General features: G+C 41.3%; 3 protein-coding genes across 3 annotated transcripts in view; all 3 read left to right on the forward strand.

Moving 5' to 3' along the window:
- Positions 1-8,983: 8,983 nt before the first annotated feature.
- Positions 8,984-25,079, forward strand: Ms4a14 (membrane spanning 4-domains A14). The gene is made up of 6 exons (XM_040747297.1): positions 8,984-9,222; positions 12,007-12,135; positions 13,995-14,048; positions 17,185-17,334; positions 19,604-19,702; positions 21,808-25,079. Exons 1-6 carry the CDS (start codon positions 9,085-9,087, stop codon positions 24,835-24,837), a joined length of 3,600 nt encoding a protein of 1,199 aa, XP_040603231.1. The 5' UTR covers positions 8,984-9,084; the 3' UTR covers positions 24,838-25,079.
- A 6,504-nt stretch (positions 25,080-31,583) lies between these two features.
- On the forward strand, positions 31,584-41,846 carry Ms4a5 (membrane spanning 4-domains A5). Its single transcript, XM_005063820.4, has 5 exons — positions 31,584-31,856; positions 34,644-34,772; positions 36,227-36,283; positions 37,775-37,927; positions 41,702-41,846. The coding sequence occupies exons 1-5, from the start codon at positions 31,704-31,706 to the stop codon at positions 41,807-41,809; spliced, it is 600 nt and encodes a 199-aa protein (XP_005063877.1). The 5' UTR covers positions 31,584-31,703; the 3' UTR covers positions 41,810-41,846.
- A 23,859-nt stretch (positions 41,847-65,705) lies between these two features.
- Positions 65,706-72,089, forward strand: part of Ms4a1 (membrane spanning 4-domains A1) — an 8,018-nt gene continuing 1,634 nt past the window's right edge. Inside the window, 6 exon segments of the mRNA XM_005063821.4 lie at positions 65,706-65,804; positions 65,806-65,877; positions 66,287-66,406; positions 67,770-67,829; positions 70,155-70,391; positions 71,652-71,753. Coding sequence (XP_005063878.2) covers positions 65,718-65,804; positions 65,806-65,877; positions 66,287-66,406; positions 67,770-67,829; positions 70,155-70,391; positions 71,652-71,753 — 678 coding nt within the window. The 5' untranslated portion in view covers positions 65,706-65,717.

Raw genomic sequence — 72,089 nt, forward strand, 5'->3', positions numbered from 1 at the left:
AAGCAGAAGTATTGCCCTGAGTTCAAGGTCAGCTTGGGTGCAGAGTGAGACTCTGTTGCAAGAAAATGATTTATTTCTGTCTCACTTAATGATTTCACATATATTAGGAATGGGGTATTGCATTTAGGACCTTGCACTTTCTAAGAAAACACTCTACCACTGAGTTAGATCCCCAACCCATTGACTTTAATTTTTATTTGAATTCAAAGACTATAATTAATCATGATATACTCTCTCATGTAAGTACTATACTGAATAAGCCATCAGACATAGAAAGCAACAGCAACTTCAATCCTAGATTGGAAAAATCAACATTGCTCACCCAAGAAAGAGAGCTTCCAATATTGCTTCCCAGAGAGAACTGCGCAATTGAAATAAATATGTAGGATTTCCAAACATACAGACATACTATGGAAATGCAACAGTACATAGACCAGTCCCCTACATGCCTGAGGACAGTAAAAAAGACAACAAAAATCTATAGAGAACTCAGAAAGCAGAATGTAAAGAGAATTAATCTCTTTTTCTTGGACTCACTATTTTAGTGTGTGTGTGTGTGTGTGTTGTTCACTTGCATATACACACTTGCACCCATATGTGTGTGTACATATATGCATGTGCCTCAGAGGTGTCAGCTGCCCTATACAGGTAGCTATGAGGCACCAGATATCAGTGCTAGAAACTGAACTCCAGCCCTCTGAAAGAGCAGCACACACTCTTTTGTTTTCTTTTCATCATCATCATCATCACCATTTTATACATTTTAATTAAAATATAATGTCATGGCATAATGAGGGCATGCTGGTGGGCTGACCAATGCAGCTACCACCTAGATCCAGGGCCATGAGTTAGCCCATCCCAACATCCACCTCATCTGTGTACTGCTAGAGTATGTTAAGGGGCCAGACCTGCAAATCCAAAGTTGCAGGATCTCCATGACCCAGGACAACAAAAGGATATCCAAGAGAAGTTCCAGTGAGGGTCCAGTGTCAACAGTGTGGCAGAATCCAGAGGCCTTGAAACAGACCAATGACTTGTTGTAATGAACACTTGTAAGCAATGACATGTGGACTAAAGGGTACACTCTGTGACTCATTGTGACACACTACAGCTTCCATAATAAGATTTTGTTTTAGTTTTCCCTTTTCATTTTAAAATTGTATTTCGTGTAGGAGTGAGATGGTAAGGGAAGGGCAGAGGAAGATGAGTGGGGTCAGGATGCATAATGTTAAATCCACAAAAAATCGATAAAAAGTTTTTAAAAATATACAATAGCATCACTTCTCTCCTCCCTTTCCTCCCTCTAGCCCCTCCCAAGTCCCCTTCCTTGAACTCCTTCCATGTCGCCTCACACCAAAATTGATAGCCTTTTCCTTCCTGATTGCCATTGGTATATAGATGCACACATATGCACAAAATATTAATCATTATAATAAGTATTTATTATTATTGTATAGCCATAATAAAATGGCTGATCCTTTATATTGGACAACCAGTTAAGGAACTCATCCCTAGGAAAGATTAACTCTTCCTATCTTAGAAGTCATTAGTTGCGGTAGTTCTCTGTCGAGGGTTAGAACCCCATGAGATTTTGCCCCCTTCCACATTAGCATGTCTATTGATGCTGACATTGTTCAGATCTTGTTCAAGAAGACATCCTGGTAGTCTGCCTCTTACAATCTTTCTTCTTCTTCTTCTTCTTCTTCTTCTTCTTCTTCTTCTTCTTCTTCTTCTTCTTCTTCTTCTTCTTCTTCTTCTTCTTCTTCTTCTTCTTCTTCTTTTGCTTTGTTTCTTTTTTGTTGTTGTTGTTCATTTGTTTTTTGTTCAATCCTTTTTTTCTTTAGGTTAGAAACAATCTTGTTTCACATGTCAATCCCAGCTCTTTCTCCCTCCTCCCTCCTTCTCCCCACCAGATGCCCCAGGCACCCACCCAATCTCCAGTCCGATTCCCAAGGACGGTAAGGCACTCCATGGTAGTTATAAAATAACTGTCATGGTGGTTATAAAATAACTGTCATTTTATCCATGGCAGGGCCTAGGACATCCCCCAAGAGTCCCAGCTGAGAGAGCCTCCCATATTGTGGCACGGGCACTCAAAGACCCCCATAGATTACCTAGGTCTCCTCATTGGCACCCACACTCAGGGGGTCTGGGTCAGTCCCATGCTTTCCACACAGCCATCAATCTGGAGTCCAAGAGTTCCCCCTTGTTCAGGTCAACTGTTTCTGTGGGTTAAACCAGCCCACTCTTAACTCCTTTGCCCATCAGCTCTTTCTGACACTGGATTCCAGGAGTTCAGGTCAGTGTTTGTCTGTGGGTATCTGCCTCTGCTTTTATCAGTTGCTGCATGAAGGTTCTGTTTCTCAGATTCTCTGGCAGTGGGATTGTATGCTGGCACTCCCCTGATTCATGTCTAAAATCCGTAAATGAGTGAGTATATACCGTGTTTCTCTTTTTGTGACTGGGTTACCTCACTCAGTATGGTTTATTCTAGTGCCTTCCATTTGCCTGCAAATTTCAAGATTCCATTGTTTTTTTCCTCTAAATAGTACTCCATTGTGTAAGTATACCACATTTTCTCTATCCACTCTTCAGTTGAGGGGCATCTAGGTTGCTTCCAGGTTCTGGCTATTACAAGTAATGCTGGTATGAATGTAGTGGAACAGACATCCTTATTATATGAATGTGCATCTTTTGGGTATATGCCTAAGAGTGGAATTGCTGGGTCTTGTGGTAAACTGATGCCCATTTTCCTGAGGAATCTCCATACTGATTTCCAAAATGGCTGTACAAGTCAGCACTCCCACCAGCAGTGTAGGAGTGTTCCCCTTTCTCCACATCCTCTCCAGCATAAACTGTCTTTGAAGTTTTTGATGTTAATCATTCTGACAGGTATAAGATGGTATCTCAGAGTTGTTTTGATTTGCATTTCCCTAATGGCTAAGGATGTTGAGCACTTTCTCAAGTGCCTCTCAGCATTTTAGTCTCCTCTATTGAGAATTTCTATTTAGTTCTGTACCCCAATTTTTATTTTATTATTTTAATTTTAAATAGCTTGTTTTACATGTCCATACCAGTTCCCTCTTCCTCCCCTCCTCCCGCACTCCCCCACCATCCCCCCCAGCCTCCCACCCTATCCCCATTTCCTTCCACATAGGGGATATCTAGAGTCTGTCATTTCACTCAGGGCAGGGTCCAGGCACTCCCCTAAGAGTCCAGGCTGAGAGAGCATCCCTCTTTGTGTTATGGACACACAAAGTCTGCTTGTATGCCAGGGATAAACACTGATCCACTTGCCCAGGGCCCCATAGGTTTCACAGGCCTCCTCACTGACTCTGTACCCCATTTTTTGATTGGATCCTTTGGTGTTTTGGAGACTTGCTTCTTGAGTTCTTCGTAAATTTTGGAGATCAGGCCTCTGTCAGATGTGGGGTTAGGGAATATCTTTTCCCAATCTGTGGGTTGCCCTTTTGTCTTCTGACTGTGTCCTTTGCCTTACAGAAGCTTCTCAGTTTCAGGAGGTCCCATTTATTAACTGTTGATCTTAGTGTTTGTGCTACTGGTGTTATGTTCAGGAAGCCGTCTCCTGTACCAATTCATTCAAGGGTACCACCCATTTTCTCTTCTAATAGGTTCAGTGTGGCTGAATTTATGTTGAGGTCTTTGATCCATTTGGACTTAAGTTTTGTGCATGGCAATAGACATGGATCTATCCGCATTTTTCTACATGCTAGCATCCAGTTATGCCAGCACCATTTGTTAAAGATGCATTCTTTTTTCCATTGTATATTTTTAGCTTCTTTGTCAAAAATCAGATGTTTATACATGTATGAGTTAATATCAGGGTGTTCAATTTGATTCCGTTGGTCTACCTTTCTATTTTTGTGACAATATCAAGCTGTTTTCAGGACTATAGCTCTATAATAGAGCTTGAAGTCAGGGATGGCGATGCCTTCAGATGTTGCTTTGTTGAATAAGGTTGTTTTGGGCTATCCTGGGTCTTTTGTTTTTCCATACAAAGTTGATTATTGTTCTTTCAAGGTCAGTGAAGAATTGTTCTGGGATTTTCTACCCACTCTTCTGAGATGTTCCTTGAGACAGAGATGCAGGAGCCATGATAGAGATGTGTTCACTGGAGCTGGGTTTCCATCATCAGTTGATCTCTGCATTGTGTCCAGGTGTGGTTTTCTGCGATAGTCTCCAAGAGAAGATTCTTTGATTAACATTGGTAGCTTATCTGTGGCAAGATTTATATTGTGGTTAGGAATTATGCTGATCCAGCAAAGTGGAGGTAGTAGTTTTATTCTAAGATCCTGACCTCACTAGCCCTGATGGGAGAGAACATAACTTATTAGCCTTTCTGGGTCTAAGTTCCTTCACTTGTTGTAATCTTTTCTAGGTCCATCCATTTGTCTGCGAGTTTCATGCTTTCATTTCTCTTTAAAGCCAAATAGCATTCCACTTTGTATATGTACCATATATCGTTACTTTTTTCCTTTTTTATTTAAATTAGAAACAAGCTTGTTTTACAAGTCAATCCTAGCTCCGTCTCTGTCCCCTCCTCCCCTGTACCCCACCAGCCCCCTATCCCCATCCCCTTTCTGCTCCCCAGGGAGGGTGAGGCCTTCGATGGGGGGGATCTCCAAAGTCTGTCATCCAGTACAGGGCCCAGGCCCTCCCCCATGTGTCCAGGCTGAGAGAGCATCCCTCCATGTGAAATGGGCTCCCCAAGTACATTTGTAAGACAGGAATAAATACATATTTACTACCCCAGGCCCCATAGATTGCTGAGTTCTCCTCAATGACACCCAAATTTAGGGGGTCTGGATCAGTCCCATGCTCCCCAAGTTCATTCCTGTACTGATCCACTACCAGAGGCCCCATAGATTAACCAGACCTCCAAACTGACATCCATGTTCAGGAGGTCTGGAATAGTCCTATGCTGGTTTCTCAGCTATCAGTCTGGGGTCCATGAGCTCCCCCTTGGTCAGGTCAGCTGTTTCTGTGGGTTTCTCTAGCCTGGTCTTGACCCCTTTGCTCATCACTCCTCCCTCTCTACAACTGGATTCCAGAGTTCAGCTCAGTGTTTAGCTGTGGGTGTCTGCTTCTGCTTCCATCAGCTACTGGATGAAGGCTCTAGGATAGCATACAAGGCAGTCATCAATTTCATTATCAGAGAAGGGCATTTAAGGTAGCCTCTCCACTATTGTTTAGATTGTTAGTTGGGGTCATCCTTGTAGATCTCTGGATATTTCCCTAGTGCCAGATTTGTCTTCACACCTATAATGGCTCCCTCTACTATGGTATCTCTTTTCTTTGCTCCTGCATTCTTCCTCTGACTCTGTCTTCTCACTCCCTCATATCCTCCTCTCCCCTCCTCTTCTACCCTTCGCTTTCTCCTAACTCCCTCTCCCCTCCCCCCATGCTCCCAATTTTCTCAGGAGACCTTGTTCCTTTCCCCTCCTCTGGGGGACCATGTATGTCTCTCTTAAGGTCCTCTTTGTTTCCTAGCCTCTGGGGGTGTGGGTTGTAGGCTGATAATCCTTTGCTCTATGTCTAAAATCCATATATGAATGAGTACATGCCATGTTTGTCTTTTTGCGATTGGGTTACCTGACTCAGGATGGTTTCTTCTAGTTCCATCTATTTGCCTACGAATTTCAAGATTCTATTTTTTTCCCCGCTGAGTAGTACTCCATTGTGTAAATGTACATTTTCTCCATACATTCTTCAGTTGAGGGGCATCTAGGTTGCCTCTAGGTTATGGCTATTACAAAAAAATGCTGCTATGAACATAGTGGAACAGATGTTCTTGCTGCACGAATGTGCATCTTTTGGGTATATGCCTAAGAGTGAAATTGCTGGATCTTGTGATAGACTGATTCCCATTTTCCTGAGGAACCGCGATACTAATTTCCAAAGTGACTATGAATTTGCACTTCCACCAGCAGTGGAGGAATGTTCCCTTCTCCACATCTTCTCCAGCATAGACTGTCATTGGTGTTTTTGATTTTAGCTATTCTCACAGGTATAAGATGGTATCTCAGAGTTGTTTTGATTTGCATTTCCCTAATGGCTAAGGATGTTGAGCTCTTTCTTAAGTGTCTTTCAGCCATTTTGGATTCCTCTATTGAGAATTCTCTGTTTAGTTCTGTACCCCACTTTTTAATTGGATTATTTGGTGTTTTGTGACTAGCTTCTTGAGTTCTTTGTATATTTTGGAAATCAATCCTTTGTCAGATGTGGTATTGGTGAATGTTTTCCCATTCTTTGGGCTGCCATTTTGTCTTGTTGACTGTGTCTTTTGCCTTACAGAAGCTTCTCAGTTTCAGGAGGTCCCATTTATTAATTGTTGATCTCAGTGTCTGTGTTACTGGTGCTATGTTCAGGAAGCGGTCTCCTGTACCAATTCGTTTGAGGGTACCTCCTACTTTCTCTTCAAAGACATTTAGGTGGCTTCCATTTCTTGGTTGCTGTGAATAGAACAGCAATGCACACTGCTGAGAAGTGTCTGTGGAGTAGCATGTCAGCTCATTTGAACATGTCAAAGGACATATGGTTTAGCTGGATCATAGGGTAGATTTATTTTTAGTTTATTGAGGACTGTTCATACTGATTTCCAGAATGACTGCACCAATCTACATTTCCAACAGTGTTGAAGACACCCCTTTCTCCATGACCTCACCAGCATTTGTCATTAGTTCTTTTGCTGAACTTTGCTATTCTGGTTGGAAGAAGAGGAAATCTCAAGTTTGCACAATTTTTAATTTCTTGGCCATTTTTATTTCTCTCTGTTTAGATCCTTTGCCCATTTTTCAAATGGATCATTTGTTTCCATGACTTAGGGTTCTGGATATTAATCCTCTGTCAGATGTGTAGCTGGCCAAGATTGTAGCAAAACCCTACTGGCCTTGTGCCAGAGTGCAATCAACTAGCCCTAACCCCAGCTGGGCAGAAAACCTGATGAATCAATGAATTGAGACTCTGATGTGGCATTGTCTTTTTGGAGACCTCATTCAAGGTGTTCTGAGCATATGGTAATCAACTGGCTAAAGTGTAAATATTGAGAAAAATAAAAATGCCCTGGGTGTAGGGAAAGAGCTCAGTCCATTGAGGCTAAAGATCTCTGCAGTCGTGAAAGGCTAAGTTCATTCTTTTTTATTATTATTGCTTTAATTTTAAATAGCTTGATTCACATGTCAATCCCAGTTCCATCTCCCTCCCCTCCTCCCGCACTCCACCCACTGTCCCCCCCACCAGCCTCCCACCCTATCCCCACTACCTTTCACATAGGGGATATCCAGATTCTGTCATTTCGCTCAGGACAGAGTCCAGGCACGCCCCTAAGAGTCCAGGCTGAGAGAACATCCCTCTTTGTGTTATGGACACACGAAGTCCATTTGTAGGCCAGGGATAAATACTGATCTACTGCCCAGGGCCCCACAAGTTGCCCAGGTCTCTTCACTGACTCTCACACTCAGGGGATCTGCATCAGTCCCATGCTGGCCTCCAAGCTGTTGGTCTAGGGTCCAAGAGCTCCCCCTTGTCCAGATCAGCTGTCTCTAGTGGTTTTGCCAGCCCATTCTTTGCCCATTTGCTCATTGCTCCTCTCTCTCTGTCACTGCGTTCCATGGGTTCAGTTCAGTGTTTAACTGTGGGTGTTTGCCTCTGCTTCCATCAGTCACTGGATGAAGGTTCTAGGATGGCATATAAGGTAGTTGTCAAGTTCATTATCAGGAATGGGCATTTAATGTAGTCTCTCCATTATTGCTTAGCTTGCCAGTTGGTGTCATCCTTTTAGATTGCTAGAGGTCTCACTGGTGCCAGATCTGTCTTCTAACCTATGACTCTCTTAAAAGTGTGTCTGAGTCTGAGTCTTCTTTTCATGGACCCTCGTGAATGCACACCCACGTGGCTACATTCACAACACAGGATTCCCACCAATTCTGAATTTCTTCATTCAACGATTGTTTACTTAGCTTCTGTACAAACTCTTAATCACTCTCAGCCCCGAGGGTGGATCTAAAAGTTTCTCACCACAAGAAGAAAAAAGGAAAAACAGTACCAATGAAAGGTGATGGATACATTAACCGCCTTCATCAGAGTAATCATTATACAGTGTATTAAAATATTACTTTGAACACTCTATGTTTTTAATATACTTTAAAAATCTGGAAAACTTAGTCACAATTCACTATGTTTATACTATTAAAAGATACTGTTAGACAATAATATTTTTCCTAAAAGAAGGAAACTCCATTTGCAAAAGGATGGAAGTATGGTTGACAGTAAAAGCACAGGCTTTGGAGATAGAAGGACAGCATCCTTCACCTATTCCTTGGCAGTTTGACCTTTCTGCTTCTCAGTTTGATCACTGTTCATTGCCAAATGTGCCACTGCAATGCACATTGAAATGAAGCACCTAACACAGTGCCTGAGACACAGCAGACGCCCCAAAGGCTCCTTTAAACTTCATAAGCAAGTTCATGTAAAATTCCAGAGAATTAGTGTGTTCAAACAACAGCATGCAAAGGTATTTGTGATTGCTGCAATCTAGGAACTACCTGAGATGATTCTTGGATGTATGATGTTTGGCCTTCTTAATCTGCTTACCTTGGTGATTTAGCAGTTGAAATCATGAAAAATACACGAATATAAGAGATTAGCCTGAAAAGCAAAATTTCAAACTATGTATAAGTGTAATTAGTATTTGGTAGAGTAACAGAGCATAATTGTGAAATACATTCGCATGTGTGTATATATGCATATATATGTGTGTGTATGTATATGTGTACTTGTTTTATGTGTACCATCTATCTAATTTTGTGTTTACTATATGCTTTTTAAGAAAGCTGATAATAGATCAAGTTCTCCAGGTTTCATCTGCAAGAATCTAGAAGGCTGGTACACTCTAGAATTCTCAGATTCTATGACTCAATGACTGGGATTCTGTGGTTCTAGTACTATGCAATTGCTACGGGCTCATTGTGGTGGACTCCATGTGGCCCTAGGGGAGAAATACATCATTATTATGGCTGCAATATCCTTCTACTTCTTCTCCTAACAGAGCTTTGCCACTGAATCATGGAGTCAGCAACTGAGAAGAAAAGAAGGGCCCATGTCATCACTATAGATCCAGATGAAACTGTCATGACTGCCTTTCCCTACAGACCTCATAACTCTTTACTGGATTTCCTGAAGGGCGAGCCAAAAGTTTTGGGGGTGAGTTATGCCTTATCATGGATCACCCGAGAATGGGGAAAGGGGGTGTCATCTCCATTTTTGTCTACAGAAGTGGCTTTGTACAACAATAACAATAACATTGGTCTCCCTTCCTCCCTGGCATTTATTTCATCTGCAATGTATCCTACAGTCAAGGAAGCTCACTATCTCCACCCTCCACAGAGGAACTGTTGACAACTAATGGTTGTTGGGGGGCATCAAGGAGATGGATAATTTTCTCTAAAATTGTAGCTACTGACAAGTTTTTCCCATGCTCCAATAAATAACCCCACATCCCTGCTTTGATAAGCAACTATAATTAAAGTCAGCAAGTCACCAAAAAGACATGAAAATTAAGGACTAGTAGGAAAGAAGAAAAGGTCACCATGGATGGGAGGATGATAAAAGAATGTAACCTGTTAAGGTGATAAATACCATTGTTTACATTCATGAAATATTCAAAAAAATAAAAGGCAGCACATCTAAGTCAATTGCTTAAGAGAATAGTTATTATGTGCCAATTCCCTAGATTTTACTTAAAATATAGAAACAAAAGCTGTCTTTAGAAGTGCAATACACAGTTTGCTTTGGCTCTGTCTGAGAGCCATTGATGCAGAAATATTTCTGAGGCGATGGACTAAGTAACTTTCAGGAGTGAATAGTCCAGTAACTCACCTAAATCCAGGGAGGTCCTATGGCTGTTTCATGGGGAGCTAGTTCTGATATTTGATTTCCAACATGGGGGAAGCAGAAAATTATGTAAGTTTTCTAAATATATTCTTGAGGAAGTAGCTCCAGGGTATGGCAGTGCCTCTCACAGAACTCAGAAGCCAGTGAAGGTGAGTTCAAAGTCCATCAGTGGAATATAGGTCTAAAGGAAGCATAACCATGGGTTCAAACAACACAGGATGAAAATGCTTTTTAATTATGCCTATACTGAACATGTATAGCTTGTTTTCTTATAGACATTCTGCAAAGAGTACAACAGCTACTTCCTGCTTACAATCTGTTAAGTATTTTGTTCACTCCTAGGCAGGTGATGCTTAGATGTTTCCGGTGCTTGGGTGTATGATACATTGCATACTACCATTCTAGGAGACAATTTAAAGTTCACAGGAGGAGAGGCGCGTGGTGACACAAGCCTGCCATCCCAGCTTTGGGAGGTGGGAGCAGGAGAGTCTGATGATTTCTGTCATCCTTTGCTCCATAGTGACACTAGGGACAGTTCATCCAGTGCTCCATAGTGAGGTTGATCGTGCTCCATAGTGAGGTTGGAATCAGTTCATCCTGTGCTCCATAGTGACACTGAGGAGTGTTTAGAATTCAGGAGATCCTGTCTGGAAAAAATGTACAAAGAGGACTTGTGTACATTTTGTACAAATATTATGACATTTTAAAATTTAAATTAGAAACAATCTTATTTTACATATCAATCCCAATTCCCTCTCTCTCCAATCCTCCCATGACTCCCCCCGACCTCCCTCCACTCCCTATACACTGCCTAGGGAGAGTGAGGCCTTCCATGGGGGATCATCAAAGTCTATCACATCATTTGGGGCAGGGTCTAGTCCCTCCCCTGTATATCTAGGCTGAGAGAGTATCCCTCTATGGGGGAATGTGCTCCTAAATTCCATTTGTGCACTGGGAATAAATACTGGTTTCACCACAAGAGGCTCCATAGACTGCCCACACCTCCTAACTGTCACCCATGTTCAGGGGCCCTAGTTAAAGTGGGAGATACCCTTGAATAAATTGGTACAGGAGACTACTTCCTGAACTGAACATAATACCAGTAGCACAGACACTGAGATTGACAATTAATAAACTGGACCTCCTGAAAATGAGAAGCTTCTGTAAGGCAAAGGACACAGTCAACAAAACAAAACGGCAGCCTACAGAATGGGAAAACATATTCACCAACCCCACATTTGACAGAGGGCTGATTTCCAAAATATACAAAGAACTCAAGAAGCTAGTCACAAAAACACAAAACAATCCAACTAAAAAGTGGGGTACAGAACTAAATAGAAAATTCTCAATAGAGAAATCTAAAATGGCTGAAAGACACTTAAGAAAGAGCTCAACATCCTTAGTCATCAGGGAAATGCAAATTAAAACAACTCTGAGATACCATCTTACACCTGATGCAATGGCTAAAACATCAAAGACAGTTTATGCTGGAAAGGGTGTGGAGAAAGGGGAACACTCCTGGCAGGAGTGCAAACTCGTACAGCCACTTTGGAAATCAGTATGGCAGTTCCTCAGGAAAACGGCAATTAGTCTCCCTCAACATTCAGCAATTTCACTCTTAGGCATATACCCAAAGGATGCACATTCTTACAAGGACATATTATGACATTTTTAACATAAGAGACTTAAGCATCCTCAGATTTTGGTCCTGGAACCAAGCCTCCCACTCACTTTCCCATGAAAACCAAGGAATGACTTCACTTAGCACTTACAATGTGGAGGCCAATTTTGAAGATAATCAAGATGTCAGTGTGAGAGAGGAGGAAAGGTGTATGGGACTAGTTTGTGGGGCCTGTCCGTAAGAAGTTTGCAGTCTAGGTTTAGTCACACATGAATTCAAATATGTCTTTGACAAGATATACTGGTGATTCTGGGAAACAGAAAAGGACAAGAATGAAGAGTTTAAATTGGGAGGGACTCATCATGATGGAGACATGGAAAATATTTATATTGGTGTAGTTGCAGCAAGAGGTGTGTCTGGGGCAGCCCACAGACCTGGGCTCTTGTTACCTCATGTCCATTTTCTCCTTCCAGGCTATCCAGATTCTTCTTTCTCTGATCATTGTGGGCCTTGGGATTATATTAGCATTTAATTTCATCTTTTTCTCCAAAAAATTTCCTCTCGTGATGGTCACAGGATATCCATTCTGGGGAGCATTTATTGTAAGTACAATCTGCTAAGAACTTGTCAGAAATTGCTATGAAGACTAATGTGAATTGGATTCAGCTCTATGACAATACATTTCATAAGTGTGCCCCCCTCTGGGACACCAAACAGGCAGAACACTCCTTGGCAAAAGAAATGACTCCATATTATTCCACTGGCCATTGTCTACCACCCTCATAGTGATGAGTGTTCCTAGGTACATGGCGCTTTTCCAAAGCCCATGGGCATAGTACATCCTGCAGTACCAACCTGGGTAATGAAAAAGGTAGATAGCCTACTTTACCATGTGCAGACACAGTGAGTGTGAAAAGAGGAACACACACAGCTATCACTCACAGAATAGGACTCAGTGAAGAAGAAAACTTGAGGGTCACCATAGCTCAGCACCCTTCTTACCTCAGAGAACTCATGACTGCCACTCACAGGGAACCATAGAGCCATTAATAATTGTTCTTACTACAATGTTGGTTCCACTGAACCTTTCACCCCTTGGTTCTGAATCCTATGCTACACACTTAAGGGTAAACTTACTAGACTATCTCACATCAAAACATATAAGAGGGGAAGAATGGGGTCTGTTTTACTTGCTTTTATATCCTCAGAAATTAAAATCATGCTTGAGATATGAGATACATGAATGAATGCATGGATCAATCAATAAATCCAAAACTGAAATAAAGAATTAATGAAACCACATCTCTATTAAAAACCAGTAATGTGCCATTTCTATATTTGTATTTCAAAAACAAATGACATTTCATTTTCCTAGTGAAATAACATGATGTTGATTTCTAAACTACACTCACTCGACTATAAAGAACCAAATGGAAGTCGTCTTTACCTCCTCATTCTCCAATCAGTTTCTCCAAGTATGATTTGTGAGATTCACAGGTGTGAATTTTAGTAAGGTTTTGTTTATTGTTTTTGAAAAATCCACTCTGCATGGTAAAGACATTTATTGGGCACACAACTACATCTTCTTGGTAATGTCCTAGGTCTGTAAGTACTGTTGAACAAAGCCCTTTCTGAGAAATGTGAAAGATGTTTTTACACTTACCATAAATGCTCCAAAGAACTGTCTGACGGTTATTGGAGGACCCACCTAGCCCTAGGGGCAGGGAAGTGCTTCATACATGGATTCTCACTAGCTTGGGGAAAAGGAATGTATGCATCCCCTGGCTATGACAAAAGATACTAGCTAAGGGTGTATCGTAGGAAAAAAAAAACAGCTGAGAAGAGTGCATGATTGTGGCATAAAATGGAACCACCTAGTCACTGTCCGCTTGTTATCTAAAGGGCATCTGAGCTAATTCCATTTCTAGCTACTGTGAAGAGGGTAGCAATGAGCATGACATGTGTAACTTCAATATATGAACAAATGGTGTCTGTTGATTTTTTTTCTTCTTGTTGGAAGGCGTGTTTTCATTAGAGTACGCTGTAGGTTTTTGCGTGGGAAACGAATTCAAGTATGACAGACATTCTGGGAAAATAATTGGAGAGGGGTTGCAATTGCCCAAAGAAGAAAGGTGATACTATGAGGCACTGACAAAAGGACTTTGAGGAGGACCTGGAGGAGGATGGGCCAGGTGGAGCAGAAGACGGCACCAACAGTAACTTCCCAATGTCTATACTGCAGCATAAGGATTTTAGATTCTAAGACCCAAGTGTCCTCAGGTGCCAAAGCCAACCCCTATAGATTGAAATAAAACAAGAACCTTCCTCCCTAACACTCAGGTTAGAAAGACTAGATGCTGGAGGAGAGGGAGTACCAATAGTTAGTTTGAAAACCCAAAGGAGACTGTTGTAGACAGATTAAATATCACCTGTTAACCATTGCCTCTTGTCTTCTGGACAGTTTTTTCTGACAGGATTCGTCACAGTGTTCAATGATAAATCCAGAAAAATTCTAGTAAGTAGTTTTTATTACTTCTACCTGATTTAAAATGCTTTCTAGGAGCTTTGGCCTTAAGCTTCAGGGTTTCTTGGGAAGATCTTTCTGCAACAAGTTTGTGGTTCAAACACAATCTGTGGGTGGTTTAGCCCTGTATTCTTTCCTTTTCTCCTATTTCTCTGAGCAAGCAAACTGAAAGTTACTCATTGGGAACCATCCTACATTGCTGTAGTTAAATGATTTTTAACTGGGAGTAGAGTTTTGTTCCTTCTCTTTCCATGGGGGAATAGTTGACAATGTCCAAAGATATTTTTTGATTGTCATAACTAGGTAGGGTATACTATTGGCAGCTATACAATAAGAACCAGGGTTGTCTCTAAGCATCCTTTTTCTTTTTAGGTTTATTTGTTTTTATTTTATGTGTACGAGTGTTTTACCTGGTACCCAATAGAGGTACCAACAGAGGCTAGATCCCCTGAAACTAGAGTCACAGATATTTGTAAGCCACTATGTGAAACTGGACCTGGACCCTCTAAAAGAGCAGCCAGTGCTCCTAACTACTTAGTCATCTCTTCATCCCCCTTTAAATACCCTTTAAAACAATGGAAGCATGGGAAGGTCTCCTGCAATAGAAAAATCATCTGACCAAAATGTCTAGTCTCAAAGTTGAGAAGCCCTACCTCAACCAAAACCCATCGCAGACCCTGTCACCCTCACTTTCTATCCCCAGCCCCACCTCCAATGCCAAGAGAGGCTTTCCTCAGAGGCCTTCCCAAAGACCAGACATACAGAGTGACACTGATGCCAAATGGTTGTAGGATTGAGTCAGAGCTGTGACTCTTATTGATCTGTCAACTTGATGGGAGATTACCTAAGAGCTACTCTGCAGATTAAGATATTACTTATAAAATGCATGATGATGTTAAAATGTTCCTACCCTCATCTAATCACTGCAGAAAACCCTAGATCTATGGGTTTCCACTTAGTCACTGGATCCGTTTTCATGGCCTTCAGCCAGGGACAGTTACAAACCCTAGTGAGATCCTAAGGAAAGGGATGAATGCCTCCATCTGCTCCTCTGGAGATAAGTACTGACAGTCCCTATGGTGTCTTCTTCCAGAGTTGAGACATAGTCAAAGGTTATCTGTGCCTCGTGGAGAGCCTTATAGATGGAATAAGGCATAGCATGACACATGAGTGTGGGATTGCAGATCTGGTTTCCATAACAGCCTTTCCACCAAGCATGGAATGATTCACAGTCACTTAGTTCCTAATCCCATGCATCTCTAAAACACAGGGAGCAAGTGTCTACCTGACATCATAATCCCTTAATAAGGATCAGACTAGAGCTGTGCTCTTTGTAAGGCATGATCTGCATGAGGGATCACATATCTAGACACCTTAGTCTGTTAATGGTCCCTGTAGAGGCCAAAACAAACACTGGAAAGACCAAAGGACTTAATATGAAGAGAGCTTGACAGATTTGCATGCTCCTTGTTTTTTGTTTTGTTTTGCTTTGCTTTGTTGTTTGCCAAAACCACTTGTTTTCAATAAAGATCTCAGTTTAGGATAAACAGTTGTAAGGGCACTTTCCAGTCTTGCCAAGCTAGACTACACACAGCTCTGGGAATGCGTAAATGCATAGCTTCATTTCCAACCTTAGCAGACATAATGCAGCCAACAGAGGTACTGTAGACACACTATAAAATGACACTTTCTTTTTAAAAAGCAAGAATGAATATAAATAAAATAATATGACAACACATTTTTCTTGTAAGAATCTCTCTCACGCACGCACACACGCATACACACACGCACACACGCATACACACACACACACACACACACACACACACACACACCTCCCATCAAATATACTGGGAATGAATAAAAGGAATTAAGCAGAGGGTGCCCGACACTAACTGATATATCTACAGTAAAACCACTACATTGAAGGCTCATTGAAAATCATGGAAGAAGGGAGAGAAAGACTGTAAGAATAAGAGGAGCAGGGCATCTATTACAAGATTGCATATTCAATATACGACAGGGAATCTGCACCCATGACTTCAACAACAAGGTTGCCTAAATATGATCTGAAAAATGACACCAACTGACATGCCAGCATGAAAGAGAAATATCAAGGCCCAACCCCTAGAACTATAATCTAGTAGCTGAAGAACTACAATTAATGACTGATGAGATAGGGACAATTGATTTGCTCCAGAGATAAGCCCCCAGTAGATGATCCAATCCCAAGAGATCAATCCTAAACAAACATACAAATGATCAACACTAAATTAACTCTTTAAGCTGTATTATAAATTTATATATACATATATGTGAAAAATAATCCCTAAATATTAAGAGGCCATGAATTTGAGGAGTGAAGGGATAGAACTAGAACATGGGAGAAGTTGGAGTTGGGTGTGGGGAGGTGATGTAAACACAATACTCACATAGGAAAATCTCAAAAAATAAAATAATTAAAAAAAAGAAATTACAGGATCAATCAGCTTTTTATGCCTCCCATGTGGTTTTGTTAGTCATCATTTGAATCTTCCTGGGGAATATAAGTGAGTCAGATGGTGAATTGTCAGTTCCCATGTGAGTCTTTGTAGATCTGGGGCCTAATGTGGTAATGATACACATTTAGCATACACTACTAAATTTTTAGAAAATAAATGAATACTAAAGTCATTCTCATCCTTTTTTATTTTTCCTTTTTATTTAAATTAGAAGCAATCTTATTTTACATATCAATCCCAGTTCCTTCTCCCTCTGATCCTCCCATCCCCATTCTCATTCTTAAAAGTAGAAATTGAGACCCAGACAGATTAAATAGTTGGTACAAGTTCTAATGAAGGCAGGACTCAAAACAAAGTCTAATTTCCAAGTTGAGATGCTTTCCAAGGCGCCGCGTCCTTCCAGGGTGTGAAAGATGGTTTATGCTAAGATGAGAAGGACATTTTCACGCGGTATTGCTGGCCCATTCTACAGCATGCTTTGCCTTCTGGCTTTGACCAGTCAGAACTGAACTTTGTCAAGCCTTCCAATCACAGGGACCTGATGAGGCCTCTAGAACTAGAAAAGTCCCGAGAGGTATCTTTATCTTTCGTTTTTGTTTACTTTATGTTTTAAATCTGTTTTCCAGAGACAAGGAGTCACAAGCATGAACATCATCAGCTCGATGGTTGCAGCAGCTGGGACTGTCCTGATCCTCATCAGTTTTACACAGCAGCACAAATTCTGCCAGGCACCCTCCCTCGAAGGAACCTGTGTTGTAGGCACAACACTTCTCCTCGTGAGTGACCTGATTTTGGATGAGGAGTCTAAGCAGCCTTAGGCGGGCTGTGTCCATGACACAATGATCAGTTGATTTTTAGCCCTGACCTCACCATAGTTTCTTGATTTTTATTCCTACTTTTAGTGCCTGGGAGCTTGTGACCTTGACCTAACATTGTAGGGTCTCCACATCTTGGTTTTCCCTCTTGTAAAAATTTAAGATATTAATATTAATAGCTGCCTCCCTGAGCTGTGGTGAGGATTACTTCAAATAACACCTGGCAAAGTATAAATGCTCAATGACTTGTTTATTATTACTTCAATTCTATTCAAATTTACTTTTTTGTTAATCAAAAATTGTTCAATTGGTATGAAACAAAATACAGTAGGAGAAAGTACTTAAGTGAAATATTTTAATCTTTTTAATACACAAGACACTTTATATAATTGTATCATTTTTACTCAGTATGGTAAATGTTATATTCATTTACCAGGAAATATAATTATACATAAGGCTTTTATTTTATGTATTTATCTGTGTAGGTGTTTTGCCTGAATGTGGGATTGTGCACCATATGCATGCCTATTGTTCTCTGAAGCCAAAAGATAGCAATGGATGTTCTGGGACTAGAATTACAGATATTTTTTTAAATTTTTTATTTAAATTAGAAACATGAATGCTTCACATAGAATTACAGATATTTATGAGCCACGATGTAGGTTCTGGGACTTGAAACCTGGCCCTCCAGGAAAGAACCAGTACTCAAAATTTTGGGGGTGTTTGCTTTTTTTTTTTTTTTTTTTTTTTTGGCTTTTAGAGACAAGGTTTCTCTATGGCTTTGGAGGCTGTCCTGTAACTAGCTCCTAGCTCTTGTAGACCAGGCTAGTCTCGAACTCACAGAGATCCACCTGCCTCTGCCTCCTGAGTGCTGGGATTAAAGGTGTGTATCACCACCACCTAGCTACAGTTAAGGTTTTAAGAGTCTGTTTAGTGAGTAATACGTGACATTATAATTATTTTAATTTTTTACACTTATTTATTTGAGGTGTGTGTGGTATTCAGTGCCACAGCTTATGTGTAGACATCAGAGAACAACTTGCAGGAGTTCGTTCTCTCCTTCCAGCATGTGGGTCCTGAGGCCTAACCTCAGCTTGTCGGGGTTGACAGCAAGTGCTTTTACCTGCTGTGTCACCTGTGCTTTACCTGGCATCATTTTCAATCATGTCAAAGATTCTAATGAGCCTTTCCTTCTGTTCCCAAAGCAAACTCTGAGCTTTAGTTTATTTCTGATAGCAACATCTAGAAGACTTGGGTCCTAGAATTTGAAAATTTGAACCAGTAAGGACAAAAGTGAAGAAGAATCATGGGAAATTATCTCCCATGATTTAATCCCTGAAACCACCTGGTGAAGTGAACCAAAAGACCTTCTTGTGTGTACTGAGAAAAACTCCAGAACTAGACCTGGGTTCCTAAGGACAGTCGGAAAACAACTATAAGGGATAAAATTCTGCTCTATTTGGTCCAAGTGCATATGATAGAAGTTTTACAAGGACTGGAGCCAATTCTCTCCTGCTGGAAGGCAGACTGAAGGGGAACTTAACATAGCAGGGTGTGCACACACTTCAGCTTTAGCAACAAGGCAATTATCTAAGCTTCTGCATGTGCTTAAAAGAAAGCAAGATGCGGAGAGCTTTAGTCACTTTCCCGGTACAAGTGTGACCCTGGGCCCAGTTGTACCCAACATCTGCTTCCTCTAGAACTTAAGTTCTTTTTTTTTTTGAGAACTACACTGTACCTTCCTGCTTCTCAATGAAAATATTACCTAAAGCAGTGCCTGCAATATGCCAGTCTATGTCTTAGATCCATCTTGCAGGTTTGTTTTATTTGACACATAGGGGAATACATAAATGAAACTTTCAGTTCAAAAAAATGTGCATAACCAGTTTCCTTGGAGAAGAAAAAAAACAGGTGTTGGAGTAGTATATTCCCACACTGAAATAAGTCATTGCAACGAAATGGAAGATGCTTATAGCAACGCTATTGTTCTCCACTGTCCCCCACCCCTTGTTTCACTCTAGAGACTGTCTTGGACCTACTGACATGGGAGTTTGTTATCCACTCCTTGCCAGAAAGACCTGAAAATGATGTACTGTTTAATAGCTACAGAACAGCATGAATATGAGTTTTCCCAAACTCAGTCATGGGGTGTAAAGTGTTCTTGGCTTCTGTTTTTAAGATGCTGCTGCTTTTGACCTAAAAATGGTTTCTTTCTCCTCCTTCTTTGCAGGGAATTTTGTCAGTCTTATTAATCATCACCATAGCAGAGTTTAGCATCTCTGTGACTATTGCATCCTTAAGAAGAAGGTGCTGGACCAATTCAAGAGAGGTACACCCAAGGTTGTCATGGGAACTGAGTGTGTGTGTGTGTGTGTGTGTGTGTGTGTGTGTGTGTGTGTTCGTGTTCCTGTGTGTGAGGGAGAAGGTATACTCATGCCACAGTGTAAGTGTGGAGATCAGAGAACAATCTCAGTTATTGGCCCTCACCTTCTAAGTTGCCTTGAGAAAATGTCTCTCCTGATGTTCCCTCCAGGCCAGCTTGCCTACAAGCTTCCAGCAATCCTGATTTTCTTGTCTCTTCCCATCCCCTTCCTCTAAGGCTACAAATAACACAGAGGTTGGTACTACTGCATCCACACTGAGAACATCACTCCACATTGACCTCTGTTATTGTGCTGTGCAGAAGCAATACACTCAAATGCCACACTGAAATTCCTAAATTAGGAAAGTCAGAGGATCCTGAGCTAAAGACTGATGCTCTCTTGACTCTTTAAGATAACTTGCTTCCCTTTCTTGTCCTATCTACTGTCCTCAGTTATCTCTGTTCATACATAATTCTTCATCTTCCTGAAAAAAAAAAAAGGGAAATCTGGGACTTTGTGGGAAACCCATAGTATTGTGGCATTGGGAGCTTATGCCCTTACTGATGGTTTATAATCTCAAACATTATTATACTCGCTCGGTGCCAACTTAATAATGATGTTAATACTATATCAACACCCTTTTTCTACTTCAAAATGAACTAAAAGAGGCTTGAAAGAGGTTAATTAACATATTCAGTGTGACAGAGCACAGGATTCTGACTTTGTGGTGCAGTTCCTGGCCTTGCTTTCTGAATTACAACAGTAGTCTGGGCTCTGCTCGGCAGAGTGTTTGCTTGCTTCCTTGCTTGCTTTTAACTTTAAACAATCAGATGCACCAATTCAAAGTATGCTATGCAATAAGTTTTGATAAATTTTACACATCCATTTAAGTGGGGTCACAATCAGGATATAGTTCAATCCAACCATCCCAAAGGCTAATTTGAATTTTCTGATGGTTAGTGATGCACATATTAGCAGGGATAAATCTTCCTTGAATAAGAGCTTTTTATAGGCCCCTGACAATTTCTTAGTTAGGTTTTTCCTTTGTTATTGTTACTGTATTGTAGTGTCTACAAATATTTTGTCCCACCCTGTCCCCTCAGATTACTTTTTTTTACATTCTGGATAGTATCATCAATGCACAAAAGCCATATTTTTATCAAATCTAATTTATGTATTTTTCTTTTGTTTATTTACATGTTTGAATATATTGTGATGTTGAATCTGTATATCTTTTACATAGCATTGATTTTTAACAAGTTTAAGCCTTGTTATAAACAAACATGGAGATTGATCTCCATTTGTCTAGTTCTTCTTACAAATACTTTCAGCAATATTTTGAGATTTCAGCATAGAAATTTTTCGTCTCCTTGAACAGACATTTTTCTTTTCTTTTCTTTTCTTTTTTTTTTTTTTTTTTTTTGGTTTTTATGAGACAGGGTTTCTCTGTATTGTTTTGAAGGCTATCAGTCCAGCCTGGCCTCGAACTCAGAAAGATCCGCCTGCCTCTGCCTTCCAAGTGCTGGGATTAAAGGCGTGCACCACCACGCCCGGCCGACATTTTTCTTGAATATATCATTCTTTTAAATGATATTGTAAATTAACTCCTTCCTCAGAACCTAGTACCTATTTAAATAATAAGCATTGTGCTGGGTGATTTTTATCATTATCTACCCATATGTTACTCTGATCTTAATTGTCAGCACTTTCAGAGTAAATTCTGATTGTTTTTGAACACCAACATTGAGTTCACCTAAATAATTAACAAATCAAATAGTAATATTCACACTTTTGTGTGTGAATGTTAACTGGATACTTTAAATGTCTTAGAAAATTTAATATTAGAAAAAATCCTGAAGCAATTTTGATCAAATCCCTTTGTTTAGCATCTAGGATATAAAGATAGTGACTAAACCAAATCAATGCTAATGAGCAGACAGGAAAGGCTGGAGAGCTTCATCTCCCTGGTTGGTGTACATGAGAGAGGAAGGATAATATGAGAATACAGTAAGAAAATGACATAAAGACAATTCTAGCCTATTAACACTCTATTTTCTCCTTGGTATTACAGGCTGTATTCTTCTTTCCTTCAGAAGTTCCTCAAAATACTGAACAGTCTGTGTCAGAAGAAAATAATCAATTGCAATTTGAGTTTCAAAAAACATCTCCCAGTGATAATTCAGCTTCAAGCATAAAAGCCATTTTCTTGGGGGGTTATGCTTTCTTCAAGCTAAGAGTCTCAAAAAATCCTTCAGCTCCCAAAAATATCCCACAGAAAAGTGATAAGGGTACATCTTCTATGCATGTTCCAGTTGAACAGGAGACTACTCCACCCTCCCTAGAGGAAGAAATTAAACTGAATGATTTACCTCCCCCATTAACATCACAGTCTTCAGAAAATATTCCTTCTCAGAAAAAGTCTAGAAGCAATAACCTGAATGATGAGGACTTAGAATCTTTTACACGTCAAACCTCTGATCTGCAACCCAAATTGCCTGATGTCCAAAACACGTCCCTCAAAATTCTTAAAACTCCATCTTCACATAATTTCCTCCCTTTGTTACATGATAGTTCATCATCCCAAACATTAATGGCAGGTCTGTCAACACAAGTCTTACAATCTAAACCCCCATCATCCGGCATGTTACAGTCTTATGATCTGACATCTGAAGACTTGCCTCCTGAAGACATACCATCCCAAGGCACCCCATCCCAAGCCATGCAATTCCAAGATACACTAACTCAAGACATACCATTCCAAGAGGCTCCATACCAAGATACACTAACTCAGGACATACCATCCCTACAGACTCCACACCAAGATACAGTAACTCAAGACATAACATCCCAAGAGACTCCATCCCTAGGGACTCCATACCAAGAAGTGTCATTCCAAGATATACTAATTAAAGACAGATCATCCCAAGATACTCCCTCCCCAAAGACTTCATCCCAAGAAACTCCATACCAAGATACACTAACTCTAGATATACCATCTCAAGAAACCCCATACCAAGATACTCCACCCCAAGAAACCCCATCCCAAGAAACTCCATCCCAAAAAACTCCATCCCAAGAAACTCCATACCAAGATACTTCATCCCAAAAGACTCCATCCCAAGAAACTCCATACCAAGATACTTCATCCCAAAAGACTCCATCCCAAGAAACTCCATACCAAGATACTCCATCCCAAAAGACTCCATCCCAAGAAACTCCATACCAAGATACTCCATCCCAAAAGACTCCATCCCAAGAAACTCCATACCAAGATACTCCATCCCAAAAGACTCCATCCCAAGAAACTCCATACCAAGATACTCCATCCCAAAAGACTCCATCCCAAGAAACTCCATACCAAGATACTCCATCCCAAAAGACTCCATCCCAAGAAACTCCATACCAAGATACTCCATCCCAAAAGACTCCATCCCAAGAAACTCCATACCAAGATACTCCATCCCAAAAGACTCCATCCCAAGAAACTCCATACCAAGATACTCCATCCCAAAAGACTCCATCCCAAGAAACTCCATACCAAGATACTCCATCCCAAAAGACTCCATCCCAAGAAACTCCATACCAAGATACTCCATCCCAAAAGACTCCATCCCAAGAAACTCCATACCAAGATACACTAACCCTAGATATACCATCCCAAGAGACTCAATCTGCAGAGATTCCACCACAAGAGATTCCCTTCCAAAATACTCCATCCCAAGAAATGCAATACCAAGATGTACTATCTCAAGACAAAATATCCCGAAGCACACAGACGCAAGATACAGCACCCAATGATATGTCGTCCTCAGATCTTCAAGCACTAAACAGTCAAGTTCAAATCCAGCATCGTCCAGAGATATTTTATACAGACATTCGAACAGAAGTCATGGAGCTAACTCAAGAGTGGGAATCTAATATGAGCAAGAAAACCCCAAGAAGATTTTCCTTATCCTTGCCAGACAAACAAGGAAAACTCCGTGCCAAGAGACATTCCCTGGATCTGCAAATCAAAGGTAACAAAACCTCAAAGAGACATTCTGTAGAATTACAAAGGAAAACATCAAGACGGAAATCTATAGATCAGCAAATCAAAGCCTGGCTATCTCCAAAGAAGCACACCACAGAGATACAAGATGCATACACTCAAACCTCAGAGCACTTCCTGTACCAGGGAGCTGATCAGCAGCAGGCCAAAGAGGAGGAGGTCCCAGCACAACAATCCCAAGAGGAGCAAACCAAAGACCAAACATCTGTAGAGGAGCTACACCCTGAAGAACCTGAAGAACAGGTTAATGGAAAAGAGGAAGGAGATCAGGAATCTGATAAGGAGCAACCTCCAGAAGAACAAGCTCAAATTCAACCAGCTGAAGACCAGCAGCCCCAAGAGCAGAAAGTCCCAATGAGCCAGTTCCCAAATTGGCAAGAAAGACAACAAATGGTAGTAAAGAAAGCCCCAGCACAGTTGTGTGAGGAATGGGACTCTGAAAGTTTTCAGTCCACAGAAAGGTCATGTTCATACTGGTCAGCTCCATCCTGGCAGCCTATTAGCCTGGGATCCCAAGACTGGAGAAGTCAAGGCTGGAGAAACAAAGACTGGAAAGCACAGGAATGGCAGTTTCAAATACAGCCTTCCCTAGACTGGGAATCCCAAGAGTTATTAGAGAGAGAATCCTTAAGACAAAGGGCACTGTACCAAGACATCCAACCACGAAGCACCATAGTCCAACATACCCAACATCACCAATTGCACAACTTTGTATTTCAAGTAGGCCCGTGTCAAGGCAATGACCAACAAGACTCTGAATCTGGTGTTTTAAGAAGAAATACGTATGCAGACGATGTACAAACAAGAAACAGAGACACAGAAGACACATGCCAGAAACTAAAAGACCAGCAGGAAGAAGATGCAAGGCCAGATAATTATCCTGCTTCTTGTCAGAGCTTGGTTCCATACACATATGTAACCTGTTTATCCAATATAGCTTCAGAGCAAGAGGTGCAGAACAATATACCCTGCTCAAATTCATCCAAAGATCTGAATGCCACTTCTTCCTCATGGTTTCAGAGAGATCAACAGCAATCTGAAGATTCAGACTAACATGCACGTCTGCCCAAAGCCACAGACCCCAGATAGTGGAGCCAGGTGAGGATTAAGCACTTGATTCTTCCCTCCTGTGTTCTCACCTGTGCTTGCTGGATAATTCACTCACCAGAGATAAAGGGAATACAGAATCTTCAAAGAAGGCATTCCTCTTTAAAACAAAATGACAACAAGCCAAATGTTAAGACTATATCAAAACCTTCTGGGAGTGAAGAAATAAATCTTATCTAAACTGTAAAGTTTTTGTCATCAATTTTAGTATTTCAAAGTATGGTCATCAATTCATTTCACAGCTTAGTACTTAATGGATCTATTTTCCTGCAATGCTAATATTTTCCCCACATTTGAGTTGAAGCTGTGTGCACTAGGTCTGTCCAATCCTTGGTGAAACAGGAAGCATAGCTAGAGACAGAAGAGTAGAAGTCAGGGAAGGGAGGCCATGTGCATATTATAATAGAAAATATGGCAAACTGGACTGTATTGAAAGAAACCCCAGCTCTCTCTTCTGTGCCTGCACTTACAGCCTTGTCAGTATTAGGAGCCAATTTCACTTTCTGTGGCCAAATGAGTTGTGTTAAAAACTGTCAGTTACCCTCTGTCTTCAAAGACAACCATGGTTCTCTAAACCTCTTCTTTTTGATGTCTTTGGTAAAATCTTGCTTTTTCTGTCAGCCCTGAAGCTTTGCATTTTACTCAGCTGCACAGTCTTGTGTGTGTGTGTGTGTGTGTGTGTGTGTGTATCTGAACTTCCAAATCTATAAATACAGAAACCTCAAGAATATTCATAAAAATAGATATTAAAGGTAAGGAATAATTTTGAAGCACATAATGTTGGATATCAGTTACTTTTCATGTAGTCTAACAAGTTTCCTGAGCCACATTTTCTACCTAAAAGTTGGGGCCTGTGGCCATTTAAGTCCAGTCATAGTACAGAAACAATGAGGGTGGATGGAAGTGTGCTCTGACAATGAGCAGGATTGCCTGACATAGTAGCTCCTCCAGGAGAGGCCATCATAGTCTTTTCAGATAAGGGTATATTCTCATAAATAGCCAGGCCCCACTTGGGACTGAGGGACCTCCTCCCCTGAAAATAGTGGTGGACTCATCAGAATTCCAGGTTCAATGTTTTCAGATTTGCAAAGTCTTACTATAGTTAGCCATTTAAACTTTAGAATCGCATTTGTTCTTACCAATGTCCCTACTTTAATATCAGTGTCCCCGAAGGGCAGAAACTTCACCTTGCATTGTAATCCAGCCAGTTGCTAAATGAGATTCTGCACTTAGTTTTCAGCAATGTAAACTCTGTAGCTAGGGATGAGAAGAGGATCCTGCAGAACACACAGCAGTGGGTCATGTCTATGGTGCTTGATCTAGGAACTCAAATCCTGAGCTCCTCACTCTCTTTCCCTACTTTCCCCAGAAAAAAAGTGGCAGCAATCATCTTCATTATATTTATGTACTCTGAAAAGCATTTTCAAGTATCATGAGCAGTGTCACCCAAATTCTTGTATATAAATGCTTAATTAGAAGCAAAAGATGGGGAAATTTTGTAAAACTCTGAAGCCAGGTCATGCCATAGACTAACATGACTGAAAAAAGACTCCTTAGCATCTTTATACATGATGAAACTGGAGAGCTTATTTTGAAACTCCAGAAAAATATCTGTAAGAGTCATGCTTTTTTAAAATAGTGAACACCATGAAAGGGAGGTTATTCTGTTCCACAGAAACTTGTCTTAGACTAAAAATTGTATGCCATAGATGTATGCCTGGACAAATCATTATTGCATAGATGAATGGATAGATAGATGATAGATGGATGACAGACAAATAGATGATAGATGTTGTTTTATAGTATTAATCAAATTATCTTTTTGCTTTGGACTGAAATAGGCTGCCTCTAAATTCTGATGCAAAACTCCTAACTCCTAATATGATATTGGAAATAGAGCTTTTGAAGATACTAGGTTCCAATGAAAATAGAAGAGTGTGACCTTCATGGTGGAAGCAGTACCCAGTACCCTCCTACAGTGGCACATGCATATATTTCTAGCACTCAAGAATATGAAGAAGAATTGGGACTTTAAAGCCAGCCTGGGCTAGTGAGCTTGAAGCCAACTTGGAACACACTGTGAAACTCTTTAGACACACACACACACAGAGGGAGAGAGAGAGAGACAGAGAGACAGAGACAGACATAGAGACAGAGAGACAGAGAGACAGAGAGAGAATGGTTTAAGGAGATGGAAAAAAAGAAATACAGAGATAGAGATAGAGGTAGAGATGGGGAGGGACAAGGGAAGGGTAAGGAAGAGAGAGGCTTACATAAAGACACCAGGGAGCTGAGGAAATGTCATATGAAGGCATCAGAAGAAATCAGCCACCTGAAAGCCAAGAAGAGAACCATCATAAAAACCTAAGTTTTTAGGTATAAGAACAATTGTTTATAGATTCTTGTTAGGGATATGCTGGTTTAATAAATTATGGGTTCTAGATTATCCTTCAATAACCATGATTTCACCAGCCTGAAAACTAGGTTTCCAATACCAGGCATGGTTTCTCTCCTGCTGAATGGGTCTTTAGTATAATTAGAGAACTTTTGTTTTCCACCAAGATTTGTGTGGCACTATTTCTACACCCTTGGCTTATTGTGCCATGTTGGTTGATGTAGTTAATTGGCATCATAACTTGGTAGGACTGTTGGTTACCACCCTCTTTTGGAAGCTTGTATGGTGCCTTCTGACCATGAAAGCTGGCCCTCAGGGAGGGGACATTCCAGTCAGTTCCATTTTACAAACAAGTGTAGACTTCACCCTAGGTCAAGGAAACTTCTCTTTACAACAGACATAGCCCACTACAGTAAAACACAATGACTCAAAGTGTAGACTTGTGGAACACAGTATTAGTGGAAACATATACAAACCAAAATCACACTTAAGGCTCAGGGAACACTGTGGAAGGAGGGGTCAGAGTTTGTAAGAGTGACATAATCACAGAGCTTGCTGTGAGAGTGTGTCTTGTAGTAACATGCCAACATTATTTCCCAAACATGAACTGAATGAGGATGACACTAAGTGATATTCCAGACTGATGAGGAAAAGTCCATGATCCCTCATCCTACACAAAGAACTACAGGTAACTGAGAAAACATGGGAGCAGGAGAAGATCTTTCTCAGAAAAGGGCACACCGAATGATTTTCCAATGACAAGTAGTTATTCATGGGAACATACATACAAATAACATTCTAAAGACTGAACAGGTTATATATAGAAACGCATATATTCACAATTAGTGAAAAAAGAGGCCATGAATTTGAAGGAGAGCAAGTAGGGGTTTATAGGAGAGACTGGATGGAGCAAAAGGAAGTGAGATATGTTGCAATTATATTAGTCTTAAAAAATTAAAATCTAAGTTTACTGGCATCAAGATTTAATATTTTCCATTTTCTAGAATCATAAAATTGTTTAAATTCCTCCAATCTCAGGAACTTGGTCATGACAGCCCAAACATATTAACACAAACCTTTTATATTTTTTCTTAGATAGCAGAAAGAGCAAGAGCATTAAAAAAATCATCTGACCTCATGAATCAAATACTACTTTATTTTTGACAGAAAAATCCCTGGTAGTCAAAAAGGAACACTATATAGAGAGAGGTAATATGGACATGCTAATAGATGAATGAATAGAAATTACAAAGTGCATTTCAGAAGACACATCCAGTGGGAACTCCCTAATGCCTATCCTTTTGGGTTCTATAGAAATGTTTGCAATTTTTATTTTAAAATAATCTATACATTTTTAAATGCTCTGTTATACTTGAGGTTAATAAGGATTCAATACAATGACAACACAATGAGGAAGAGTCATCATCCATAAAAGCCAAGACAACAGCTCAGGACAACTCAGCAAATCAGAAATCCCAGTTGTTTCTTCGTCTCTTGTCTCCTTATTACTCTCCAAAATAACTGAACTTTTCACAGTCCTTCATGAGATAAGGTCTAGAGTCAGTGTTTATAATTTAAAGAGCAAAAAACACCCAGAGGACTTGGAGACCCCCAGGCAGAAGATACCTGTCACTGTCCTGCTCTCTACAGTTGGATATGTGTCTTTGGAAGGAGGGCATTTTTCAATAGTAAGACAACACATTTCAAAACAAAGAAAAATAAGTTTTATCTACAATATGATATAAATAAAAGGACCTGGGAGCCTTTCTTACAACCCCCCAGCAAGGGAATCAGAGAAGCCTTGAACTTGGTCTGACCACTTACATCATCATAACTTCCCAAGAATAGTTAGCATCAAGATAAGATTATGGTAGTTTGAATGTAATTGTCCCTCATAAGCTCATAGAGAGTAGTATTATTAGTATAATCAAGAAACACACACAGGAAATCAGTATGAAGATTCCTCAGGAAAATGGGAATCAATTTACCACAACACCCAGCAACTCTGCTCTTAGGCATATATCCAAAAGATGCAAATTCATACAACAAGGACATCTGTTCCACTATGTTCATAGCAGCATTATTTGTAATAGCCAGAACCTGGAAGCAACCTAGATGCTCCTCAACTGAAGAGTGGATAGAGAAAATGTGGTACATTTACACAATGGAGTACTACTCAGTGGAAACAAACAATGGAATCTTGAAATTTGCAGGCAAATGGATGTTACTAGAAGAAACCACCCTGAGTGAGGTAACCCAGTCACAAAAAGAGAAACATGGTATATACTCACTCATATATGGATTTTAGACATGGATCAGGAGAGTGACAGTCTGCATTTCCACTGACAGAGAGTTTGGGAAACAGGAAAGAACCTAAGTGAGATATTCGTGGTATCCCAGAGAAGAGGAATGAGGCAAGACTCCTGAACAGATTAGGAACACGGGGGGGGGGGGGACACGGGGGACTGGGAAACAGAGAGAGGAGGAGAGAGGAGGGTCATGGGGGAACAGGAAGGTTGAGTTGGGGGTAGAATAGGGGGAGAACAGGATGAGAAATACCATAATGGAAGGAGTCATAGGTTTGAAGAGAGATCTGACACCAGTGAGACCTCTAGCTATCTACAAGGATGACACCAACTGGCAAGCTAATCAATAGTGGAGAGACTACCTTAAATGCCCATTCCTGATAATGAACTTGGCGTCTACCTGATATGCCATCCTAGAACCTTCATCCAGTGACTGATAGAGGCAGAGGCAAACACCCACAGCTAAACACTGAACTGAATCCCTGGAACCCAGTGACAGAGAGAGAGGATCAATGAACAAATGGGCAAAGAATGGGCTGGCAAAACCAGCAGAGACAGCTGACCTAAACAGGGGAGAGCTCTTGGACCCCATACCGACAGCTTGGAGGCCAGCATGGGACTGATCCAGACCCCCTGTGTGTGAGAGTCAGTGAGGAGGCCTGGGCAACCTATGGGGCCCTGGGCAAGTGGATCAGTGTTTATCCCTGGCATACAAATGGACTTCGCGTGTCCACAACACAGAGAGGGATGCTCTTTCAGTCTAGACTCTTGGGGGAGGGCCTGAACCCTGCCCTAGGCAAAATGACAGACTCTGGATATCCCCTACGTGGAAGGAAGTGGGGATAGGGTGGGAGGCTGGGGGGTTTGGTGGGGGAGTGTGGGAGGAGGGGAGGAAGAGGGAACTGGGATTGACATGTGAAGCAAGCTCTTTTCTAAAAAATTGTAATAAAAATAATAAATAAACAAAAAATATATACACACAACATACATACACATACACATGTACACATACATATACATACGAGTATATCCCACAGTATTGCAGAGATAACTGTAGTTAAGAGTATTCTTACAGGGAACCCATATTGAGCAGCTCAAAATTACCTCTAGATCTAGCTCCAGGAAATGTGCTGACCTCTTCTGGCCTCCATAGATGCCTGCACACAAGTAACAAACACTCACAAAGACACACACACACACACACACACACACACACCTAAAACAAATACATTCTTTCTTTTGTTCATTCATGTTCTTGCAATTTGACAGGCCACATCCACTAATGAAGTAGTCTATTTATCACTTGAGTTTAAACTGCCTACAGAATTTGCCTAGGCTAATGGAATACTTGCAAATGACTCAGCATGAGTCTGAAGGGCATTATTGTCCTGAAAAACAAGAAAAACAATACACAACAAAAGTCTACAATTATTGGATGTGTGACTGAGGCCACCCCTCACTCATCTAACTCTACACAATCCACTAGTGGGTCACAGATGTGTGAGGAAATTTGGCAGGGATTAATAGAACAGCACCAGCCTGGAAAAGCAGCAATGTAAATGTCCACAGAATGTACACAAAATAAAAATGCAGTTCTTTGAAGCCACGATGCGTTGGGGTAGTTTATAACATAAAGCTACTAAAATGAGGTGGCAAAAAAATATCTTTCAAGTGACAAGCAGCATGTGCTTTAAAAAAAAATTGACTTATTAGTTCTAAGACCTGAAAGGTTTTGTCCTCCCTACATCTGAAATGAAAAAAGCTGGAAATTTGAGAACTAAAAGATTTCACAGGTTAAAATACATATGAGGAAGTTGTAAGAACAGAGGACTATGTGACTTGTCCAAGGACACAATGTTTTCTGACAAAACCAAGACCACTAGTCAGCTTCTCCAATCCAATACACAGATGTGGGCACTTTAACTCATATCTTTGGGCTCTTGACCATTCCTGAGATTCTATGACTCTGTGACTTTATGGTTCTACAATTCTAAGCCAAAGTACAACAATGGCAGTGCTCTAGATAGCCTCAGTACAGGAAACAAACATGGTCTAAATGGGAGTACCGGCTACATCCTTTTCTTCCACTTTAAAATACCAACTATACCATCATGGGTTCAAACAACATGCACAGCCCTGTGCTCCTGGTACTTCCTCCAGAGGTCACCAGTCCTGAGTACCGAACAACAGAACTTACAGCCACAGCCTATGAATCCCAAAACCGAGTGCAGAAAGTCCTTATTAGAAAATTGAAGATCTTAGGGGTGAGTAAATGTGTCCCTCTACTGAGGATGGGGGATGGGTAAGAAACTATCTGTTGACACACATTCTCCAATGGGAATGAACTCCAACTTCCATCCCTACTCACTTTAAAAAGTATTGTGCTTCTATATAAATTATGCACAAGATTCTTCCAGCAGGAAAATACAAGATGAATAAATTCAGCGTTCCTGGACTCTTAAAAGTCATAGCCTCCAAGCTAACCATCTTTGAGATTCTTCTAGTCAATTTCAGAGAGAAAAAGGAAAAATGACAATCAAGTAGAAGTTAGGCCAGATTCCCTTGCTTAGAATATATTTTTATACCTGCCCAAGAAAAGCTCAGAACTCACAGTTTTATACAACATTCACATGTATGCTTATTTTTGCATATAAGTATAAAGATTTTTAGAAGAGCTTCTTTTATTTCTTAAATTAAAAATGTAAGTACATAATCTCCCATCAACCTAGTTCCACTGTTCCCTCTCAAAACTGTAGTCTCTTTTTGATTGTTACATATATGCATAAATACACAAATACATAAATACAATCTTCTGGTTCTGATAAGTGTTGCTGACCACTTGTACTTGGATCATCAATTCACAGGGTGGGGTGGAGGCTTAAAAGACTAATTTTCTGTTTCTCATCAGTCCTTAGTTGCCTGTAGTTCTTTATCTAGTGGTGGGGTCCTGGCAAACATTCATTTCTCTATCAGTCAATCTTGTTCATTCTACAAATACTAATTTTATCTACCAAACTTTCTTAAGATAATGGGTAGGTGAGAGGTAGTCACATACATTTGAGGTTGTAATGTAACCCACATCTTTGAGAATATTTTGTCCTTTGAATTCCAGCCTCCCATAATGGAATATAGAAAGTAATCTTTTTTTCAGAAAAAAAACAAATATAAGAAAGATCATCCTGTGGCACATGGAAGACCACTAGTACAATCTGCTTCAGCATCTCTTCACATACAATGGAGTCCAATCTTGAATGAAATAGTTTATAATACACTAACAGAAATAGAACTAGGAGCAAGCAACTATGTTAGTTGCTGTATTCACAGAAATAAATAAAAACTAGCTTTTCCTCACTGAGGAAAATAAAGGTGTCATTCGAACAATAATAGCATGAAAATATTGAGATATATATTTCAATATTTTCTAATCTAATGAGAGCATAAATGGTGATAGTGACAGTGGAAGCCCCAGAGTTGGAGTAGTTATTTCCAATGAAAAGTGGACAAGCACATTTCACAAAGAATTGGACATTTAATCCAGACTCTGACAAAAGGATGGAATCTCAACAAGTGTAAACGAAAGGGAAAAACAGAATCATACTAGATGCAGAAAACACTGGTAGGTGATGTATGGGAAGCATGGCGGGTGGTAGAGGAAAGCTGGGAGAGGTCACTCTAGACTTAAAAGATTTAAGAAGACTAAAAAAGAATCAACCTGCCTGATAAATTAGTCATGTTATACCCACACAGTAGAAAAGTGTTCGGTGGTACAAGAAATGAGCTAACATGCCAGGAGGAAGCATAAAGAATCTCATTTTCATATTGCTAAATGAAAGAAGCCTGTGAGTGCTCTGCATGATGATGGACAATGGAGAAATATCTCTACATGTTCACCAACATGTGGGAGAAACATAAAAGTTATGAATTAAGAATCCCAGTATTGCCTATAACAGGAAAATGGTATAAAACTCACATATGTATGTTTTTATAATTCCTGTCAAATTGCTATTTATGTTTTACCTGTGTTCATTTGTTTTTGTACACATATGTTCATAAGCATGCCACTTACTGCTCATGTGTGGAAGTCAGAGGAAAATTTTCAGGAGTCCACTCTCTCCTTCCACCTTCTAGGCTCCCGGGATGGAACTCGACTTGTTAGGCTTGGGGTCAGGCACCTTTACCTGCTGAGCCACTTTGCTGGCTGAAGTATGCATGATTTCACAAGTAGAGATAATAGGAAAGTTAGCTGCTTTGGGATTGTTGCAATCAGGGAACTTGAAAAGTTCCCAAGCCTAAAATGATGACAGCAACAACAGAGACAACGAAGTCCTAAAATCAGGCTTAAAGGGAGAAAATGAGCCCATTTTAGGACATATGGATTGAGTTGGTAGTGGGGCATTCAAGACGGATAGTCAACCTGTGTGATGAAAATATGTACATACCTCTTAGGATTCAGCCACTAAATGTTGGTACTGAGAAAGAGCTCACCCAGACCGAGGAAGTATAGTGAAAGGATCTGAGATGTCATGACCCCTGGGGCATATGCCTTCGTTCTTTTTGTTATTCTCCTAGGCTTCTCTAGCACCTATGGACTCCCGGCATAACATTAACAGTGTGTGGAAAATGTGTCTTACAAGCATAGGGCAGGGAGAATGAAGACCAAGCCATCCAGGCTTCAGAAGGTTCAGAAGAACAATCCTCCAAGAGGGCTTTTCTGTGTGTCCCCTTGAGGCCAGGCTGCTTTGTAATTTAAATTCAACATTCACATGCATGAGCTGAAGAGCTGGGGGGTTTAGTGAGTGAAGAATAGGGCTTGGGAGCTTCCACTCACAGCACCAGCTGAAGTTGAGCTTGGGAACAGTTGGTTTGACTCATTCTCCTCTTAGCAATTATCAAATGGAGGAATCAAGAAAACATTAAGGTGTATTGTAAAGGGATGTCCATTATCCTCCTGTAGACTAAAGAGGGTACCTGCCAAATCCTTGAACTAAAGATTTGAGTAGAATGAGCCCAACCCATGCTTCTTCTGAGCTCACTTTCCCCTCTGTTTGCAGACCACCCAGATCCTGTTTGGAATCATGAACTTTTCGTTTGGAGTTGTTTTCCTTTTCACCTTGGTAAACCCATACCCAAGGTTCCCTTTTATATTTATCTCAGGATATCCATTCTGGGGCTCTGCTTTGGTGAGTATAGTACATTTAGTTCAATTTCAAGGCATGTCATCCAGGCAAGGTGTTAGTAAATGAATTCTTACATAAAACAAGACAGATTTGGGTATATGATTCTGTAGAAAATGCCACAAAGATATTAACCCCTTTGCAATTAATTACTTCTATCCTCCACTGAATCACCAGAATTGATGGTAGCTCATCTTTGAGTCATGAAATTTGGAGGGAATATTCCTTTTGGCTTTATGGTTGTTTATTGGTCCATTAATTCATCTAAAATTACTTGCAATATATGATAAACTGTATTCACAGAGCAAGACGGTGTGGATCCAATTTCAGTGATTATCCTCCAATGGACATTCAGTCTAATAAGAAAGAAACCATGCTAAGAGATCAGCATACTTCTTATACCTATATTAGGTTGCTTCTGATAAGCAAACAATTTGCTCTACAGAAAGTGAAGAAGCAGGGACAGGGTGTGCCTACTGAGCCACATAGAGATGCTTATTTAATCACATCATGTAGTGTACATTAACTTAGCACCTACTTAGCATCAGAGAGTGGGTAGGGTGTAGGATTCAGTAGAGGGCAGTACCTGGTCACAAGTCCTCGTACCATGGGGCATAACAAGTATTTTGCAGAGGACATAGAAGCTGCTTCCAGAGGAAAAGTATCTAAGTGTAAAGGGAACTACCCATAGTCATTTCCAGCTGGACCAGGGCTTACAGGATGAGGGGTTGTTTAATTAGATGGAAAGGTCACACAAAGGATGGGAACAGTAGGTATCCGGGTATAAAGCGGGGAGGTTCATTGTCTGTCTGACAGTCTTGGGAAGCATCCGCTACTAAGGGGGCTGGAAGAAGAGGCTGAAATTTTAAATACAGCTGGCTAGAACTCAGATTTTCAGTTTCCACTAGGCAATGAGGCTGCCATATTTGACCCACCTCCATAAAAATTAATGTGTGTTGTTTCTTCCTTCCTCTCTTCTTTTCTTCCTCCCTCCCTCCCTTCCTCTCTCTCTCTCTCTCTCTCTCTCTCTCTCTCTCTCTCTCTCTCTCTCTCTCTCTCTCTCTCTCTGCAGTTTGTTGGATGAAATTGTACCTAGTGTTCCCATCCAAGTATAGTGCTATATGACCTTAGTGTTCTTAAACTGATGACACTGGTGTCATTTGGAAGCTGGAAGCTGAGTCATTATATCAATAACAGGAAAATGGATGAGGAAATGAAAGTCCAGTAAGGTAGAAACAGCCTCTTCTTTAAACAGGTGGCTCAGACTAAAGCAGATCCGGCCTTTTTGTCCTGTTCTGTGGACAGTTGTGGGAGGTGGCTTACCCTCCTCACTCCCCTGGGGTTTCTGTGACCTTACCTTACGAGGGAAGCATAGGGAAGAAGCAGGCAGAGATCTGACCCGAGAAAGCCTCCGCATCAGCTTACCATATCCATCATGAAGATTATTTGTTTGTTTGTAGTTCATTAACTCTGGAGCCTTTCTGATTGCACTGAAAAGGAAAACTACAGACTCTCTGGTGAGTTCTATTTCTACCTCATAAAAGTATAATTGCTGAGTAATTTGAAAATCATCATAGAATCAGAAGCCATTAGTTATCAGGAGACTTTTCCAGGTTATCATATTTGAGTCTCATGCTCTACATGAAGACACAGGAACAGAACAGTTCAATGACTTACCCATGGTCTCAGGTCATTATTACAGATTGGGTCTCAGTAATCCAGTCATTCAGTCTTTCCATACGTAGTTTTGATGCCTAGTCCATATCAGATGCTTTAATAGGCCATAGTTTGACTCACAGGAAAGTACAATGTAGACAACCTAATGAAATCATAAATGGACCCCAAAGGTAAATAATACATTGCTGATCTGCGCAAATTTGTAGACATATTCTATTTCACTCAAAGAAACAAAGACATTAGATAGTAATTAATAAAATCAGAAAGTAATTTGGATCAAAGAACGCCCTAAAATTTTGTAATTAAAAAATGTGTTTACTTTTATTTATTGGGTATGTATGGGGAGAAGGGTGCATGTCCACGCCACAGTGTACCTGTGGTAGTCACAGCGTACCCGTGGAAGTCACAGCGTACCCGTGGAAGTCACAGCGTACCCGTGGCAGCCACAGCGTACCCATGGATGTCACAGCGTACCCGTGGCAGTCACAGTGTACCCGTGGAAGTCACAGTGTACCCGTGGAAGTCACAGTGTACCCGTGGAAGTCACAGCGTACCCGTGGAAGTCACAGCGTATCCATGGAAGTCACAGCGTACCCATGGCAGTCACAGCGCACCCGTGGAAGTCACAGCGTACCCGTGGAAGTCACAGCGTACCCGTGGAAGTCACAGGGTACCCATGGAAGTCACAGCATACCCGTGGCAGCCACAGTGTACCCGTGGAAGTCACAGTGTACCCGTGGAAGTCACAGCGTACCCGTGGAAGTCACAGCGTACCCGTAGAAGTCACAGCGTACCCGTGGAAATCACAGCGTACCCATGGAAGTCACAGCATACCCGTGGCAGCCACAGTGTACCCATGGAAGTCACAGTGTACCTGTGGAAGTCAGAAGATGGCTTGAAGGAGCTGGTTCTTTCCTATACCCCTGGTTCCCAAGGATGGAGCTCAGGTTTTCAGGTGGCAAGTGCCTTTATCTGCTAAGCCATTTCACCAGCCCTAAAAGTTTATAATTTTAATAAGATGAAAAAGTGACAGAGAAATGCAGTGTTTGGTTAAATACAGTCTTTAAATGAACATTTAAACAGGCCATAGCTACCTCTATTTGAATGGAAGTTAACCCAAGCACAGAATGTGAGACATGGAGAGGTTATCAAAGGTTGGCTTACTTCTCTTATTCACTGTGTATTATGAGTTGTAAATGTTTTAAATTGTCACATGGTGTTTTCTTGGTGTTTTGACTAATCCAGCTCTCCAATACTCACACACCCCCTACTGTTCTGTCTGTGATGCAAGGTAGGCCTGAGTCTTGTGTTATGTTCTGATTCTATTGCAGATAAGATTGAGCCAGGTGATGAATATACTTAGTGCCCTGGGAGCAGCAGCTGGAATCATTCTCCTCATATTTGGTTTCCTTCTAGATGGAGAATTCATCTGTGGCTATTCTCCAGATGGCATTCAGTGTGGTGCTATTACCGTCCTATTCATTGTAAGTACCCTGTGCCACTTCTGGAGTGAGAAGCAGATGGTTTAAACAAAAAAGGTCAGCACCCAGTCAGCACCATCTGGATAGTATTATGGACACATGTGTATTTCCTTTAGCTCAAAACAGTCAGGAGTACACTGTCCTAGACCAACATTCTATCAGGCATTGTGGAGTAGAACAATAAACACTCAATAACTTATAAAAGTGAAATAAAGATACTATAAATAGAAATGATACTAAAAGATAGTGGCATAGAGGTATCCTTCTGGTTCAAAGTTCCCAATATACATTATAACTGTGATATATATTACAGTTATATATATATATATATTATAACTGGGTTTTATTTGGTTTTAATATTTATATTATATTCTATTTAGATTCTGATAAAGTGTGATAAACTGAAAACAGACATTTCTGCTCTGTCCAAAATATAACATTAATTGGTATAAAACAATGTAAAAGCAACAGATGAGTATATATATAGAAATAAACTAATAGTCTAGTAGGCATATTAAAGACCACTAATGTGACTAACTTCATGGTAGAGTTCATGCTTAGTTGAGATGAGGCAATAGTTTGGATCACAGTCCACCCCAAAATTGCTGAAGAAGTTCAAAACTACCTAAGAAAATGGGGTTCAAGTAAAAGAGAGCTGTTCTAAGATAGCATGTGGTGTGACCTCCAAAATTGGGGGTGGAGACAGAAAGAGGGAACTAGTCCTGGTCATGCTGAGCAGAACTTTTCAAATCAGCCCTTCTCTGAGAACAAAGTGCTACAAATAAAACAAAACTCAACATTTAAAAACCTTAAAACTGCCGGGCGTTGGTGGCGCACGCCTTTAATCCCAGCACTCGGGAGGCAGAGGCAGGCGGATCTCTGTGAGTTTGAGGCCGGGCTGGACCGACAGCCTCCAAAACAATACCGAGAAACCCTGTCTTATAAAAAAAACAAAAACAAAAACAAAAACAAAACAAAGCAAGAAAACCACCTTAAAACGCTGCTGTTTACAAACTAGAAATGTGTAAAAGAAAAGCTTAGGATTGGAATTTCTAAATGGAATGTTAGAGAACACAGGCACTGCTTATGTGTCACAGCTGTATGTCAGTGTTGGCCTTCTGAAATCTAACTATGAGAGAGATGAAGGGCCAGTGTCCACTCAAGATAGGTCTACAGTGACCTGGGCCCTCAATAGATGAGGACAAGATAAAGTGTCCTGTCCTAAAGTGGTACAGTGAATAAAGGAAAAGAGTACTCAAGAAACTGTAGCCACAAGCCTAACTTCTGACTTCTTCCCACTCCTCAGCCCCATCCTCACACCCTGAGATTTTAACCTACAGTAGACATCAACACTGTGATTCAACAATGCTCACAACTTGAACTGAATCTTGCTTACGATAAAGGATATATGGAGGAAAATGAGCAATAGCTTCCAGAAGCCCCTATAACTTTTTCCAACTCAAACTGAAAACATGTATAAAAAGAAATGACTCTATGAATGACAGCTAGTAGGAACAAGATATACCAAGCTTCTTTGCCAATAATCCAATATAATCTAGTCACCATTCTTTGTGATTTTTCAGCAAGAAGATATATATTTGTATATAACATATAGATGTTCGTGTGTGTGTGTGTGTGTGTGTGTGTGTGTGTGTGTGTGTGTGTGTATTCAGAGAAGATGTATACTGGAGCATCAATGGATCGTACTAAAACCATCACCCGCTGTCATTGGTACATCTCACATAGTCTTAAACAGTAGTCCTTAAGAAATCCCAAAGTAGATGTACTGCAAGATACAACAGCTCATAGGCAGCTCAAACTCTTTGGGGATTACCAACTATATCTTTTTCATTCAAGACTACTGGAGCAAAAGTGCCCTCCTTCAACGTGCCAGTTGCCATTAATTGTTTGAGGCTCAAGTTAACTGATAGACAACCTTACTAACAAGACATTACTGTGACAGCACCTGGCTGTTCTGTAAGGCTGAAATTAACCAGGCCGAAACACCAAAATCCCACAAAGATAACTAAAGACCTATATTTCTTATAAATACAAATATAAAAGTCTCCAGTTAAATACAAGCATGCTGAATCTAGTGGTGTGTAACAGATCACCAACCACAGGTATCCTGTGTATCAAGAATGGAATGTATGTTTAAGGAAATCTATGTGTTTACTATACCATATAAACAAAACACAAGATGAAACCCACATGATATTTGAGTTGACATAGAAAACATTTGACTAAATTCATCATTAAATGATAAAAACACTCAACAAGCCAAGAACAGAGGAAGAATTTCCTCAGTTTGATTAAATCCATCTATAAAATTCCTCAACTTGCTGTCTCTCTATCAAAAGTCTGGTAGTTTATTAATCAATATATTCAGAATCCATCAATCAAGCTCCCAGACAGCAGTCAAGAATTAATGAGGAAGTAGGGTGGCAAGCAAGGCAGAATGAAACCATGCATCATCATCTGAGACGGCAGAGCAAGGAGAAAGCATTCATTTACATAGAAGGCACACATGGCTTTTAGCCCAGTATCTATCTATACTGCAATTAAAGCACTTGTATATAAACATGTATTACAAGGACACTGCTGTAGCATTATTCAGGATAAAACAAATAACAAAAAAAGAAAATTAATCAGCTCCTGTCACAGAAGAGTGAAGTATTGAAATACTTTACACCGTGAGGTTTAACCCACAGAAACAGCTGACCTGAACAAGGCAGAGTTCTTGGACCCCAGGCTGATGTCTGGGAGGCTACCATGGGACTGATACAGACCCCCTGAATGTGGGTGTCAGTGAGGAGCCTAGGGCAATCTATGGGGCCCTGATTAATATATCAGTATTTATCCCTGGCATACAAATGGACTTTGGGTGCCCATCCCACAATGAGGGATGCCCTCTCAGCCTGAACTCTTGGGGGAAGGCCTAGGCCCTGCCCTGAATGAAATGACAGACTATAGATATGCCCCATGGAGGGCCTCACTCTCCCTGGGGAACATAATGGGGACTGGGTGGGGATCCTGGGGGGGAAGGGGAGGGAGTGGGAAATGGAATTAACCTGTGAAGCAAGCTTGTCTCTAATTTAAATTTTAAAAAATAAGTAAAGAGCAAAAAAAAAAAAGCAAACAAAAACAGGTCATCTTAAATAGTTATTCAACCTATCATAAAGACACAACAGACAATTTTAGCATAGAACATTTGCAATGGCAATAGAAGGATCCACTCTTGGAAGAGGGTAGGCTTCAACCAGCTCTGTGCCAGGATCTGCCTGTGGACTCCTGGCCAGGTGTGTATGGCTATGCTCTTAGTTGGCACGGTGCAATTTACTTTAAACGTCTTCTGTAGCGATTGGGGGGAGTGGGTGGTGCTTTTAGCCTAGCTTTCTCTCCATGTCCCTTTTCTGTGTTACTCTTTTTCTGGAATAGTAGTTTTCTCTTTTCCTTGCCTTTTCTGTTTTCATCTCTACCATTTTCTTACCTCTTGAATTTCTTCTGTCTTTGTCCTTCAAGAGACCACTTTTCGAATACACATTCCTCCATGGATACTGTGTTTATGAAATGGAGAGTTTCCTGCATATAATTTAGTAAATATTCCTGTTTGACTTTTCTTAAAGAAAATAATGTTATCCTATGCTATGCTGGTATGACTTATATTCCCATTATCCTTCCCTAATTTGAGAGGTAAGGGTGTATTATGTGCTAATGGCTACTTCATTGTGATTAGAAAACCCAATAGCATGACTCCATTGTTTCTTTCTGTTGCAGGGGATTTTGATTATGTTGATGATCTTCAGCATTGCTGAACTCTTCATTTCCCTCTTTTCCTCGATTTTGGGATACTCCTCAGATCAACTTGGGCAATGCTGTTGTTGAATAGCAGATGTGCAAATAAAGATACAAAATGATACAACTTAGAGGCCAGTACTGCTTATGAGAAAGAGCCAACACACATATTTATTTAAAACTCAGAATCATTTGAAGCAAAAGAGGTTGGGAGGTATTCCAAGTGGATCATTTTGGCTGATGTACCCATCCTGCCCCCTGGTAATGCCACTTCCTCTCCCAACAGAATGATCACTTTGGTGTAATCACCCCTCTTGTTCATTGAGGAATGGCCACTCTATAAGTAAAGAACTCAAATTCGGGTGACCAGGTCATCTGACTTCCCTACTCATGGCAGTTTCCTGTTGAGTCCCCTAAGAGATGCCACAGAAGGGCTCCTGTTCCATGAAGAAGAAGGTACATTGAAAGGAAGAATGGGTTGGTCAGCAAATTTTACCACAAGACCATCAGTTGTTATAAGCCATACATCTACAAAAGTAACAGCAGCATGCTCATTCTTTTTTTTTATTAAATTTTCTTTATTTTTAAGTTTAAATTTAGATTAGAAACATGGTTGGTTCACAAGTCAGTTCCAGGTCCCTCTCCCTTTCCCTCCCCTCCTCCCGTGCCCCCCCAACTCCCCCATTATCCTCTCATTTCCCAAGGGAGGGTGAGGCCCTCCATGGGGGTGTCCATAGACTGTCATTTCATCCAGGACAGGGCCTAGACCCTCCCCCCAAGAGTTCAGGGTGAGAGTTCATCTCAGATTGTTGGATGGGAGTCCAAAGTCCATGTGTATACTCGGGATGAATACTGATCTACTGCCCAAGGCTCAATAGATTACCTAGGCCTCCTCACTGACACCCGCATTCAGGGTGTCTTGATCAGTCCCATGTTGGATTCCCAGGCATCAGCCTGGGATTCAAGAGTTAACCCTTGTCAGGTAAGCTGTTTCTGGGGTTAAACCAGCCCAGTCTTAACTCCTTTGGTCATCAGTCCTCCCTCTCTGTTACTGGCTTTCTTGAGTTCAGCTCAGTGCTTAGCCATGGGAGTCTGCCTCTTCTTCCATCAGCCACTGAATGAAGTTTCTGTTTCCCAGACTCTCTGGCCATGGTATTGTAGGCTGGCACTCCCCAGATCTATGCCTAAAATCCATATATGAGAGAGTACATGCCATGTTTCTCTTTTTGTAACTGGGTTACCTCATTCAGGATGGTTTCTTCTAGTACCATCCATTTGCCTGCAAATCTCAGGATTCCATTGGTTTTTTTTTCTGCTGAATAGTACCCCATTGTGTAAATGTACCACATTTTCTCTATCCACTCTTCGGCTGAGGGGCATCTAGGTTGCTTCAAAGTTCTGGCTATCACAAATAATGCTGCTATGAACATAGTGGAACAGACATCCTTATTGTATGAATGGACATCTTTTGGATATATGCCTAAGAGTGGAGTTGCTGGGTCTTGTGGTAGGTTTATTCCCATTTTCCTGAGGAATCTCCATACTGATTTCCAAAATGGCTGAACCAGTTGGCACTACCACCAGCAATGGAGGAGTGTTCCCCTTTCACAACATCCTCTCCAGCATAAATTGTCATTGGTGTTTTTGATTTTAGCCATTCTGACAGGAGTGAGATGGTATCTTAGAGTTGTTTTTATTTGCATTTCCTGGATGGCTAAGGATGTTGAGCACTTTCTCAAGTGCCTCTCAGCCATTTTAGACTCCTCTATTGAAAATTCTCTATTTAGTTCTGCAGCCCACTTTTTAATTGGATTCTTTGGTGTTTTGGAGACTTGCTTCTTGAGTTCTTTGTAAATTTTGGAGATCAACCCTCTGTCAGATGTGGAGTTAGTGAATATTTTTTCCCATTCTGTGGGCTGCCTTTTTGTCTTGCTGACGGTGTCCTTTACCTTACAGAAGCATCTCAGTTTCAGGAGGTCCCATTTATTAATTGTTGATCTCACTGTCTGTACTACTGGTGTTATGTTCAGGAAGCTGTCTCCTGTACCAATTCATTCAAAGGTACCACCCACTTTCTCTTCTAAGAGGTTCAGTGTGGCTGGATTTATGTTGAGGTCTTTGATCCATTTGGATTTAAGTTTTGTGCATGGCGATAAACATGGATCGACCTGCAGTCTTCTACATGCCAGCCTCCAGTTATGCCAGCACCATTTGTTGAAGATGCTTTCTTTATTCCATTGCGTATTTTTAGCTTCTTTATCAAAGATCAGATGTTCATACGATTGTGGGTTAATACAGTGTTTTCAACTCGATTCCATTGGTCTACCTGTCTGTTTTTGTGCCAATACCAAGCTGTTTTCAGGACTATAGCTCTATCATAGAGCTTGAAGTCGGATGGTGATGCCTCCAAACGTTGCCTTGTTGAACAGGGTTATTTTGGCTATCCTGGGTCTTTTGTTTTTCCATACAAAATTGATTATTGTTCTTTCAAGGTCTGTGAAGAATTGTGCTGGGATTTTAATGGGGATTGCATTGAATCTGTAGATTGCTTTTGGCAGGATTGCCATTTTTACTACATTGATCCTACCTATCCAAGAACATGGGAGATCTTTCCATTTTCTGAGGGCTTCTTTAATTTCTTTCTTTAAAGATTCAAAGTACTTGCAATACAGGTCTTTCACTTGTTTGATCCCCTTTTGTTGTCCTATGGCAATGGCTGGAACTTCAAGAACAATGTTGAAAATATATGGAGAGAGTGGACAGCCTTGTTTTGTTCCTGATTTTAGAGGAATTGCACTGAGTTTCTGTCCATTTAGTTTGATGTTAGCTGTTGGTTTACTGTATATAGCTTTTATTATGTTTAAGTATGTTCCTGTTATCCCAGATCTCTCCAAGACCTTTATCATGAAGGGGATGGATTTTGTCAAAAGCTTTTTCAGCATCCAGTGACATGATCATGTGATTTTTGTTTTTCAGCTTGTTTATATGGTGGATTACGTTGATGGATTTTCATATGTTGAACCATCCCTGCATCCCTGGGATGAAACCTACTTGATAGTGGTGAATGATGGTTTTGATGTGTTCTTGGATCTGATTTGCCAGTATTTTATTGAGTATTTTTGCATCAATGTTCATGAGGGATATTGGTCTGAAGTTCTCTTTCTTAACTGTGTCTTTGTGTGGCTTGGGGATCAAGGTTATTGAAGCCTCATAGAAAGAGTTTGGCAAAAACCCTTCTGCTTCTATTGCGTGGAATACTTTGAGAAGAATTGGTATAAGCTGTTCTTTGAATTTCTGGTAGAATTCTGCACTGAGGCCATCTGGTCCTGGGCTTTTTTTGGTTGGGAGACTTTTGATGACTGCTTCTATTTCCATAGGGATTATAGGTCTATTTAAGTTGCTTATCTGTTCTTGATTTAGTTTTGGCAAGTGATAGCTATCCAGGAAGTCGTCCATTTCCTTTAAATTTTTGAATTTTGTGGAGTACAGGTTTTCAAAGTATGACCTGATGATTCTCTGAATTTCCTCAGACTCTGTTGTTATGTCCTCCTTTTCATTTCTGATTTTGTTAATTTGCATGTCTATCTTGTTGATTTTCTCAAAGAACCAACTCTTTGTTGCATTGATTCTTTGTATTGTTTTCCTAGTTTCCACTTTATTGATTTCAGCCCTCAGTTTGATTATTTCTTGGCATCTACTCCTCCTGGGGGAGTTTGCTTCTTCATGTTCTAGAGCTTTCAGCTGTGCTGTTAATTCTCTAGTATAACTATTCTCCAGTTTCTTCATGTGGGCACTTAGTGCTATAAACTTCCCCCGTAGCACTGCTTTCAAAGTATCCCATAGGTTTGGGCATGTTGTGTCTTCATTCTCATTGAATTCTAGGAAGTCTTTAATTTCTTTTTTATTTCTTCTTTGATCCAGGAATGGTGCATTGTGCATTATTCAATTTCCATGAGTTTGTAGGTTTTCTGCAATTTGTGTTGTTGTTGAATTCTAATTTTAAAGCATGGTGGTCTGATAAGATGCATGGAGTTATTCCAATTTTTTTGATGCTGCTGAGGTTGGATATGTTGCCAAGTATGTGGTCAATTTTTGAGAAGGTTCCATGTGGTGCTGAGAAGAAGGTATATTCTTTTTTATGTGGATGAAATGTTCTATAGGTATCTGTTAATCCCAGTTGGATCATTTCTTCTATTAGACCCTTTGCTTCTTTGTTGAGTTTCTGTCTGGTATTCCTGTCTAGTGGTGAGAGTGGTATGTTGAAATCTCCCACTGTAAGTGTGGGGGGCTTTATATGTGATTTAAGTTTTAGTAATGTTTCTTTTACAAATGTGCATGCCTTAGCATTTGGGGCATAGATGTTCAGGATAGACACTTTATCTTGGTGGATTTCACCTGTGATAAGTATGTAATGACCTCCTTCATCTCTTTTGATTGATTTTATTTTAAAGTCTAATTTGTTAGATATTAGGATTGCTACCCCTGCTTGTTTCTTGGGTCCATTTGATTGGAAATTTTTTTCCAACCTTTAACTCTCAGGTAATGTCTGTCTTTGAAGGTGAGGTATGTTTCTTGTATGCAGCAGAAGGATGGGTTCTGTCTTCGAATCCATTCTGCTAGTCTGTGTCTTTTTATGGGTGAGTTAAGGCCATTAATGTTGAGGGATATTAATGACCATTGATTGCCCATTCTTCTTCGATTTGCGATGGTTGTTGTTGTTGGAATTATGTGTGGAATTTCACCCCTTTGTTCTTTTGGCTGTTGGTAGAGAGGGATTCTCTAATGCCTATGTTTTTCTGGTTGTAGTTAACTTCCTTGGGTTGGAGTTTTCCTTCCAAAACTTTCTGTAGGGCTGGGTTAGTGGATATGTATTGCTTGAATCTAGTTTTGTCATGGAATATCTTGTTTTCTCCATCTATAGTGATTGAGAGCTTTGCCGGGTATAGTAGTCTGGGCTGGCATCCATGGTCTCTTAGTGTTGGTAGAATATCTATCCAAGATCTTCTGGCTTTCAGAGTTTCCATGGAGAAGTCAAGTGTAATTCTGATAGGTCTGCCTTTATATGTTACTTGGCTTTTTCCTTAGCTGCTCTTAATATTCTTTCTTTATTCTGTGTAATTTGGTTTTGATTATTATGTGGCGAGGGAACTTTTTTTATGATCCACTCTATTTGGTGTTCTGTAAGCTTCTTGTACCTTCATTGGCATAACTTTCTTAAAGTTGGGAAAGTTTTCTTCTATGATTTTGATGTATATGTTTTCTACCCCTTTGGGGTGGTTTTCTTCTCCTTCTTCTATACCTATTATTCTTAGGTTTGGTCTTTTCATGGTGTCCCATATTTCCTGGATGTTTTGTGTTAAGGATTTGTTGGACTTAAGATTTTCTTTGGTTGATGAATCCATTTCTCCTAATGTATCTTCAACATCTGAGATTTTCTCTTCCATCTATTATATTATGTTGGTAATGCTTGTATCAGTAGTACCTGACAGTTTGCCCAGCTTTTCTATTTTTAGCCTTTATTCAGATTGTGTTTTTTTATTGTCTCTATTTCAGTTTTCAACCCTTTCACTGTTTGCATTGTTTCTTGCAATTTTCGGTTTATCTTTTCATCCATTTGTTGCATTTTATGAATTTTTTGGTTTGTTCTTTCTTCCATTTCTTGCATTTTTTGGTTTGCTTTTTCTTCCATTTCTTGCATTTTTTGGTTTGCTTTTTCTTCTGGTTCTTGTATTTTTTTGGTTTATTTTTTTCTTCCATTTCCTGCCTTTTTTGGTTTGTTTCTTCTTCCATTTCTTGCATTTTTTGGTTTGTTTCTTCTTCCATTTCTTGCATTTTTTTATTTTTTTTGTCTTTTTTTTATTTTAATTTTAAATAGCTTGTTTTACATGTCAACCCCAGTTCCCTCTCCCTCCCCTCCTCCCGCACTCCCCTTCCACCCTCCCTCCCACCCTATTGCCAAATCCTTCCACATAGGGGATGTCTAGAGTCTATCATTTTACTCTTGGTAGGGTCAAGGCACTCCCCTAAGAGTCCAGGCTGAGAGAGCATCTCTCTTTGTGCTATAGGCACATGAAGACAGATTGTATACCAGGGATAGACACTGATCCACAGCTCAGAGCCCCATAGGTTGTCCAGGCCTTCTCACTGACACTCACATTTGGGGGGTCCAGATCAGTCCCATTCTGGCCTCCCCACTGTCGGTCTGGGGTACAAGAGCACTCCCCTGTTCAGATCAGCTGTCTCTGCTGGTTTTGCCAGCCCATTCTTTGCCAATTTGCTCATCATTCCTCTCTCTCTGTCATTGGGTTCCTTGGGTTCAGTTCAGTGCTTAGATGTGTGTTTGCCTCTGCTTCCATCAGTCCCAGGATGAAGGCTCCCGGATAGTTATAGACATCAAGTTCATTATCAGGAATGGGCATTCGAGGTGGTCCTTCCACTATTGCTTAGCTTGCCAATTGATGTTATACCTTTAGATCACTCGAGGTCACTCTGGTGCCTGATCTGTCTTCGATCCTATGATTCCCTCTTCCCCCTATTCTACCCCCACCCCCTCAACTTCCTGTTCCCCCATGACCAACTCCCTTCCTCTTTACCCCCTCTATTCTTCCCAGGTCCCACTACCCCCTCGCCCTGTTCCCCATCCATTCAGAGGATCTTGTCTCCATCCTCTTCTCTTGGGTACTATGCATATATGCATATCTTTTAGGTTCTTTCCTGTTTCCCAGACTCTCTATCTGTGGAAGTGCAGACTGGCACTATCCTGATCCATATCTAAAATCCATATATGAGTGAGTACATACCATGTTTGTCTTTTTGCGACTGGGTTACCTCACTCAGGATGGTTTCTTCCAGTGCTATCCATTTCCCTGCGAATTTCAAGATTCCATTGTTTTTTTCTGCTGAGTAATACTCCATTGTGTAAATGTACCACATTTTCTCTATCCACTCTTCAGTTGAGGGGCATCTAGGTTGCTTCCAGGTTCTGGCTATTACAAACAATGCTGCTATGAACATAGTGGAGCAGATGCCCTTGTTGTATGAACCTGCCTCATTTGGATAAATGCCTAAGAGTGGAATTGCTGGGTCTAGTGGTAGATTAATTCCCATTTTCCTGAGGAATCTCCATACTGATTTCCAAAGAGGCTGTATGAGTCGGCATTCCCACCAGCAGTGGAGGAGTGTTCCTCTCTCTCCACATCCCCTCCAGCATAAATTGTCTTCGGTGTTTTTGATTCTAGCCATTCTGACAGGAGTAAGATGGTATCTCAGAGTTGTTTTGATTTGCATTTCCCTGATGGCTAAGGATGTTGAGCACTTTCTTAAGTGTCTCTTGGCCATTTTAGCCTCCTCTACTGAGAATTCTCTATTTAGCTCTGTACCCCACCTTTCAAGTGGATCCTTTGGTGTTTTGGAGACTTGTTTCTTGAGTTCTTTGTAAATTTTGGAGATTAGCCCTCTGTCAGATGTAGGGTTAGTGAATATCTTTTCCCATTCTGTGGCCTGCCTTTTTGTCTTTTTGATTGTGTCCTTTGCCTTACAGAAGCTTTTTAGTTTCAGAAGGTCCCATTTGTTAATTGTTGATCTCAGTGCCTGTGCCACTGGTGTTATGTTTAGGAAGTGGTCTCCTGTACCAACTCGTTGAAGAGTATCTCCCACTTTCTCTTCTAAAAGTTTCAGTGTGGCTGGATGTATGTTGAGATCTTTGATCCATTTGGACTTAAGTTTTGTACAAGGCGATAAACATGGATCTATCTGCAGTCTTCTGCATACCACTACCCAGTTATGCCAGCACCATTTGTTGAAGATGCTTTCTTTTTTCCACTGTACAGTTTTAGCTTCTTTGTCAAAAATCAGGTGTTCATAGGTGTGTGGGTTAAAATTAGGGCTTTTGATTCGGTTCCATTGGTCTACCTGCCTATTTTTGTGCCAATACCAAGCTGTTTTCAGGACTATAGCTCTATAATAGAGCTTGAAGTCAGGTATGGTGATGCCTCCTGAAGTTCCTTTATTGTATAGGGATGTTTTGGCTATCCTGGGCCTTTTGTTTTTCCATATAAGGTTGATTAATGTTCTTTCCAGGTCCTTGAAGAATTGTGATGGAATTTTGATAGGGATTGCATTGAATCTATAGACTGCTTTTGGCAAGATTGCCATTTTTATTATGTTGATCCTACCAATCCAAGAGCATGGGAGATCTTTCCATTTTCTGGTATCTTCTTTGATTTCTGTCTTCAAAGACACAAAGTTCTTGATATACAGGTCTTTCACTTCCTTGGTTAACATTATCCCCAGATATTTGATGCTGTTTTTGGCTATTGTAAAAGGTGATGTTTCTCTGATTTCTTTCTCAGTCACTTCATCATCTGTATATAATAGGGCCACTGATTTTTTTGAGTTTACCTTGTATCCTGCCACATTGCTGAAGGTGTTTATCAGCTCTAGGAGTAACCTTGCGGAGTTTTTTGGGTCACTTATGTAAACTATCATATCATCTGCAAATAATGAAAGTTTGACTTCTTCTTTTCCTATTTGTATCCCCTTTATCTCCTTTTGTTGTCTTATTGCTGTAGCTAGAACTTCAAGTACAATATTGAAGAGATATGGAGAGAGTGGACAGCCTTGTCTTGTTCCTGATTTTAGAGGAATTGCTTTGAGTTTCTCTCCATTTAGTTTGATGTTAGCTGTTGGTTTACTGTATATTGCTTTTATTATATTCAGGTACGTTCCTGTTATCCCTGATCTCTCTAGGACCTTTATCATGAAGGGGTGCTGGATTTTGTCAAAGGCTTTTTCAGCATCTAGTGAGATGATCATGTGGTTTTTCTTTCGCAGATTGTTAATATGGTGGATTACATTGATAGATTTTCTAATGTTGAACCATCCCTGCATTCCTGGAATGAAGCCTACTTGATCATGGTGGATGATTTTTCTGATGTGTTCTTGAATCCGGTTTGCAAGTATTTTATTGAGTATTTTTGCATCAATGTTCATGAGGGAAATTGGTCTATAGTTCTCTTTCTTAGTTGTGTCTTTGTGTGGCTTGGGTATCAAGGTAATTGTAGCCTCATAGAAAGAGTTTGGCAGTGAGCCTCCTGCTTCTATAGTGTCGAATACTTTGACGAGTATTGGAATGAGCTCTTCTTTGAATTTCTGGTAGAATTCTGCAGTGAAGCCATCTGGGCCTGGGCTTTTTTTGTTTGGGAGACTTTTGATGACTGCTTCTATTTCATTAGGGGTTATAGGTCTGTTTAGATTATTTATCTGTTCTTGATTTAGTGTTGGCAAGTGATATCTATCCAGGAAATTGTCCATTTCCTTTAAATTTTCAAATTTTGTGGAGTACAGATTTTCAAAGTATGCCCTGATGATTCTCTTGATTTCCTCAGAGTCCGTTGTTATGTCCCCTTTCTCATCCCTGATTTTGTTAATTAGCATGTTCTCTCTCTGTCTTTTGGTTAGTTTGGACAGAGGTTTGTCTATTTTGTTGATTTTCTCAAAGAACCAACTCTTTGTTTCATTGATTCTTCTCAATGTTTTCCTGGTTTCTACTTGATTGATTTCAGCCCTCAATTTGATTATTTCCTGGCGTCTGCTCCTCCTGGGGGAGTTTGCTTCTTTTTGTTCTAGAACATTCAGCTGTGCTATTAATTCTCTAGTATGACTGTTCTCCAGTTTTTTCATGTGGGCACTTAGTGCTATAAACTTTCCTCTCAGCACTGCTTTCAAAGTGTCCCATAAGTTTGTGTATGTTGTGTCTTCATTCTCATTGAAATCGAGGAAGTCTTTAATTTCTTTTTTTATTTGTTCCTTTACCCAGGGATGGTGCAATTGTGCATTGTTCAATCTCCATGAGTTTGTAGGGTTTCTGCGATTTGTGTTATTGTTGAATTCTAATGTTAATGCATGGTGGTCTGATAAGATGCAGGGGGTTATTCCAATTTTTTTGTATCTGTGGAGATTTGCTATGTTTCCTATTATGTGGTCAATTTTAGAGAAGGTTCCATGTGGTGCCGAGAAGAAGGTATATCCCTTTGTATTTGGGTGGAATGTTCTACAGATGTCTGTTAAACCCAGTTGGGTCATAACTTCTATTAATTCTTTTGTTTCTTTGTTAAGTTTCTGTCTGGAGGTCCTATCTAGCGGTGAGAGCGGAGTGTTGAAGTCTCCTACTATTAGTGTGTGAGATTTTATGTGCATTTTGAGCTTTAGTAATGTTTCTTTCACGAATGTAGGTGCCTTTGTATTTGGGGCGTAGATATTTAAAATCGAGACTTCGTCTTGATGTATTTTTCCTTTGATGAATATGAAGTGCCCTTCTTCATCTCTTTTGATTGATTTTAATTTGAAGCCTAATTTGTTAGATATTAGGATTGCTACGCCCGCTTGTTTCTTGGGGCCGTTTGATTGGTAGATCTTTTCCCAGCCCTTTACTCTGAGATAACGTCTGTCTTTGGTGTTGAGATGTGTTTCTTGTATGCAGCAGAAGGAAGGGTTCTGTCTTCGTATCCATTCTGCTAGTCTGTGTCTTTTTATAGGTAAGTTGAGGCCATTGACATTGAGGGATATTAATGACCATTGATTGGTGATCCTTGTTTGCGTTTGATTTATTGTTAGTGAAGTTATTTTGTGTAGTTTCTCCTCCCTTTTTCTTTTAGTGTTTTGTAAAGTATGATTATATATTGCCTGTGTCTTTGTGAATGTAGTTATCTTCCTTGGCTCTAGGTTTTCCTTCTAGCATTTTCTGTAGAGCTGGATTCATGGATACGTATTGTTTAAATCTGGCTTTGTCATGGAATATTTTGTTTTCTCCATCTATGGTAATTGAGAGCTTTGCTGGATATAGTAGTCTGGGCTGACATCCTTGTTCCCTTAGCGTTTGTAGAACATCTGACCAGGATCTTCTGGCTTTCATCGTTTCCATTGAGAAGTCAGGTGTAATGCGGATAGGTCTGCCTTTATATGTTACTTGGCCTTTTTCTTTAGCTGCTCTTAATATTTTCTCTTTGCTCTGTAGGTTTGATGTTTTGATTATTATATGGCGAGGTGACTTCTTTTTCTGGTCAAGCCTATTTGGTGTTCTGTAAGATTCTTGTACTTTCATAGGCATATCTTTCTTTAAGTTAGGGAAGTTTTCTTCTATGATTTTGTTGAATATGTTTTCTGTACCTTTAAGTTGAAGTTCTTCACCTTCTTCTATACCTATTATTCTCAGGTTTGGCTTCTTCACGGTGTCCCATATTTCCTGAATATTTTGTGTTAAGGATTTGTTGGTTTTGAGATTTTCTTTGGTTGACGATGCTATGTCCTCTAATGAGTCTTCAACACCTGAGATTCTCTCTTCTATCTCTTGTATTCTATTGGTGATGCTTGCATCTGTAATTCCAGACCGTTTACCGAGCTTTTCTATTTCCAGCATCCCTTCATTCTGTGTTTTCTTTATCGTTTCTACTTCAGCTTTCAATCCTTCAACTGTTTGAGCTGTTTCCTTAATTTTGTTGGTTGTTTTTTCTTGGTGCTCTTTAGATTCTTTGAGAGATTTGTTTATTTCTTGAAAATTTTCCCCCATTTCATGGATTTTTTTGTTTGTTTTTTCTTCTATTTCTTTAAGGGATTTCCTTGTTTCTTCTTTGAGGCTCTCCATCATCTTCATGAAATAATTTTTAAGGTCTGTCTCCTCTTCTTCATCTATGTAGTGCTTTTCAGGTCTTCCTGGTGTTGGATCCCTGGATTCTGGTGGGGTCGTGTTGGTGTTTCTATTGCTGAGTGATCTCTTATTCTGTCTTCTTCCCATCTCTTCTTCCAGTGGGTGCTGGTGGGGGCTTTCTGTCTCCACTGGTCTCCTTCCTTACTGCAGCTGAAGCTGAAGCTGGCCTCGCTGGGGATGGGGTCTTGGAGGGGCTGATCTCTTTCCTGAAGCTGGGCTCGCTGGGTTGGGGTCTTGGAGGGGCTGATCTCTTTCCTGTGTGGGCGGCTCTTCTGAAGCTGGGCTCACTGGGTTGGAGTCTTGGAGGGGCTGATCTCTTTCCTGTGTGGGCGGCTCTTCTGGAAGCCGGGAGCAGCCCCGAAGTTGGAGGGGGATGGGTGATGGGCGGGTGGTCCCAGCCGGGGACCCAATCTCACCTGAAGCTGGGCTCGCTGGGTTGGGGTCTTGGAGGGGCTGATCTCTTTCCTGTGTGGGCGGCTCTTCTAGAAGCCGGGAGCGGCCCCGAAGATGGGGGGGATGGGGGATGGGCGGGTGGTCCCAGCCGGGGACCCAATCTCACCTGAAGCTGGGCTCGCTGGGTTGGGGTCTTGGAGGGGCCTGTGTGGGCGGTTCTTCTGGAAGCCAGGAGCGGCCCCGAAGATGGAGGGGGATGGGTGATGGGCGGGTGGTCCCAGCCAGAGACCCAATTTCACCTGAAGCTGGGCTCGCTGGGTTGGGGTCTTGGAGGGGCTGATCTCTTTCCTGTGTGGGCGGCTCTTCTGAAGCTGGGCTCGCTGGGTTGGAGTCTTGGAGGGGCTGATCTCTTTCCTGTGTGGGCGGCTCTTCTAGAAGCCGGGAGCGGCCCCGAAGATGGGGGGGATGGGTGATGGGCGGGTGGTCCCAGCCGGGGACCCAATCTCACCTGAAGCTGGGCTCGCTGGGTTGGAGTCTTGGAGGGGCTGATCTCTTTCCTGTGTGGGCGGCTCTTCTGGAAGCCGGGAGCAGCCCCGAAGATGGAGGGGATGGGTGATGGGCGGGTGGTCCCAGCCGGGGACCCAATCTCACCTGAAGCTGGGCTCGCTGGGTTGGGGTCTTGGAGGGGCCTGTGTGGGCGGTTCTTCTGGAAGCCAGGAGCGGCCCCGAAGATGGAGGGGGATGGGTGATGGGCGGGTGGTCCCAGCCAGAGACCCAATCTCACCTGAAGCTGGGCTCGCTGGGTTGGGGTCTTGGAGGGGCTGATCTCTTTCCTGTGTGGGCGGCTCTTCTGGAAGCCGGGAGCAGCCCCGAAGATGGAGGGGGATGGGTGATGGGCGGGTGGTCCCAGCCGGGGACCCAATCTCACCTGAAGCTGGGCTCGCTGGGTTGGGGTCTTGGAGGGGCTGATCTCTTTCCTGTGTGGGCGGCTCTTCTGGAAGCCCATTTCTTGCATTTTTTGGTTTTTTTTTTCTTCCATTTCTTTGGGGGATTTTCCTATATCCTCTTTTAGGGCCTCTATCATTTTCATGAAAGTGGTTTTAAGGTCATTCTCTTCTGCTTAATTTGCATTGGAATGTTGTAGTCTTGCTGGTGTGGAGTCCCTAGAATCTGGTGGTATCATATTTGTTTTTCTGTTGCTGAGTGTGTTTTTGTATTGTCTCTTTCCCATCTCTTCTTCTAGTGGGTGCAAAAAGAGCCCCTTACTGGTCTGGTGGTTAGGGGACCAGAGTTCCCTTTCTGTGGGTGCAAGCAAGTCCAATACTCTGGTAGTTCTCCTCTTCCTGGTCCTAGTCCTGGTCCCGTGGGTGGAGATGCTTGATGTGGCAGGGTCCATGCCACTGTGGGTGGTGGCACCTCCCAGCAGGTGGTGGGGAGCTGTATAAAAAAGATGGGTCACAGAGTAGAGTAAGCCACACTCCTTCATGGATCCTGCTCCAGATTCATGCTTTGAGTCTCTGACCTGACTTCCCTCAGTGATGGACTGTGATCTGAAAGTGTAAGCTTTTTTTGGCTATACTATTTACCATAGCAACAGATAAGCAAACTAGAATACTTCAATCAATAATCAGTAATAGCAAATATTGGTGGAGATACTATGTCCCAGACTTTGTACCAAATGGTATAACTGCTGCTCATTTGACCTCACCAAATACTGAGGAAAATGTTATTATTACATCCAAACAAGGAAACTGAAGCATGAGAAGGGTAAGACTTGTTCAAGGTCACAAAGCTTGCAGTGGTAGGTCCACACCAGCATGCAGTCTGGGTCCACAGCCTGAGAGGCCTCACTCCTTATCTACCGGCATCTGTCTCTCAAGATCTTGTTGGATCTCTGAACTCCTTTTCACCCTTCAAAATCAAGAGCCAGCTGGGCGTTGGTGGCACACGCCTTTAATCCCAGCACTTGGGAGGCAGAGGCAGGTGGATCTCTGTGAGTGTGAGGCCAGCCTGGTCTACAGAGGGAGTTTCAGGTCAGCCCCCGAAACAATACTGAGAAACCCTGTCTTGAAAAACCAAAATTAAGAGCTATTACATGCTGACAGAAATAATGTTTTCTCCAAACAACTATATTTTCCAAAGCAGTATGGAGAATAGCACTGGTTTTATTTTCAAAACCCCTAAAGAAACAGTTCACAGCCTGGGCTCTCCATTCACATCATCTGAGGAACTTCCAGAATTCCCAATGCACCATGGGTAAACACACATCAACGACATCAGAGTGTGGTAGGAGTTTTCAGAGATTTATGGGGGATCCCAATGCAGAGAATGTCTAGAAGACATTAAAACAGCATGGTGTTTGTGGTTCAGGGAGGGGGGGTCAACTAGATACTCTCTATGACCCTTCCCTGCAGTCCATCATGTCGCAAACTCTGCAGCCTGTGGAATGCACCAGTATGATCTAGTGAGAGAGCTAAATAAGATCTTAATGTGGAACTGGGAAGATGGCTAAAGTTAAGAGTATTCCCTGCTCCCCTATAGTTTGGTTCCCAGCATTGACACTGGACAAAGCATGACTGCCTGTAACTCCTGTTCTAGGGTCTCTTACACCCTTTCAGGTTCCCATGGTACCTGCATGCTTGTGGTGCTCACACAACCATGCAGGCACACACATGTACAAATAAATAAAACATAAAACTTTTTAAAGTCCTCATGATGTTTTGAAAACACGTTTGAACTCATGGGTCCCAAAAAGGGTCTTGAGGATGCCAGAAGATTTCCGATCCTCACTCTGGGAATCTCAGCATTGTAATACATTGCCCTGCACTAACCGGGTGTCACTAGCACTGACACACTTCCTATGTCATTTCAACTGCCATGGCTGCCCATTAAGAAAGGGGAGCCTTCGGTCACAGATGTGAAAATGAAACTCAAAGCAGCCAACTTGTCTGAGAGCACAGAGGGCATTTCATTTTAAAAAACAGGGTTTAATTAAGATTCCTAACTGCAAATCTCATATTCCATGTTGCCTTGAGCATAGGAAGAATTGTAGCCTGGTCCAGTGAATGAACAGGCTTTCTTGGATCTCTGCTCTAAGCTAGAAGGAGCCGATGTATGTTCGAAGCTGAGAAGTGAATGTATAAAACAAGAGGCAGAAGTTTGTATTTTCCATGGACGGAGGGTCTGGTGAAAGAATATTTAGTAACTGAATGAGTGATGTTGAGGCTTTAGAAATGTTTAAAGGTGAAAACCTGACACATAATGGTAAGGACTTGTAAGTTAGACTAATGGTTAGATGTCATTTTATCATGAAGAAGTCATGTGACTTTGGAGTATTTAAATTCCAAGGCTCACACTCAGTAACACACCTACTTGGCTTTGCTGTGAACCTCCAGTGGTTGGAATTTTTAAGTCACTGGGTAAATGGTGCAGGGGCTTCTAATTAGGATTTTTCTTGTGTTTAAAACATTGTTTTTAATAAATTTCTAGCAGTGTGTTGGGAAGTCAGTTTCTCCTTTTCCTGAGCCTTGGTTTCTCTAATCATAAAGCATCAGTTGATACTGCATGTGTATATGAAGGGACACTTGACGAGTGTCACTTTCCTATTAAAAGTGTGAAATCTTCCTTAGAACACAAAGAACTATAAACACATTAAGTACTTAACTTACTTTATGAGTACAACATTGGGATCATTAGGCTTGTAGTCACATTTGATTTCATTCCAACACTGAGTCTCACTTCTGAGGAACCAGCTTCTCCCTTACCAATGCTCTGAAACAAAATCCCTCTGAAGGCAGATAACTGTGGGTGCCAGGGCTTGTGGAGCAGCTGACAGCACGCCATCACTTAACGTCCTAATTCTGAGCAGCCTGCTGGCCCTCACCTTCGGGGGAGGAAAAGCCAGAGACCTTAGGTCCTGTAACATTGCCAAAAGCACAAGACTCAGAAAAGCCCAGCCCTGCTTTTAAAGGACATGGGGACCAAAAGCTGAGTAAGGAAAGGACACAAATAATCATGATGTAGAATGCAGTCTTGGGAAACACAGTGCCAAGAGAGGGGGGTATTGAGAATACATGTGGGTCTGCTAATGCTAACTGGATAAGAGTTGTTATTCTTTGTGCACACTGTCGGACAGGGTCTTTTCAAAACAGGAGGCACAGGATAATGGCAAGAAGATGGTTCAAGGGAAAATTGTTAAGTGTGTAATAGCATCAACAAAATGTCAAACACAAAACAAGAGAAAATGGAGAATCAAAGACAGTGCAGTTGACAAGACCTAATTCTGGTGGGCATTTGAGCATACTCAGCCCAATTCAGCCATGACAACTTAAGTGGATGATATAAACTGAATTTGAGTCAGTTTGGGAGGATTCACATTGAGTCAAGCTCATCTCATTAGCTAGAAAGACAAGAAGAACAAACATCCCAAGATGAGGAAAATGGGACTTAGAAATAGATATGAAGGATGGGCTGTACATGTCTGCTTGGCTCAGACTCTCAAAGGCTATGCATTTACAAGGCCTCACCCTGGTCCCACATGCAAAGCCCTGAGAGGGACATATCCCTAACCCATCCACTGGGCCTCGATAGGAGCTTCAGGTCTCACAGTCACCTATAGCCTGGGCCTGGAGAGCTCTAGTTTGAATATATTCCTAAAGACCTTAGGTTAGAAAAGCTAACTACCATTGTGACAGTAATGAGAAGTGGGCCTTAAGTGGAGATGGGTCATTGGGGCTTCTCCTTTATAAATGTTAACAGTGTCACCATGGGAACCAGCTAGTACCCATGCCCAATTCCCTCAATGAATATGTGCTCTCTTGCACTTAAGCCTTTCTCCCTGGAATATTGGAGCACAAAAACTCTGTCATATGTGGGACCCTTGAACTTGAACTTCCCAGACTACTAAATTGCAATAAGTCTTTGTTATTTAAAACTTTGTAAAAAGTCTTGAATATTTTACTGAAGAAGTACAAAACAGACTAAGACATTATGTCATTATATCCAACCATTGACCCAATGCAACAGATACACAATCTAATGATTGGGGACTTTCCGTTTTCACTCCCCTCCTCACTACAGCATTTCTGACAGGTGACTGAAAGGCTGTCACCTGGGTTTTCTGAAGGACAGTGTGTTCTCTACCCAAATAGCAGCTTGTTCTACTAATAAACTACTTCATCAATGGAGAGGTGACACTTTTGCTTATGCTCCCCCAAAACCAGCCTCCCCAGAAATACTTCTACACAGTGGTCCTAATTATATGTCTCTAAAGCAACTTAAATGAAATAGAGAAGGAAAAGAAAGAGGCAAGAGAGAGGTGAAATAGGCTCAGATTAGTTAATTTAGTTACTGTGTTTCAACCCTTTAAACTAAATGGGCAAAGTTACCTATCTACAGCTCTGTATCTCTAATGAAACAAAGTAATTGACAATGAAATTAAAAATTAACAAAAAGCCTAACATATGATCATAGAGGTATATAAGGAGGAGGGAAAATAACATCCCTGAGAAAAAATCTTATGTCTTTATTCACCTCCCAAATGTATAGACTTTCTCCATTTACCTACTTGATCTGGTACTGAACTTGGCCACACAGCTCCAGCCAATACTGCAGAGGGGGCAGCAGGAAGGTGGAGGAGAAGGGTGGGCTCTTATGTAAATGTATTGTTTCAGTTTGTAGCACCCAAAATGGAGCTTTCCTCACACCTCTGGGTGCACGTTCTATGAAGAAAAAATTATATGTCAGGCCATTTCTGCTAAATTTGACACAAGATTTACATGGCCCGATAGAACTGTGTATGAGCAAATGATAGTACTGTTTGAAAAGCAACAAGTACAACACTCCCAAGTGTACCTGTTCGGGGACTCTGAGTCTTTGCATGGGTGCCTCCTCGACCTGCTCAACCCTAAAAGTGAGGCATAAAGGTAAAGTCAGTCCTTAGCAGCCTATCTCTGGAGAGTTTCTAGTGCCCTCCTAGCCCTTAGGGACCCACCATCCACACCTGCTTACAGGGTGGGGGCTGCAGAACTTCTTCTAATTAAGGTAGCATGAAGCACACCAGACAGTCCCCAAGGGTATTTTTCAAGAAGTGAAACCTCCCAGTAAAGCAGAAACTTTTGTATATCCTTTCTATCAAAGCAAAGTGATTGGATCACATCTCAAGGTAGCAGAAGCTGCTAATTTCCTGTCACCTGGTGTCAATCAGAGGTACCAGTCCCAGGCCTGGTCTATCTCACTCATCTTCAAGTACTTGAAATAGGAGAAGCAGCCAGCTAATCTCAGCAGTGTCCATCCTTGAAGCCTTGGAGACCCAGGTAAGGAATGAGTTTGCTCTGTTTAAATGACTAAAAGGAGAGGATGGACAAGAAGAAAAATGGCATTAGAGACTAGAGTCTTTCAGACTGGGGTGTTTCTGGTGAGGCTTTCAAATGACAGCATGATTGCAGACATAATGGTTTCAAGGCTGGCTGTCCCAGCCTCCTCTTAGCGCAATGGGTAGTGAGCAGATGCCAGCATGGAGATAAAGTCTTTAGCATATTGGGCTCAGCCTGGGGCTCTACTTAATAGAAGCCAAATAACCCTGGGTGAGCTGCAAAATCTCTCCATGCCTCAATTTCCTTATCCATAAAATGGGAGTGATAGCAAGACCCGCTGCATCATGAAAATTAAAAATAAAATACAGACTCTTTTAGAACTGCCCAAGAGCAAATTAGAAAATAACCCTGGCCATAAGATTCTAACTCCATTCCTCCTGTTTGAGCTGATTTTGTCTCCAAAGATCATCTTCAATGTAAACATGCACTGATGGTGTTAAACCTTAGTATCGAGCATGTTCTCTGTGGCACTGGCACACTGAGCCCGAATCCTTCTTTCTATTTATCATCTAAGAAGCCACGGGTGAAAGTGGGCACTGGATATAGGCTAGAGGGGGTTGATTTTAACCAGGTTCTAATGTGTCCTGAAACTAAGAGACTGTCCCTGTTTCCCTTATAATGGTTTGGTCTCACCAATGCTCAGGTGAAGGGAGGTTACTGTCCTGTGAATAGACAGCATCCTGAATATTTATCTGTAAACTTGTCAGAGCAGGAAGCTGAGCTCGATGCTCTATTTAACATTTAGTGTGCTCACAGCATCAGAGGAGGCAGGTTCCCTGTATAACCCTGCACAGTTCCCTTAGAGGATTGACACTGTGTTTCAGGAGTTACATGTCACACTAAAATGAAAGTGGCTGGTGGGAAAGTAATAGACATCAACATCTGTGGACTCAGAAGAAGTTCTTACCATCAGGCAAAGAATGGCCTGAGGTAACACAAACAGAATGGGCAGAGAGCAGGGAAGGACACGTTCAAAATATTTTCAGATTCAACAAAGGGGGCAGGAGACATGTCCACCCATGACTGCAGAGGACATGGGCTCTAAAAAGCCATCCGCAGCTGGACTGTAATGAGAAGCAAGAAGGGTGTCTCAAGAAAGATAGTGAGTTAGAGATAGTGAGGTAGATTGGCAGAGCTGAGGCCCAGGAAGAGCACAACTTAGCAGTGATTTAGGAGATGTGTCTCAGTTGTTTGTGGGAGGTGCATTAGAAAAATTATTGAAGGAAAACAATAGCCACAATATTTCTAGCATTTTGACATTTATTTAGTGTGTGTGTTGTGTGTGTGTGAGTGTGTGTGTGTGTGTGTGTGTGTGTGTGTGTGTAAGTCAGAGGGCAATCACAGGAGTTAATTCTCTCCTCCTACTGTATGAATCCTGGGGATGGAATCTGGGTCATCAGCCCTGCCAATAAGCCAGATAACTGGCCTAATTCACAAGATTGTTTTAGCAGGTGACACTACATGCAGAGGAAAGGTCCGTGTGTGAGAGGTACTGCAGTTGTAGACATGGTGTGGTTTTGGTATTGCCTGAACATATGACAGAGATGAAAGAACAAGAGTAAAATCTGCCTCCAAGCCTGAGTGTGTCTGTGCACATCCATGCACACACATGTAGAAGATGGAGGTTAACGTTAGATGCCTTTTTCGGTCACAAGACAAGGGCCCTCATCCATTCTGAAACTTAAAATTTGGCTGGGCTGACTGGCCAGCAAGCTCCAGGGATCTTCATACTTGTGACATGTGACCTAAACCATCTCACAAGACCCCTGGTTCAAACCTTCTAAGTCCGAGCAATTGTCAAAAAAAGAGTCCTCCAAAACACTGTGCCCAGAAAAGGCTACAGACTGCAGCACAGCCTTCGTACAGAGAAGTTGAGAGGCAGAAACTAGTTAAAGAAATGTGTGAGTGAGGAGGAAGTTGGGGAAAAGGGTAGAAGGCAAAATTTGAAGAAGCTGAAGCGAAGAAAGGGGAAACGGGGTGGTAGTTGGGGACCTTGTGGGATTTTTAAACGGAAGGTTAGGGACTGGGGAACAAGGTAGCACATTTTTGTCTGAATAAAGGCCGGGAATAATAATTATTCCTTGAGTGTTTATTACCTTATCAATCACAGCACATCTCATATTATCCCAGTTTTACACAGATCACAAATGTGCCTAGTGCCACACAAAAAGTGAGGGTAGGCCCCAGGAAGAAGTGATTTCTGGAAAGAGCAAGCATCTGGTGGAAGAAAATGAACTGAAAAGGTTGAGAGGGAAAAAATGTAAGAAGACACCTATAGCCATGAGCACAGGGAGGGGAAGATAAATGCAAAGCTATTTTGAGTGGCAAAGGAGGAAGTTGAGGTTGGGGGGCTTCAAGTGTCCCAACAGAGATGATGGAGTTATTAGACCTGAAAGTCATTATTCAAACCAAAACCATAGACATCTTCAGGGGAATGGACAAGGAAATGGTGGTCCCTCTAGAAGTCAAAAAGGTTTGTGGGAGTTGCAGTAGGTGATAAAATGGGAAGGTGTGTGAACAAGTTAAGTCGTGATTTCAGTACCAGTGTTTTTCATATTTGTGAAAATAAAGCCCTATATTGTCACATTTTGACCAATGTGGTCAGTAACCCTGCTAATCTACCAGATAATCATTGCTGTGCTGGAGTCCATTGAAGCCATTTTGTATAATTTTTGATAAGGCAAAGCTGGAGAAATCTACATCTGTGGGAGTATGTGGACCAGATCTAGTTTTATGTGTTTCCATTGAAAGTAACTTTATTGTACAATCTATAGTACCTCCGTGTGTGTGAGAAAGGGAGGGCTGGGTGGGAGATCATTAGCATAAAATGGCATGTCAAAGTCATATTTTGTTCATAAAATGTTAATTTGTAGCAACATTTATTCAACATTTTATAGAAATATAGCTATTAGAGAGATACAATTCTAATGGAAAGACAAAATGTTCTTCTCTCCATATTATTACTGTCAATAGCCCATACAGACAGCCTACAAGGCTTTGCGTAAATGAAAGATTTATCTTAGCAACAACACAGACCCAAGACTTAATGAGCCTCTGTTAACTATGGAGGAATTATAGTAACATTAGTCCAATCATTTCTATCACCCTGAATAATTAATAATCTTGCACTTTAAGTCACCATCACTAAAATTACTCCCCTAGAATGAGGTTAAGTGAACCCTAGCTTATTTCATAGTTGCCAAAAGGTCTTGGGAAAATTAACTTATGGGGACCTCTATACACTCACTAAAAGAAAATACAATGGCTACTGAAAGAGAGAGGTATGAGGATAAACAAGAAGTAGCACAGCTAGTATCCATGGGGACACAGTACATGCTCATTTAAACAACCACAGTCATACAGTGTAGCATGAGGTTCTACAGAATGAGCATCGGTGTCAGTGCCTTCCAGTTTGGCACCCATACTAAGTATAAGGTCTTTGCAAAAGCACACCCCATGTCCAAGGGCAGGATCCTTATTTGTGACATGAACAAACTGGTTTCTGAGATTTTTCTAGTCCTAGACCAGAACTCAATTGAAAATTTCTTAGTGGGCTATGTAAATAATTTTTATTTTGGTTGGGGTCTCTTGGCATGGTTTGTGATGTGAAGAAGAATCCCCTGGATCAAGTGACATTTGGTAACTTAGAACAGGAGGGAAATCAAGTGAGAAACTTCCTGAAAGCCCACGCTGCAGACAGTTCATGTTCTGTATTGCTTTAAGTTATGTAGAGTGTGTATTTTGAAGGGAAAGGAAGAAAAACCAAACTGTTCCCCCACAGCAGTCAAAGCAGTGAGTCATGGACACTGCATTTCAGATCACTAGTAATTATATAACTTCAGTGAGTTGTCTAACTTGTCTGTCCTTGTCCCCTCCTCTGTAAAGCAGAGGCAATGATTCATCCCTTGTCTCCTCTCCTGGGTTCAACAGAGATGTCCCAGATTAAATACCCTTGTCATTATAAAATCAGCAGAAGGGTAAGAGATTCAGCTTCCCAGCTCTCTACAACTTTAGTGTAAGACTCAGCAGCCCAAGTAGTCTTCATCCCCAAGGCCTGTTACAAAGTTTACAATCAACGAAGACAAAGCTAGAGGCGTGGCCCTAGAGAAGAATATTCAGGGCATAGGAAAATATCAAGGGAATTCATGTATGGAGTTAACATAACCAATAGATGAATACTCCCAACAAATGAAGTGTGAATAAAGCTGAATAGTCTTGACCTGTCAGAGCTGGTAAAAATGCGGCTAATCATCTCATCGCTTCACAAACAACTCGTGAGAATTAACAGATGCCACAGCTACTTTCTTCCCTAGGTACATGTGTCTGCTCGTTTCTTATGATAATTCTATGAGAAGGGTACTGTTCTCACTGTATAGATGTATATAGCAAGTTCAGAAGTATATAGCAAGAATTGCAACAAAGCAGCTAATATTTATCCAGAAGTGAGTGCTTTGTGTAAATATAGCATTCCTTCCATACTTATTAAGAAGCTATACCGTGTAAGCATTATTTTAGATACTGGTCAAGAGGCAACAACATCCTTTATAGAGAGAGGAGTGCAATAAACAAGTAACTAACCAGCATAGTTATTAAAATGAGATGAATAGTACAGGAGTGTTGGGGCAGAGAGAATATGTAAGAACACATGTGATAGGTTGAGAGTTCAGAAAAGGCCTCTGAGGATACCTTATGTTTACGCTATACCTGGATGAAAAAACTACACAAACATGGTCTGTCACCATCTATCTCTTACAAGTTATGAGACAGGAATCATTTCTACTTCTAGTCTAGAGTTGAAGACCTGGGGGCCCAAGAACTTGTCCAACATCTTGGTAATTAGAATTACTGTTTAAAAGCAGATAGTCTGACTCAGAGGCTGTGGTCTTACCTGTGATAATGTATAGCATTCTTGATGTGACCTGCTCAAAGTCAGGGTCAGAGGCAGAGAGAGGTCTAGAATTGTCCCCTTCTGATTTTAAGACAGTCCCTATCATAATCAGGCATGATACTTCTGGATCACCACACTGTCCAGAGACAAATAGATGAACAAGCCAATAAAAATTTGCTTTGCACTATTAAATCATAAGAAGAGCACCCAAGGAGATATCAGCTAGACAAATGCATAGATCAGGATGAAACTCAAGGTCTTGGGTTAAAGCCTCAGTGTAGACAAAAAAATCCATATGGACAATAAACTCATAGTGTTTTCTGGTGATATAGCTCATTGGTAATTGACTGCATAGTGTTTTCTTGAACATTAATGTGTGTCCAGACATGATTAGCAGACATACTAGCTCAGATTCCTAGGCCCACGTCTCCTTGCCTGAGACAGCCCCCCCCATATCCTTTTCTAGAACATAGTGGTAGACCTTGACTCACATCTAAAGCTACTAGGAAGATGGCATCACTCAGGGGCACCATCATGGGAAGTGCTAGATGGTGACAGATGGTGACAGAAGGTAAGATTGTTAAAGACTTTGTCATTGATCTCACCTTACTGTTTTATATTCAGGAGTTTGAGAACAGAATGACAACACCCAGAAACTCAGTGAGTGGAACTTTTCCAATAGAGTCTACCAGAGGCCCTCTTGCCATGCAACCTTCTCAAAAAAAGAAACCTCAGGAGACCATCTTCGCTGGTGGGCCCAATACAAAGCTTCTTCATGAGGGAATCGAAGGCTTTGGGGGTAAGGCTATTCTCCTCCATTCCACACCCTGGAGATGTGCTAACCTACAGAAGCTGATCTTCTGGATATATATGGAATTCAGTGTACCTTGCACAGGAAGATCTAAGTGGATATGTTCTTTATGTCTCACACAGTGGGCTAGGCCAGAGGGTACAAGAGAGATACTTCTAGATCACTGTAGAGTGACCTTAGCTTGGAGGTTTGGGATCTTCCATTCTTGTTCATTGTTCAAATTCTAGACACATCTGTTCCTTGGAAATGCCTTATGTGGTGGGAGATATAGACCCATATGAGGACACAAAATTCTTGGCAGTGCTACCACTCCATTTAGTATCTTTGCAGGTCTCTAATTGGGTCTCAGGCCTTTGATGGGTTCAGTTCACTACCAGTGCTTTTTTTCTCTCCCAAGGCTGTCCAGATCATGAATGGCCTCTTCCATATTTCCCTGGGAGGACTGCTGATGATTCCCACAGGGGTCTTTGCACCCATCTGTGTGAGTGTATGGTACCCTCTCTGGGGAGGCATTATGGTAAGTTAGAATAAACAACCGTTTATGAGATGCGAAGGAGAAAGAAAAGGTCAAAAACATTCTAGATTGTTTCTGTGTAGATGAAAGTAAGATGGGCAGGAAGAAGGTTACTGGGTTGACATAACAAAGTGGGAAGAAGGAAGGACTACACCGTGTGGCTCCTGTGGTTGAACATGGCCATGCTTCATGCGGATCCACAGAAAGGAACGCTGCTGGCTATTCTCAGGGCAGAAGGTTGTACAAAGCAGGGTGTCTTCACAGCTAACTCTAGCAGGGTGAGAGACACCAGATGTTTGGTGTTTGGGAAGGAATAGAGAAATGGGAACACCCTAAGTCTCTGCAATTTTGTTAGTTACCATGGCACCTGATGAAATTATTCCCATCCCAAATAATCCCTCTGTACTTCTGAATGCAGCAACACTACTTTGGCTACTTAATGTACATGTTTCCCAGACTTATAGTTCTGTGTGTGCCATGAGGTTAGGTAGTGTTTATTTTGCCAGGACACTTCTCATAACTGTGTCCTCTAAGAGTGAGTCCAGAATCTAGGCTTTTAGAACTGAGGTAGATTGGTTTTATAACTTTTCTGCACTTTCAAGTTTGAACCTTAGGAAAGGAAGTTGAGAAATAATCACTACTACTTCCTGTAGCAACCAATATTTTGGTGAGGTGTATATATTCAAGACAAGTACTGCCTTATATGCTGTCTTTCAGAGACATCAAAGCTATTCAGTCACTATGACTCCAAAAGAATATTTTCACTGATTACAATTAGAAAGAGATGCTGGAGAGATGGCTGAGTGGTTTAAAACACTGGCTGCTCTTCCAGTGGACCCAAATTCAATTCCCAGAACCCACATGCACAAAATAAATAGTTTATTTTAAAAAGGAGAAAGAATAAGTGTTTTGATTCACACTGACACTCTCTCCTACCTATGCCCCCCAGACATGATCCCTAATTGTGTTTTTAAAACTGGTGACTACATCTAATTGCAGCCTGTGTAAAAAAGGAATAAATCATGTTTTATTTATTTCGCTTCTATTTGATGGTATAGGCCCAGAGAGTTCTCACTGATGAGGAAGTATGAATTCTGTCTCTTTTCTTATTCTATTCCTAGTTAATGGAACCCAGAGGTTGAACAGTACAGACTGAGTATGTGAACCTGAATAACAAAGAAATATAGCTACCAAGAAATAGTTTAATGGGATAAAATTTGATGCATAGATTAATGAAAGACAGTAAAACTGTAGGTGGTTCCTTCACAACCAGTCATCAGTGAAAAACAGTGACCCTTTTCTGCTTCCCCCTTCTGCCCATTTCTTCCTTCCCCCTCCCTCTTCCCAACCACCCCTCTCTTTGCAGTATATTATTTCAGGATCACTCCTGGCGGCGGCAGCAGAGCAAAACTCCAGAAAGAGTTTGGCAAGTAATCTATGTCTTTTCCTACACATCAGACACAGTAACTACTTTCTCAGTTGCCATCAAGTCCTGGGGACCTTTAAAGAGCTTAGCAATCACAGATTCTCTATGAGCAAAAGATCCTGTATCAGTCCTGGTTGCAATAAAAATTTATTCATGAGAAACTTAAAAAAAAAAAAGAAAGAAAGAAAAGAAAAAAAGGCATCTGCCTTAAGTCTGTGCAAGAGAATCAAAGGCAGAGCTCAGAAGACAGCACATACAGTCTTTTAACGCTAAGTTCCCTGTGGAGATGATAGACCTGACATATTTTGAAAGAATACCATTTTTCCCTCACACTATTTAGGAAGATTTTCTGATCCATATGCTTGAGTCAGGTTCTAGCTAAGTCAGAACCCTGAGTGAGTGAGTGAGTGAGTGAGTGAGTGAGTGAGTGAGTGAGTGAGTGAGCGAGTGACTGAGTGAGCGAGTGAGTGAGTGAGTGAGCGAGTGAGTGAGCGAGTGAGCGAGTGACTGAGTGAGCGAGTGAGTGAGTGAGTGAGTGAGTGAGCGAGCAAGTGACTGAGCGAGCGAGTGACTGAGTGAGCGAGTGAGTGAGTGAGTGAGCGAGCGAGTGAGCGAGTGACTGAGTGAGTGAGCGAGTGACTGAGTGAGTGAGTGAGTGAGTGAGCGAGTGACTGAGTGAGCGAGTGAGTGAGTGAGTGAGTGAGCGAGCGAGTGACTGAGTGAGTGAGTGACTGAGTGAGCGAGTGAGTGAGTGAGTGAGTGAGCGAGCGAGTGACTGAGTGAGTGAGTGAGTGAGCGAGTGACTGAGTGAGCGAGTGAGTGAGTGAGTGAGCGAGTGAGTGAGCGAGTGAGCGAGTGACTGAGTGAGCGAGTGAGTGAGTGAGTGAGTGAGCGAGCAAGTGACTGAGCGAGCGAGTGACTGAGTGAGCGAGTGAGTGAGTGAGTGAGCGAGCGAGTGAGCGAGTGACTGAGTGAGTGAGCGAGTGACTGAGTGAGTGAGTGAGTGAGTGAGCGAGTGACTGAGTGAGCGAGTGAGTGAGTGAGTGAGTGAGCGAGCGAGTGACTGAGTGAGTGAGTGACTGAGTGAGCGAGTGAGTGAGTGAGTGAGTGAGCGAGCGAGTGACTGAGTGAGTGAGTGAGTGAGCGAGTGACTGAGTGAGCGAGTGCCTGAGTGAGTGAGTGAGTGAATGAGCGAGTGCCTGAGTGAGTGAGTGAGTGAGCGAGCACAGGGGTGCCCCTGAATTTTCACCCATGAACAGAAGTGCTAATCCTGACATAGGAAATCAAGATACAAATGAAATGGGGAATTGTGTGTGATAGTATAGTGGGATCTGTAAGGCCTACAGTGTAATCTTATCCTTAAGGATTCATTTACAACCTCCTAAAAAAAAGGTAGCATATAGAATTCCTGAATCTGGATGGGTGACCAGATATCACTACCAAATTTTTCTCCAGGAAATCCTCTACCAATGCTTTCACTTGCTGACTTAAGTCACTGTGAGTTTGTAAGGATCTGAGTGGATTGAGACTCTTCCTCTCTCTAAGTGGTGTGAAAAATTCAATTTAGGGGAAGAAACAAATTGTTTACAAATAGCAAATACAACCAAAACTACCAAATTGCCATAAATAGACCACGTAGCTAGGAGTGAAATATGTGCTTCATAAAATAACCATCAATAATACCACAGCATCCTGGTACTTGGCATATGATATGTCAATTTTTTATCACCTGTGCAGGACAGAGCAGTCACAGCCATATCCTCTGGCCCATGTATCAAGAGACATCTAAGCTAATGGTCCTGGGGGAAGACAGTTGACTGGGGATACCTTGTCAGTAGAGAATGGTAGTATAATTATGGCTGATTCATTTTTATTGGATGGTACAAACCTAGAAGGTTCTATCTATATCTACACCAGCGATCTTTAGACACAATATAAAATCCTTCTTATTCCTCTGCCCACTGCCTTATTATTCAAAGAGATAAAAATCTGGATGCTCACTAAGTCTCTAAAGCATGTCTGGGAGGGTGGTGATAATAAAAAAGTTCAGAGATACAATGTGTGGGTACAAAGATTCACTGGAATCTTAGTTTTATACATCGAGTGGATGGTGATTGCATAAGATGAGAAGACTGGAATAGGAGGGAGAAGAAACTAGAAGTTTTGCTTCACAATGACAAAAAGGCTAAAAGCCAGAATGAGAACAAAACTAGAACTCAGGTGTGGAGTCTCTCTGAGTCAGGGAGACAGCAGCTGGAATCTCACATTCTTCTTTGTTTTCTGAAGAGAAATCAAATCTAACTAACAAGTCTGCCTCTGTTTCAGGTCAAAGCTAAAGTGATAATGAGCTCTCTGAGCCTCTTTGCTGCCATTTCTGGAATAATTCTTTCAATCATGGACATACTGAACATTACAGTTTCTCATTTCCTGAAAATGGAGCGTCTGATTCTTAGTAAAACCCCCAACCTGTATGTTGACATCTACAACTGTGAACCATCTAATTCCTCAGAGAAAAACTCCCCATCTACACAGTACTGTTACAGCATGCAGTCTGTGTTCTTGGTAAGTAAGAAAGCAGTGTTCCTCCAGAGAAGAAACATGCTGTGCTTTATTATGAGTATCAACACTGGGTCCAGGTAGTCTGTGTCTGCCATTTTTTCTGCACGTGGCTTTGGGAAGAACCCTCAGCATATACTGCTTTCATTTCCCCAGCTGTAAAACAGGGAGAGTAACACTGTGTTTCTCCTTGGAATGATGTGAGAAACAAATTAGTTAACATAAGCAAGGCACTTGGAATCATTCATATGGAAGAGTATATTTGTGACTTTATTATTTCTTCTGAGGAATGGTCTTAGTGTATAGCCCTGGCTGATCCAATACTGACTATTTAGCCCAGACTAGCTTCAAACTCATAACAATCCTGCTTGCTGGGACTCCTGGCATGTGCCACCACACCAAGCTTTATGTGCTCATCATTCATCTTTGTTAATACATTGATGACATTAATAATTATTAATAAAATATGGAATAAATTCACAAACTGTTAACATGTTTTCCCCCACAGAATTTTTGAATGCAGAGTTTAAAAGGGAAAGGCAATAATACATCTCCCAAGTGTTATGGAGTTTCCTTGGTGTGATATCACATACTCTAAAGCTGATACAACTTCTTTTTTTTTTGTTTTTTTTTTTTGTTTTTTTGGTTTTTACGAGACAGGGTTTCTCTGTATTGTTTCGAAGGCTATCGGTCCAGCCTGGCCTCGAACGCACAAAGATCCGCCTGCCTCTGCCTCCCGAGTGCTGGGATTAAAGGCGTGCGCCACCACCGCCCGGCTTGATACAACTTCTTTTAAGACAGGATTTCCCATAATCCAGGCTGGCCTTCACTTTGTTGTGTAGTCAAGAACAATTCTGAACTTCTGATCTTCTTGCCTCCAACTCCCCTAGTGCTGGAATTACAGGCACATGCTACCATACCTAGTTTACATAGTGGGACTAGAACCCAGAACCTCAAGTATGCTGGGAGAGTACCCTACCAATGAGCTACTGTACCAGACCAAGCTGGCAGAATTTAATGTGGGACTCTTTCTTACAAAGAATTGATTCTTCAGTTTCCTGTTCCCACCTTACTTCCTGTGTTCAGCCCTTGGGTTGTAAAGATGCTGCCTTTTACAGCAGCCATTCCCCCAGCTCTTCAGCTCACTCACCTAAAGAACTGAGCTGAACTGTTTGTTGCTCACTGAGTCCTGTCATAGTCACCACTGTGTACTAAGTGCATCCAGCTGCCATTGCCTCATCTTTACCTCTGTTCTGTTGTTTCCAGGGCATTTTGTCAGTGATGCTGATTTCTGCCTTCTTCCAGAAACTTGTGACAGCTGGCATCGTGGAAAACGACTGGAAAAGAATGTGCTCCAGACCCAAATCTGTAAGTTGGAGTTACTTTCCCATAACATCCTTCTAAAGAAATTAGTATCTACAAAGAATTGTTTACATAGAGTCTAATCTGACAAAATTTTGAATCTAGGAGCTTCATTTGGAATAAACGGTTTTGCTATATTTTTTGGAAAGCAGACAACACCACTAGTGGCAGCAAATGTTTTAAGTGTAAATCAGTCTATGGTTAGACAGAAGCACAGTTCCACGTGTGCACAAGGGTGCCTGCCAACCATCTTTCCCTTATGCTTGACTCCAGACTCTCAGTTCCTGCCCCATCTTAGCTACTGTTCCATGGCAGTGATATGAAAGCATGGCCAAGGCAACT

Source organism: Mesocricetus auratus, unplaced genomic scaffold, assembly GCF_017639785.1.
Source record: "Mesocricetus auratus isolate SY011 unplaced genomic scaffold, BCM_Maur_2.0 Super-Scaffold_4256, whole genome shotgun sequence".
In the NCBI taxonomy this organism is placed as follows: Eukaryota; Metazoa; Chordata; class Mammalia; order Rodentia; family Cricetidae; genus Mesocricetus; species Mesocricetus auratus.

Bases quoted from the DNA above. Each gene is read 5' to 3' on its own strand.
- Ms4a14 (XM_040747297.1), top strand. From the start codon at position 9,085: ATGGAGTCAGCAACTGAGAAGAAAAGAAGGGCCCATGTCATCACTATA. The intron at 14,049-17,184 runs GTAAGTAGTTTT...TCTGTTTTCCAG, and splicing joins ATAAATCCAGAAAAATTCTA to AGACAAGGAGTCACAAGCAT. The intron at 19,703-21,807 runs GTACACCCAAGG...TTGGTATTACAG, and splicing joins GCTGGACCAATTCAAGAGAG to GCTGTATTCTTCTTTCCTTC.
- Ms4a5 (XM_005063820.4), top strand. From the start codon at position 31,704: ATGGGTTCAAACAACATGCACAGCCCTGTGCTCCTGGTACTTCCTCCA. The intron at 31,857-34,643 runs GTGAGTAAATGT...CTCTGTTTGCAG, and splicing joins GAAAATTGAAGATCTTAGGG to ACCACCCAGATCCTGTTTGG. The intron at 34,773-36,226 runs GTGAGTATAGTA...GTTTGTTTGTAG, and splicing joins CATTCTGGGGCTCTGCTTTG to TTCATTAACTCTGGAGCCTT.